This window comes from Strix uralensis, unplaced genomic scaffold, assembly GCF_047716275.1.
Source record: "Strix uralensis isolate ZFMK-TIS-50842 unplaced genomic scaffold, bStrUra1 scaffold_72, whole genome shotgun sequence".
NCBI classification, from domain to species: domain Eukaryota; kingdom Metazoa; phylum Chordata; class Aves; order Strigiformes; family Strigidae; genus Strix; species Strix uralensis.
In genome coordinates, this window is record NW_027436726.1 from 372,619 (window position 1) to 444,707 (window position 72,089).

A 72,089-nucleotide genomic window follows, 5' to 3' on the forward strand; every position below is an offset into this window, starting at 1 on the left:
CATGTCACAGTGCGCAGCAGGTCAGTGGTGGCCATGTCTCTATGGGGGCCATGTCACAGTGGACAGCAGGTCAGTGGTGGCCATGTCACTGTGAGGTCATGTCACAGTGCGCAGCAGGTCAGTGGTGGCCATGTCAGAGTGAGCAACAGGCCACTGGTTGCCATGTCACTGTGGGGGCTATGTCACAGTGGGCAGCAGGTCAGTGGTGGCCATGTCACTATGGGGGCCATGTCACAGTGGTCAGCGGATCATTGGTGGCCATGTCACTGTGGGGGCCATGTCACAGTGGGCAGCAGGTCAGTGCTGGACATGTCACTACGGGGGCCATGTCACAGTGGGCAGCATGTCAGTGGTGGCCATGTCACTATGGGGGCTATGTCACATTGGGCAGCAGGTCAGTGGTGGCCATGTCACTGTGAGGTCATGTCACAGTGGGCAGCAGGTCACTGGTGGCCATGTCACTATGGGGGCCATGTCACAGTGGGCAGCAGGTCAGTAGTGGCCACGTCACTGTGGGGCCATGTCACAGTGTGCAGCAGGTCAGTGATGGCCATGTCACAGTGAGCAACAGGCCACTGGTTGCCATGTCACTGTAGGGGCTATGTCACAGTGGGCAGCAGGTCAGTGGTGGCCATGTCACTATGGGGGCTATGTCACATTGGGCAGCAGGTCAGTGGTGCCCAAGTCACTGTGGGGCTATGTCACAGTGGTCAGCGGGTCAGTAGTGGCCATGTCACTGTTGGGACCATGTCACAGTGGGCAGCAGGTCAGTGGTGGCCATGTCACTATGGGGGCCATGTCACATTGGGCAGCAGGTCAGTGGTGGCCATCTCACTGTGAGGTCATTTCACAGTGGGCAGCAGGTCAGTGGTAGCCAAGTCACTATGGGGGCCATGTCACAGTGAGCAGCAGGTCAGCAGTGGCCACGTCACTGTGGGGCCATTTCACAGTGTGCAGCAGGTCAGTGATGGCCATGTCACAGTGAGTAACAGGCCACTGGTTGCCATGTCACTGTCGGGGCTATGTCACAGTGGGCAGCAGGTCAGTGGTGGCCATGTCACTATGGGGGCCATGTCAGAGTGGGCAGCAAGTCAGTGGTGGCCATGTCAGTATGGGGGCTATGTCACATTGGGCAGCAGGTCAGTGGTGGCCATGTCACTGTGAGGTCATGTCACAGTGTGCAGCAGGTCAGTGGTGGCCATGTCACAGTGAGCAACAGGCCACTGGTTGCCATGTCACTTTGGGGGCTATGTCACAGTGGGCAGCAGGTCAGTGGTGGCCATGTCACTATGGGGGCCATGTCACAGTGGGCAGCAGGTCAGTGGTGGCCATGTCACTATGGGGGCCATGTCACAGTGGGCAGCAGGTCAGTGATGGCCATGTCACAGTGAGCAACAGGCCACTGGTTGCCATGTCACTGTGGGGGCTATGTCACATTGGGCAGCAGGTCAGTGCTGGCCATGTCACTATGGGGGCCATGTCACATTGGGCAGCAGGTCAATGGTGGCCATGTCACTGTGGGGGCTATGTCACATTGGGCAGCAGGTCAGTGCTGGCCATGTCACTATGGGGCCATGTCACAGTGGGCAGCAGGTCAGTGATGGCCATGTCACTATGGGGGCCATGTCACAGTGGGCAGCAGGTCAGTTGTAGCCATGTCTCTATAGGGGCAATGTCACAGTGGGCAGCAGGTCAGTGGTGGCCATGTCACTATGGGGGCTATGTCACATTGGACAGCAGGTCAGTGGTGGCCATGTCACTGTGGGGGCTATGTCACAGTGGGCAGCAGGTCAGTGGTGGCCATGTCACTATGGGAGCCATGTCACAATGGTCAGCGGATCATTGGTGGCCATGTCACTGTGGGGACCATGTCACAGTGGGCAGCAGGTCAGTGGTGGCCATGTCACTATGAGTCCATGTCACAGTGGGCAGCAGGTCAGTGCTGGCCATGTCACTACGGGGGCCATGTCACAGTGGGCAGCATGTCAGTGGTGGCCATGTCACTATGGGGGCTATGTCACATTGGGCAGCAGGTCAGTGGTGGCCATGTCACTGTGAGGTCATGTCACAGTGGGCAGCAGGTCAGTGGTGGCCATGTCACTATGGGGGCCATGTCACAGTGGGCAGCAGGTCAGTAGTGGCCACGTCACTGTGGGGCCATGTCACAGTGTGCAGCAGGTCAGTGATGGCCATGTCACAGTGAGCAACAGGCCACTGGTTGCCATGTCACTGTGGGGGCTATGTCACAGTGGGCAGCAGGTCAGTGGTGCCCATGTCACTATGGGGGCCATGTCACAGTGGGCAGCAGGTCAGTGGTAGCCACGTCACTATGGGGGCCATGTCACAGTGAGCAGCAGGTCAGCAGTGGCCACGTCACTGTGGGGCCATTTCACAGTGTGCAGCAGGTCAGTGATGGCCATGTCACAGTGAGTAACAGGCCACTGGTTGCCATGTCACTGTCGGGGCTATGTCATAGTGGGCAGCAGGTCAGTGGTGGCCATGTCACTGTGGGGACCATGTCACAGTGGGCAGCAGGTCAGTGGTGGCCATGTCACTATGAGTCCATGTCACAGTGGGCAGCAGGTCAGTGCTGGCCATGTCACTACGGGGGCCATGTCACAGTGGGCAGCATGTCAGTGGTGGCCATGTCACTATGGGGGCTATGTCACATTGGGCAGCAGGTCAGTGGTGGCCATGTCACTGTGAGGTCATGTCACAGTGGGCAGCAGGTCAGTGGTGGCCATGTCACTATGGGGGCCATGTCACAGTGGGCAGCAGGTCAGTAGTGGCCACGTCACTGTGGGGCCATGTCACAGTGTGCAGCAGGTCAGTGATGGCCATGTCACAGTGAGCAACAGGCCACTGGTTGCCATGTCACTGTGGGGGCCATGTCACAGTGGGCAGCAGGTCAGTGGTAGCCACGTCACTATGGGGGCCATGTCACAGTGAGCAGCAGGTCAGCAGTGGCCACGTCACTGTGGGGCCATTTCACAGTGTGCAGCAGGTCAGTGATGGCCATGTCACAGTGAGTAACAGGCCACTGGTTGCCATGTCACTGTCGGGGCTATGTCATAGTGGGCAGCAGGTCAGTGGTGGCCATGTCACTATGGGGGCCATGTCAGAGTGGGCAGCAAGTCAGTGGTGGCCATGTCAGTATGGGGGCTATGTCACATTGGGCAGCAGGTCAGTGGTGGCCATGTCTCTGTGAGGTCATGTCACAGTGTGCAGCAGGTCAGTGGTGGCCATGTCACAGTGAGTAACAGGCCACTGGTTGCCATGTCACTTTGGGGGCTATGTCACAGTGGGCAGCAGGTCAGTGGTGGCCATGTCACTATGGGGGCCATGTCACAGTGGGCAGCAGGTCAGTGGTGGCCATGTCACTATGGCGGCCATTTCACAGTGGGCAGCAGGTCAGTAGTGGCCATGTCACTGTTGGGGCCATGTCACAGTGGGCAGCAGGTCAGTGGTGGCCATGTCACTATGGGGGCCATGTCACAGTGGGCAGCAGGTCAGTGATGGCCATGTCACAGTGAGCAACAGGCCACTGGTTGCCATGTCACTGTGGGGGCTATGTCACATTGGGCAGCAGGTCAGTGCTGGCCATGTCACTATGGGGGCCATGTCACATTGGGCAGCAGGTCAATGGTGGCCATGTCACTGTGGGGGCTATGTCACATTGGGCAGCAGGTCAGTGCTGGCCATGTCACTATGGGGCCATGTCACAGTGGGCAGCAGGTCAGTGATGGCCATGTCACTATGGGGGCCATGTCACAGTGGGCAGCAGGTCAGTTGTAGCCATGTCTCTATAGGGGCAATGTCACAGTGGGCAGCAGGTCAGTGGTGGCCATGTCACTATGGGGGCCATGTCACATTGGGCAGCAGGTCAGTGGTGGCCATCTCACTGTGAGGTCATGTCACAGTGTGCAGCAGGTCAGTAGTGGCCACGTCACTGTGGGGCCATGTCACAGTGTGCAGCAGGTCAGTGGTGGCCATGTCACAGTGAGCAACAGGCCACTGGTTGCCATGTCACTGTGGGGGCTATGTCACAGTGGGCAGCAGGTCAGTGGTGCCCATGTCACTATGGGGGCCATGTCACAGTGGGCAGCAGGTCAGTGGTAGCCACGTCACTATGGGGGCCATGTCACAGTGAGCAGCAGGTCAGCAGTGGCCACGTCACTGTGGGGCCATTTCACAGTGTGCAGCAGGTCAGTGATGGCCATGTCACAGTGAGTAACAGGCCACTGGTTGCCATGTCACTGTCGGGGCTATTTCACAGTGGGCAGCAGGTCAGTGGTGGCCATGTCACTGTGAGGTCATGTCACAGTGTGCAGCAGGTCAGTGGTGGCCATGTCACAGTGAGCAACAGGCCACTGGTTGCCATGTCACTTTGGGGGCTATGTCACAGTGGGCAGCAGGTCAGTGGTGGCCATGTCACTGTGGGGTCCATGTCACAGTGGGCAGCAGGTCAGTTGTGGCCATGTCTCTATGGGGGCCATGTCACAGTGGACAGCAGGTCAGTGGTGGCCATGTCACTGTGAGGTCATGTCACAGTGCGCAGCAGGTCAGTGGTGGCCATGTCTCTATGGGGGCCATGTCACAGTGGACAGCAGGTCAGTGGTGGCCATGTCACTGTGAGGTCATGTCACAGTGCGCAGCAGGTCAGTGGTGGCCATGTCAGAGTGAGCAACAGGCCACTGGTTGCCATGTCACTGTGGGGGCTATGTCACAGTGGGCAGCAGGTCAGTGGTGGCCATGTCACTATGGGGGCCATGTCACAGTGGTCAGCGGATCATTGGTGGCAATGTCACTGTGGGGGCCATGTCACAGTGGGCAGCAGGTCAGTGCTGGACATGTCACTACGGGGGCCATGTCACAGTGGGCAGCATGTCAGTGGTGGCCATGTCACTATGGGGGCTATGTCACATTGGGCAGCAGGTCAGTGGTGGCCATGTCACTGTGAGGTCATGTCACAGTGGGCAGCAGGTCACTGGTGGCCATGTCACTATGGGGGCCATGTCACAGTGGGCAGCAGGTCAGTAGTGGCCACGTCACTGTGGGGCCATGTCACAGTGTGCAGCAGGTCAGTGATGGCCATGTCACAGTGAGCAACAGGCCACTGGTTGCCATGTCACTGTAGGGGCTATGTCACAGTGGGCAGCAGGTCAGTGGTGGCCATGTCACTATGGGGGCTATGTCACATTGGGCAGCAGGTCAGTGGTGCCCAAGTCACTGTGGGGCTATGTCACAGTGGTCAGCGGGTCAGTAGTGGCCATGTCACTGTTGGGACCATGTCACAGTGGGCAGCAGGTCAGTGGTGGCCATGTCACTATGGGGGCCATGTCACATTGGGCAGCAGGTCAGTGGTGGCCATCTCACTGTGAGGTCATTTCACAGTGGGCAGCAGGTCAGTGGTAGCCAAGTCACTATGGGGGCCATGTCACAGTGAGCAGCAGGTCAGCAGTGGCCACGTCACTGTGGGGCCATTTCACAGTGTGCAGCAGGTCAGTGATGGCCATGTCACAGTGAGTAACAGGCCACTGGTTGCCATGTCACTGTCGGGGCTATGTCACAGTGGGCAGCAGGTCAGTGGTGGCCATGTCACTATGGGGGCCATGTCAGAGTGGGCAGCAAGTCAGTGGTGGCCATGTCAGTATGGGGGCTATGTCACATTGGGCAGCAGGTCAGTGGTGGCCATGTCACTGTGAGGTCATGTCACAGTGTGCAGCAGGTCAGTGGTGGCCATGTCACAGTGAGCAACAGGCCACTGGTTGCCATGTCACTTTGGGGGCTATGTCACAGTGGGCAGCAGGTCAGTGGTGGCCATGTCACTATGGGGGCCATGTCACAGTGGGCAGCAGGTCAGTGGTGGCCATGTCACTATGGGGGCCATGTCACAGTGGGCAGCAGGTCAGTGATGGCCATGTCACAGTGAGCAACAGGCCACTGGTTGCCATGTCACTGTGGGGGCTATGTCACATTGGGCAGCAGGTCAGTGCTGGCCATGTCACTATGGGGGCCATGTCACATTGGGCAGCAGGTCAATGGTGGCCATGTCACTGTGGGGGCTATGTCACATTGGGCAGCAGGTCAGTGCTGGCCATGTCACTATGGGGCCATGTCACAGTGGGCAGCAGGTCAGTGATGGCCATGTCACTATGGGGGCCATGTCACAGTGGGCAGCAGGTCAGTTGTAGCCATGTCTCTATAGGGGCAATGTCACAGTGGGCAGCAGGTCAGTGGTGGCCATGTCACTATGGGGGCTATGTCACATTGGACAGCAGGTCAGTGGTGGCCATGTCACTGTGAGGTCATGTCACAGTGTGCAGCAGGTCAGTGGTGGCCATGTCACAGTGAGCAACAGGCCACTGGTTGCCATGTCACTGTGGGTGCTATGTCACAGTGTGCAGCAGGTCAGTGGTGGCCATGTCACAGTGAGCAACAGGCCACTGGTTGCCATGTCACTATGGGGGCCATGTCACAGTGGGCAGGAGGTCAGTGGTGCCCAAGTCACTGTGGGGCTATGTCACAGTGGTCAGCGGGTCAGTAGTGGCCATGTCACTGTGAGGTCATGTCACAGTGTGCAGCAGGTCAGTGGTGGCCATGTCACAGTGAGCAACAGGCCACTGGTTGCCATGTCACTTTGGGGGCTATGTCACAGTGGGCAGCAGGTCAGTGGTGGCCATGTCACTGTGAGGTCATGTCACAGTGCGCAGCAGGTCAGTGGTGGCCATGTCTCTATGGGGGCCATGTCACAGTGGACAGCAGGTCAGTGGTGGCCATGTCACTGTGAGGTCATGTCACAGTGCGCAGCAGGTCAGTGGTGGCCATGTCACAGTGAGCAACAGGCCACTGGTTGCCATGTCACTGTGGGGGCTATGTCACAGTGGGCAGCAGGTCAGTGGTGGCCATGTCACTATGGGGACCATGTCACAGTGGTCAGCGGATCTTTGGTGGCCATGTCACTGTGGGGACCATGTCACAGTGGGCAGCAGGTCAGTGGTGGCCTTGTCACTATGAGTCCATGTCACAGTGGGCAGCAGGTCAGTGCTGGCCATGTCACTACGGGGGCCATGTCACAGTGGGCAGCATGTCAGTGGTGGCCATGTCACTATGGGGGCTATGTCACATTGGGCAGCAGGTCAGTGGTGGCCATGTCACTGTGAGGTCATGTCACAGTGGGCAGCAGGTCAGTGGTGGCCATGTCACTATGGGGGCCATGTCACAGTGGGCAGCAGGTCAGTAGTGGCCACGTCACTGTGGGGCCATGTCACAGTGTGCAGCAGGTCAGTGATGGCCATGTCACAGTGAGCAACAGGCCACTGGTTGCCATGTCACTGTAGGGGCTATGTCAGAGTGGGCAGCAGGTCAGTGGTGGCCATGTCACTATGGGGGCTATGTCACATTGGGCAGCAGGTCAGTGGTGCCCAAGTCACTGTGGGGCTATGTCACAGTGGTCAGCAGGTCAGTAGTGGCCATGTCACTGTTGGGACCATGTCACAGTGGGCAGCAGGTCAGTGGTGGCCATGTCACTATGGGGGCCATGTCACATTGGGCAGCAGGTCAGTGGTGGCCATGTCACTGTGAGGTCATTTCACAGTGTGCAGCAGGTCAGTAGTGGCCACGTCACTGTGGGGCCATGTCACAGTGTGCAGCAGGTCAGTGGTGGCCATGTCACAGTGAGCAACAGGCCACTGGTTGCCATGTCACTGTGGGGGCTATGTCACAGTGGGCAGCAGGTCAGTTTTGGCCATGTCACTATGGGGGCCATGTCACAGTGGGCAGCAGGTCAGTGGTAGCCACGTCACTATGGGGGCCATGTCACAGTGAGCAGCAGGTCAGCAGTGGCCACGTCACTGTGGGGCCATTTCACAGTGTGCAGCAGGTCAGTGATGGCCATGTCACAGTGAGTAACAGGCCACTGGTTGCCATGTCACTGTCGGGGCTATGTCACAGTGGGCAGCAGGTCAGTGGTGGCCATGTCACTATGGGGGCCATGTCAGAGTGGGCAGCAAGTCAGTGGTGGCCATGTCAGTATGGGGGCTATGTCACATTGGGCAGCAGGTCAGTGGTGGCCATGTCACTGTGAGGTCATGTCACAGTGTGCAGCAGGTCAGTGGTGGCCATGTCACAGTGAGCAACAGGCCACTGGTTGCCATGTCACTTTGGGGGCTATGTCACAGTGGGCAGCAGGTCAGTGGTGGCCATGTCACTATGGGGGCCATGTCACAGTGGGCAGCAGGTCAGTGGTGGCCATGTCACTATGGCGGCCATTTCACAGTGGGCAGCAGGTCAGTAGTGGCCATGTCACTGTTGGGGCCATGTCACAGTGGTCAGAGGGTCAGTAGTGGCCACGTCACTGTGGGGCCATGTCACAGTGTGCAGCGGGTCAGTGATGGCCATGTCACAGTGAGCAACAGGCCACTGGTTGCCATGTCACTGTGGGGGCTATGTCACAGTGGGCAGCAGGTCAGTTTTGGCCATGTCACTATGGGGGCCATGTCACAGTGGGCAGCAGGTCAGTGGTGGCCATGTCTCTATATGGGCAATGTCACAGTGGGCAGCAGGTCGGTGGTGGCCATGTCAATATGGGGGCCATGTCACAGTGGGCAAAAGGTCAGCTGTGGCCATGTCACTGTGAGCAACAGGCCACTGGTTACCATGTCAATGTGGGGCTATGTCACAGTGGGCAGCAGGTCAGTTGTGGCCATGTCACTATGGGGGCCATGTCACAGTGGGCAGCAGGTCAGTGGTGGCCATGTCACTATGGGGGTCATATCACAGTGGGCAGCAGGTCAGTGGTGCCCAAGTCACTGTGGGGCTATGTCACAGTGGGCAGCAGGTCAGTGGTGGCCATGTCACTATGGGGGCCATGTCACAATGGGCAGCAGGTCAGTGGTGGCCATGTCACTATGGGGGCCATGTCACAGTGGACAGCAGGTCAGTAGTGGCCACGTCACTATGGGGCCATGTCACAGTGTGCAGCAGGTCAGTGATGGCCATGTCACAGTGAGCAACAGGCCACTGGTTGCCATGTCACTGTGGGGGCTATGTCACAGTGGGCAGCAGGTCAGTGGTGGCCATGTCACTATGGGGGCCATGTCACAGTGGGCAGCAGGTCAGTGATGGGCATGTAACAGTTAGCAACAGGCCACTGGTTGCCACGTCACTGTGGGGGCTATTTCACAGTGGGCAGCAGGTCAGTGGTGGCCATGTCACTATGGGGGCCATGTCACAGTGGGCAGCAGGTCAATGATGGCCATGTCACTATGGGGGCTATGTCACATTGGGCAGCAGTTCAGTGGTGGCCATGTCACTGTGAGGTCATGTCACAGTGTGCAGCAGGTCAGTGGTTGCCATGTCACAGTGAGCAACAGGCCACTTTTTGCCATGTCACTGTGGGGGCTATGTCACAGTGGGCAGCAGGTCAGTGGTGGCCATGTCACTGTGAGGTCATGTCACAGTGAGCAACAGGCCACTGGTTGCCATGTCACTGTGGGGGCTATGTCACAGTGGGCAGCAGGTCAGTGGTGGCCATGTCACTATGGGGGCCATGTCACAGTGGGCAGCAGGTCAGTAGTGGTCACGTCACTGTGGGGCCATGTCACAGTGTGCAGCAGGTCAGTGATGGCCATGTCACAGTGAGTAACAGGCTACTGGTTGCCATGTCACTGTGGGGCCATGTCACAGTGGGCAGCAGGTCAGTGGTGGCCATGTCACTGTGAGGTCATGTCACAGTGTGCAGCAGGTCAGTGGTGGCCATGTCACAGTGAGCAACAGGCCACTGGTTGCCATGTCACTGTGGGGGCTATGTCACAGTGGGCAGCAGGTCAGTGGTGGCCATTTCACTATGGGGGCCATGTCACAGTGGGCAGGAGGTCAGTAGTGGCCACGTCACTGTGGGGCCATGTCACAATGTGCAGCAGGTCAGTGATGGCAATGTCACAGTGAGCAACAGGCCACTGGTTGCCATGTCACTGTGGGGGCTATGTCACAGTGGGCAGCAGGTCAGTGGTGGCCATGTCACTATGGGGGCCATGTCACATTGGGCAGCAGGTCAGTGGTGGCCATCTCACTGTGAGGTCATGTCACAGTGTGCAGCAGGTCAGTAGTGGCCACGTCCCTGTGGGGCCATGTGACAGTGTGCAGCAGGTCAGTGGTGGCCATGTCACAGTGAGCAACAGGCCACTGGTTGCCATGTCACTGTGGGGGCTATGTCACAGTGGGCAGCAGGTCAGTGGTGGCCATGTCACTATGGGGGCCATGTCACAGTGGGCAGCAGGTCAGTGGTAGCCACGTCACTATGGGGGCCATGTCACAGTGAGCAGCAGGTCAGCAGTGGCCACGTCACTGTGGGGCCATTTCACAGTGTGCAGCAGGTCAGTGATGGCCATGTCACAGTGAGTAACAGTTCACTGGTTGCCATGTCACTGTCGGGGCCATGTCACAGTGGGCAGCAGGTCAGTGGTGGCCATGTCACTATGGCGGCCATTTCACAGTGGGCAGCAGGTCAGTAGTGGCCATGTCACTGTTGGGGCCATGTCACAGTGGGCAGCAGGTCAGTGGTGGCCATGTCACTATGGGGGCCATGTCACAGTGGGCAGCAGGTGAGTGATGGCCATGTCACAGTGAGCAACAGGCCACTGGTTGCCATGTCACTGTGGGGGCTATGTCACATTGGGCAGCAGGTCAGTGGTGGCCATGTTACTATGGGGGCCATGTCACATTGGGCAGCAGGTCAATGGTGGCCATGTCACTATGGGGGCTGTGTCACTTTGGGCAGCAGGTCAGTGGTGGCCATGTCACTGTGAGGTCATGTCACAGAGTGCAGCAGGTCAGTGGTGGCCATGTCACAGTGAGCAACAGGCCACTGGTTGCCATGTCACTGTGGGGGCTATGTCATAGTGGGCAGCAGGTCAGTGGTGGCCATGTCACTATGGGGGCCATGTCACAGTGGGCAGCACGTCAGTGGTGGCCATGTCACTATGGGGGCCATGTCACAGTGGGCAGCAGGTCAGTAGTGGCCACGTCACTGTGGGGCCATGTCACAGTGTGCAGCAGGTCAGTGATGGCCATATCACTATGGGGGCCATGTCACAGTGGGCAGCAGGTCAGTTGTAGCCATGTCTCTATAGGGGCAATGTCACAGTGGGCAGCAGGTCAGTGGTGGCGATGTCACTATGGGGGCTATGTCACATTGGGCAGCAGGTCAGTGGTGGCCATGTCACTGTGAGGTCATGTCACAGTGTGCAGCAGGTCAGTGGTGGCCATGTCACAGTGAGTAACAGGCCACTGGTTGCCATGTCACTGTGGGGGCTATGTCACAGTGGGCAGCAGGTCAGTGGTGGCCATGTCACTATGGGGGCCATGTCACATTGGGCAGGAGGTCGGTGGTGGCCATGTCACTATGGGGGCCATGTCACAGTGGGCAGCAGGTCAGTAGTGGCCACGTCACTGTGGGGCCATGTCACAGTGTGCGGCAGGTCAGTGATGGCCGTGTCACAATGAGCAACAGGCCACTGGTTGCCATGTCACTGTGGGGGCTATGTCACAGTGGGCAGCTGGTCAGTGGTGGCCATGTCACTGTGGGGCTATGTCACAGTGGTCAGCGGGTCAGTAGTTGCCATGTCACTGTTGGGGCCATGTCACAGTGGGCAGCAGGTCAGTGATGGCCATGTCACAGTGAGTAACAGGCTACTGTTTGCCATGTCACTGTGGGGGCTATGTCACAGTGGGCAGCAGGTCAGTGGTGGCCATGTCACTATGGGGGCCATGTCACAGTGGGCAGCAGGTCAGTAGTGGCCACGTCACTGTGGGGCCATGTCACAGTGTGCAGCAGGTCAGTGATGGCCATGTCACAGTGAGCAACAGGCCACTGGTTGCCATGTCACTGTAGGGGCTATGTCACAGTGGGCAGCAGGTCAGTGGTGGCCATGTCACTATGGGGGCTATGTCACATTGGACAGCAGGTCAGTGGTGGCCATGTCACTGTGAGGTCATGTCACAGTGTGCAGCAGGTCAGTGGTGGACATGTCAAAGTGAGCAACAGGCCACTGGTTGCCATGTCACTGTGGGTGCTATGTCACAGTGTGCAGCAGGTCAGTGGTGGCCATGTCACAGTGAGCAACAGGCCACTGGTTGCCATGTCACTATGGGGGCCATGTCACAATGGGCAGCAGGTCAGTGGTGGCCATGTCACTATGGGGGCCATGTCACAGTGGACAGCAGGTCAGTAGTGGCCACGTCACTATGGGGCCATGTCACAGTGTGCAGCAGGTCAGTGATGGCCATGTCACAGTGAGCAACAGGCCACTGGTTGCCATGTCACTGTGGGGGCTATGTCACAGTGGGCAGCAGGTCAGTGGTGGCCATGTCACTATGGGGGCCATGTCACAGTGAGCAGCAGGTCAGTGATGGGCATGTAACAGTTAGCAACAGGCCACTGGTTGCCACGTCACTGTGGGGGCTATTTCACAGTGGGCAGCAGGTCAGTGGTGGCCATGTCACTATGGGGGCCATGTCACAGTGGGCAGCAGGTCAATGATGGCCATGTCACTATGGGGGCTATGTCACATTGGGCAGCAGGTCAGTGGTGGCCATGTCACTGTGAGGTCATGTCACAGTGTGCAGCAGGTCAGTGGTTGCCATGTCACAGTGAGCAACAGGCCACTTTTTGCCATGTCACTGTGGGGGCTATGTCACAGTGGGCAGCAGGTCAGTGGTGGCCATGTCACTGTGAGGTCATGTCACAGTGAGCAACAGGCCACTGGTTGCCATGTCACTGTGGGGGCTATGTCACAGTGGGCAGCAGGTCAGTGGTGGCCATGTCACTATGGGGGCCATGTCACAGTGGGCAGCAGGTCAGTGGTGGGCATGTCACTATGGGGGCCATGTCACAGTGGGCAGCAGGTCAGTAGTGGTCACGTCACTGTGGGGCCATGTCACAGTGTGCAGCAGGTCAGTGATGGCCATGTCACAGTGAGTAACAGGCTACTGGTTGCCATGTCACTGTGGGGCCATGTCACAGTGGGCAGCAGGTCAGTGGTGGCCATGTCACTGTGAGGTCATGTCACAGTGTGCAGCAGGTCAGTGGTGGCCATGTCACAGTGAGCAACAGGCCACTGGTTGCCATGTCACTGTGGGGGCTATGTCACAGTGGGCAGCAGGTCAGTGGTGGCCATTTCACTATGGGGGCCATGTCACAGTGGGCAGGAGGTCAGTAGTGGCCACGTCACTGTGGGGCCATGTCACAATGTGCAGCAGGTCAGTGATGGCAATGTCACAGTGAGCAACAGGCCACTGGTTGCCATGTCACTGTGGGGGCTATGTCACAGTGGGCAGCAGGTCAGTGGTGGCCATGTCACTATGGGGGCCATGTCACATTGGGCAGCAGGTCAGTGGTGGCCATCTCACTGTGAGGTCATGTCACAGTGTGCAGCAGGTCAGTAGTGGCCACGTCCCTGTGGGGCCATGTCACAGTGTGCAGCAGGTCAGTGGTGGCCATGTCACAGTGAGCAACAGGCCACTGGTTGCCATGTCACTGTGGGGGCTATGTCACAGTGGGCAGCAGGTCAGTGGTGGCCATGTCACTATGGGGGCCATGTCACAGTGGGCAGCAGGTCAGTGGTAGCCACGTCACTATGGGGGCCATGTCACAGTGAGCAGCAGGTCAGCAGTGGCCACGTCACTGTTGGGCCATTTCACAGTGTGCAGCAGGTCAGTGATGGCCATGTCACAGTGAGCAACAGGCCACTGGTTGCCATGTCACTGTCGGGGCTATGTCACAGTGAGCAACAGGCCACTGGTTGCCATGTCACTGTGGGGGCTATGTCACAGTGGGCAGCAGGTCAGTGGTGGCCATTTCACTATGGCGGCCATTTCACAGTGGGCAGCAGGTCAGTAGTGGCCATGTCACTGTTGGGGCCATGTCACAGTGGGCAGCAGGTCAGTGGTGGCCATGTCACTATGGGGGCCATGTCACAGTGGGCAGCAGGTCAGTGATGGCCATGTCACAGTGAGCAACAGGCCACTGGTTGCCATGTCACTGTGGGGGCTATGTCACATTGGGCAGCAGGTCAGTGGTGGCCATGTCACTATGGGGGCCATGTCACATTGGGCAGCAGGTCAATGGTGGCCATGTCACTATGGGGGCTGTGTCACTTTGGGCAGCAGGTCAGTGGTGGCCATGTCACTGTGAGGTCATGTCACAGAGTGCAGCAGGTCAGTGGTGGCCATGTCACAGTGAGCAACAGGCCACTGGTTGCCATGTCACTGTGGGGGCTATGTCATAGTGGGCAGCAGGTCAGTGGTGGCCATGTCACTATGGGGGCCATGTCACAGTGGGCAGCACGTCAGTGGTGGCCATGTCACTATGGGGGCCATGTCACAGTGGGCAGCAGGTCAGTAGTGGCCACGTCACTGTGCGGCCATGTCACAGTGTGCAGCAGGTCAGTGATGGCCATGTCACTATGGGGGCCATGTCACAGTGGGCAGTGTTATAGACTATCTTGCCAAAATGATGCAAGTTAGGACAAATTAGATTTCAATTATTTATTTTAGCAAGCGGCAATAAGCAAAACAGCGCTGGGCGGCCGGGGAGTCCCTGCTCCACCAACGGCGCGCACTCACTTCCCGAGGGTCCGTCTTTTTTATATCCTCCGCCTTCCGTTATCGGGTCTCTCTGAGAGGTGTATCCTGCGTCTGCGCACTTTGCAGCTAGGGGGTCGCTCCATCCGGGTCTTCCTCACGTCACCAGCTTCTCGTATTTCCTACTTTCCTGAGAGTGGCTCACAAAGTCTTTGTTTATATCTTACAGAATATAGACACTACCCCCTTTTTTTTTTCTTCTTCTCCCCTTTGTCTTTCTCCCCTTTGTCCTTCTTCCCTTTCTCCCTCTTTTCAGTCTTTTGTCTAGTAGAAGTCCTTGCTTCAGCATTTCAACTTAGATAAGCACTTACAGTCAGTTAGTCGTTACACAGTGTAATAGTTAAGATTAAGCTTAGGCCAACATAGTTTATGGAATAACATGTCACGAGCTCCCAGTATCTTCAGTGGAATTTGATGAACAAACCGTTTACTGTCTATCACAATCCCCCCTTTTTCTTTTTATCATTTTGTTCATCAAATTGTTGTAATTCTTGTTGACTTAACAGGAGAGTTTTTTTTAATTTAAAGTCATCATCTAATTGATTGTTTTTGGCTTTAATGAGTATTGGACGGGTGACAGATATTAGATATGTTACCCGTTGCATCATTCTCCAAGTTATGACATATAATATTATTGACAAAGTCAAACTGATTAAGATTAATATCAAGAGAACCACAATGGGGTGACACAACTTGTTCAAGATGCCTGTAGCAGTAGGTGACCATCCAAAAAGGGTGTCCCACCAGTTATGTTCTGCATTCTTTTTTGCTCTTTCCAAGACTCGGTGTATTTCTTCCACATTGTGATGAACAGTTATTAGAGTTTTCTGTCCGTTTTCTCTAACTTTCTCTAAAATTCTAACTAAGTCTTTGTGTTGAAGTAACTGCTTAACCAAAGTGAGATTCATTCCAATGGGTGTAGGTTGTAGATTATGTATTAATGTATAATTGGATTGCAGGAGTTGGTAAGACGTGACCGGGGTTAAATAGGAAAAGTCACATCCGATTACCTTTGTGAAGTTGCAAACACAGAGATTTGAATAATTTTTTGTCTCTATTATGATCTTGTCTACGGTTAAGAATTCACAAACTGTCCTCAAACATACACAACCTTCGCCAATATATATAAGTACTGTTTTAGGATTTTCATTGGGATGGACCTCAAAGTGACAAATATTTTGTTCGGTATCTAAACAAATATTTTGTGTCTCAATTGCATTGCCTTCACAAATGAATCCTTGTTGTTCCCGTACAATGCAGGACTCTAGATTGACAGTTTGCCATTTTTCGTTTATCTTTCGGGCCCATACTCTATGCTCAGAAGGATAGAGTATGGTTCCGTTGTGATTTAGCCTTAATGCAATGATAGGATAAATTTGGTATATGGTGGTATTGTAAATAGTGAGTATAAAGGTAGTAGCTGTGTTTGTGATGGGGTCATAGGTAAAGTTTACCAGGTTCCACCAGGATTGGAGTTTCTTTTCAAAATTAGTAGCACTGTCCCAAATTATTCTCCGAATTTCAGTAGGAAGAATACCTTCTTCACCTTCTTTTATAATTGAGGTAGCTATCGACTGCATCCATATTTGAGTCTGGATGCAGCTGAGAGCTAAAGAGAGGTTATTTTGGAGCACACTGAGTGCATCTGTAATCAATTCATGATTCTTTATATTTACCTTTTCCCCTTTTGGTAATATATTCGACAACAGCCACTGGTTAGCCCCCAAAGCTAATAAGGAAGATCGTAAAGGCCTTTGTATATTAGTTAAATCACTAATTGAGGTAGTCAATTTGTTCATTATCACCTCCGAATCAATACTATTTAAAACTTCCAATCCTGTTCCCAAAGCACCGGTTAAGTCTCTCTGCGTTTTTTTTGTGTGAGGAGTTTGTTTTTGTAGCCAGGTTGTCCATCCCTCGTAAGAAGTCTTTAGGAAAGGTGAACATGCTGGTTGAATATTTGAAACATTATTTTGTATTAACAATTCAACTTGTTTGAGAGATCACGCCGGGTTAAACAGCATTTGTTGTTTACCTGTATTTCTAATTGCATATGGTCCAATTTTAAAAATTCTTGGGCTAAGCACGACTGTTGGTTGTGTTGGAGTAGTATGAGTAGTTTGAGTAGTCTCTTTGGGAGCGTGGGTTGTGGTTGTTGTAGTTTCCTCCTGTATATTCAATGGAAATCGGAAAGATATAGCTTGATCTCCTGACTTGGTCCCTCCCAAACAAACTATGGACACCGGTTGGGTTGCAGTAAATGCATACCAACAGGCTTCCGACTCACAACGGGTTTGAGCTATTTTAGATTCCGTTTTGTCTCTGATAACGATTTGAGTAAAAGGGGGTTGACGGACGGTTTGAATTAAAGGGTGCCGACTTATTATCACATTTACATTGAATACTCTGCAGCCTATCTGTATCTCATTTCCTTTTTTAGCTGTCCAGGTATGGGATGAATTCTCCCATTTATATGTTTGGAGTGTTAGGTTATTGTTTAGTATGGTAGTTGCTAACTTTGTCCCATACAAATCTGCATCCATACTTCCTGTATGTCCATAATAAGTATCTGTCCAAGGTTATATAATTTGATTAGTTAGGGTATGTTCAAAAGGTTGGTGGGATTGGTTAGTCATTTTAGTCCATCCTGGTAGTGTATTCATTGTAGCTAATACACCTAGTTAGACTATCCAATAGCTCCAATAGAAGGCTGACGGGATTCTATAGATTTGCACATTTTTTCTTAATCTCTTTTGTATCGGGGTGTCTGACACTCTCGTCTGGTCCTTCTCCCTCAGAGGTCCTTTTTTCTTCAGAGTAGGGTAGTAAGGTTTTCCCCACTTTGATACGTCTCTGCCTCCTCTGCCTACTCTGTTGCTTAGAGCAGCAGGGTGTTCCATCTTCTCGGCAGCAGCCGTATTCTTCAGGGGTACGTTTGCCTCTACTCCGGGACACATAGGTTTCCCAGTTTTATCTTTGACCTCGGGTTCACGACAGGGGACCCAGGGGATGTGCTTTCTACAGATCACCCTTAGGATCTGAGAGTGTTATTGAGTAGGCCAATTAGAGTGAGTGCACTCTCTTTCAGGATTTATCCCTTTAGTAAATATTTTCTACCAAGTTTTAGAATCTCCAGTTTTAGGGCCTGATTAGTTAATATCTGTTCTTGTTAATAACACTGATTACAACTAGATCGAAGATTTATTTCATGTGTATTATGAATCCCCCAGCCTTCTTTACATACATTACACTTTACACTTTATGTATATAAAAGGAAAACAAATATAAGTTTCAATTGGACAAAAATATCAGGGTCTCACTCATCGAGTCCTTCGTAGGTTTTTATCTCACAATGTGTAGAGAGTTCTTTCAGGTTCTCCGAAGGGTGACTCGTAGATCCCCAGGAGGGTTGGTCACTTTCCAGGCTGGATCCTGTATAGGTCCCTTTATTCGGCTTGCGTGTGTCCACCCCTTCTCAGCAGTCCGAACAGCAGTTTCTGTAGTGATAAGAGCAACATAGGGTCCTTCCCAACGGGGGGTCAAAGAAGATTCTTTCCATGATTTGATTAGTACTTTATCTCCTGGTTGGATTTGATGCATGGCCACATCCAATGGAGGCCTTTGTACTACCATCCCCCGAGCCTGTAGTTGTTTTCTCCTTGCCATTAGCTGTATCAGGTAGGACTTTATCTTTAATTCTTCAAGTTGGGGGTGATCCGGTGGTATTTCTAAATCATAAGGCATCCCATATAGCATTTCAAAGGGAGAAATGCCTACATCAGTTCGGGGCTGAGTTCTGATATTTAACAAGGCTAAAGGGAGACACTTTATCCATGACATTTTAGTTTCTAACATTAGTTTGGTAAGTTGTTTTTTTATTTCTCCGTTCATACGTTCAACTTTCCCTGAGCTCTGCGGGTGCCACGGAGTATGGTATTGCCACTGTGTACCCAGGGCAGCCAAAGTCTTTTTGGCTACTCTGGATACAAAGTGTGGTCCTCTATCTGAGTCTATTGTTTCTATTGTTCCATACCGAGGTATAATTTCTTCAAGTAATATCCTTGTTACTGTGTGAGCTGTGGCTCGGGCTGTGGGAAAGGCTTCTACGAATTGAGTTAAATGATCTATAATTACTAATAGGTATTTATACCTCCCCACCTTTGGTAATTCAGTAAAGTCTATTTGTATTCTTGCAAAAGGTCTATGAGTCAATTCTCGCCCCCCATATACTCGTTTTCTTATTTGATGTTTATTTACTTTTTGACAAACGAGACATTCTCCTATCACTCGTTTGGCTATATCATATATCCCAATGTACATGTATTTAGTTGCAAATTGATCCACTAATGCCTGAGTTTCCCAATGAGTGTTTTTATGGAATTGCTGCATTATCTTGGTAGCTATGGGTTTTGGGAGAACTTCTCGGCCGTCCGGGAGTTCCCATTTTCCATTAGCTTTCTGTTTAATCTCCATTTGATTTAATTTTGCTTGTTCTTGAACAGTAAAACTTAAAAGTTCATAGGATTTTCCATGGAAAAAGCATCACTTAAACCCTGGTTTTTCACATACACATTCTATACCGTCTACTCCGTATTCTTTTCAGCAACCATAACAGGGGAGGTAATTATCTCCACAATTAACACACCGCTTTCTGTCCTCTATCGGATCATCTAAGTTCAGTGTTGATAGCGCTGCTCTCTTTGCCTCTTGATCAGCAAGGTTATTCCCCCGTACTAAAGGATTTAGCCCCCTCTGGTGTCCTTTTACGTGTACTACCGTAATTTCGCTGGGCCCTCGTATAGCTTGTAAAATTTGTGATATTAACTCCTGATGTACTAGGTCCTTCCCCCGAGAATTGATTAAACCTCTTTCTTCCCATATTTTCCCAAAGGTATGTACTACTCCGAAGGCATATCTAGAATCGGTGTATATAGTTCCCACTTTTCCATTTAGTAATTGTAAAGCCTTTAATACTGCATATAATTCACATGCCTGTGCTGATCAGCTGGGACTCAAGGGTCCTGATTCTATCACCTTAAAAGTTTTTCCATCAATTATGGTATACCCTGATTTTCTTTTCCCTTCTACCACTCGAGAGGATCCATCTACAAATAATTTTTCTCCTTTCCCTAATTCCTCCTCTTCCAAATCTGGTCTTATCTTAGTCTGCTCCTCGATGTTACGGAGGCAATCATGAAAAAGATCTTGACTAGGTTCTCCATACAAAAATTGGGCTGGATTTTGTAACGATGTTGTTTCAAGGGTCAGGTGGGGGGACGTAATGAGGATTGCCTCATATTTTATTAGTCTAGCATCGGTTATCCATTTTTCTGCTTTTTGCTGTAACACACCTCTAATATTATGGGGTGATAGTACCCTTAATTCACTACCAAAAGTTATTTTATGCGCTTCCTCAACTAACAAAGCAGCTGCCACCACAACTTGTAAGCACGTAGGCCATCCCCGACTTACGGGGTCCAGTAATTTTGAGATATATGCTACTGGTTTCTTTTTTCCTGCCCATTCCTGGGCTAATACTCCAAATGCAGTTCCTTCCTCTGTGTTGACAAATAAGAAAAATGGTCTTTTTAGGTCGGGCAAGCTCAGAACAGGAGCATTTACTAATTCAGTTTTTAGTTCTTTTAACCGTTGATCATCTTCCTGAGTCCATTTTAATAATCCATTTTTAGTTATTTTGGTGTATAAAAACTTTATCTTTTCACTATACCCTTCGATCTACTGCTTACAATATCCAAATAGTCCTAATAGTTGCCGGACTTGTTTTTTAGTTTTTGGACTTGGTAGGGAAAGTATCCCTTTCACCCTTTCTGGATCCAATTTCTTAGTTCCTTGACTTAATCGATGCCCTAGGTATTTAACTTCCTTTTCAACAAATTGCAATTTGGATTTTGACACTTTCAGTCCCTTTAAGTTCAGGAAATTTAATAACTTGATGCTTTCTTCCCGAACCCTTTCCTCATCCTCCCCTGCTATTAAAAGATCATCTACATACTGGACTAGGGTAAGGGTATCTCCTATCTGGTAATCCTGCAAAATTTGTTCTAAAGCTTGCCCAAACAGGTTTGGGGATTCAGTGAAACCTTGGGGTAGGACTGTCCACCGGAGTTGAGTTTTCCTGTGGGTGTCTGGGTCCTCCCACTCAAAAGCAAAATAGTTTCTACACTCCTCTTTTAAGGGACATGCCCAGAAAGCGTCCTTCAAGTCTATTACACTGTACCACCGGTCGTTCGGGTCTAATTGACTTAAGAGAGTGTGTGGGTTAGCTACTACAGGGAATCTAGTTACAGTCCTTTTGTTAATTTCCCTTAGGTCATGGACTAATCTATACCCACCATCTGCTTTCTTGACAGGTAAAATGGGAGTATTAAAAGGGGACATGCAGGGTTCCAATAATCCCTGCTTTATTAATCTCTGAATTTCTGGTTTTAATCCTTGTCTTCCCTCCAGAGGTATGGGATATTGCTTAATCCTCACTGGTACTTCAGGATCCCGGATGGTTACCATAAAAGGTTCAACATTCAATTTTCCCACCGTATCCGGAGTGTACCACACTTCAGGGTTGATTTTAGTCTCATCTTCAACCCGTAGGGGGCATAGTTTGATTTCAAGTTTGTGTTCTGTTACTTCCAAACTAATTCCTAATTCAATCATTAGATCTCTCCCCAGTAGGTTATAATCTGCCTCAGGTACTAACAATAAGGATCCCACCCCCACTTTAGAATCTGTTTCAAGGAGTACATCTTTAATTACCGGTACTCCGAATGGTTCTCCTTTTGTCCCAACTACTTGTACTTTTTCTGATGAAATCTTACATCCTTGGGGCAATGATTGAACAGTAGATCTCTCCGCTCTTGAATCTACTAAAAATTCTACCTCCTGTTGCTGAGGACCTACTTTTAACTTTATCAAGGGCTCAGTTCGTTCTCGGGTCCCCAGCAAATAGAGCCCCTGACACCCCTAATCTTCTTTAAACATTCTCTCATCCATCATTCTCCTTCTGCAGCTCTTCTTTGTGTGACCTTTTCTTCCGCAATAAAAGCAGACAATACTCCCTTTTTCTCTCTCTCTCTCCGGTTCCTTTGATCTATAGCCTGTTCTTTGACCTTCTTGTTTTCTCCCAGCACTGTTCACTCTCTGTCCTTCCCTTATCGCAGCTACCATCATTTTGGTATGTTTCTTTTGAGTCTCGTCCTCCCTTCGGACATAGACTTTCTGTGCTTCTCTCAGTAATTCATCCAACCCCCGATCCTGCCAATCTTCTATTTTTTTTAGCTTCTTTCTAATATCTATCCATGCTTTTGCCACAAATTGTGTCTTTAACAATGCCTGTCCCACTGGGGTATTAGGGTCTAGTCCTGAGTAAAGCTGAAGATTTTTCCTCAGTCTCTCTAACCACTCAGTAGGAGTTTCATCCTTTTTCTGATGTTCACTAAAGGCTTTATTTATATTTTGTCCTCTAGGGACTGATTCTCTTATACTCTGGATTACAATCGTCCTCAGGTCTTGCATATGACCTTTATCGATTTCATTTTGATTATTCCAATTAGGTCGATTTAGAGGCCATTTTACATCTGCTGCCGGACCTTGCTGATGCTGTTGATCCCAAATTCTCATTCCTGCTCTCCTGATCATATCCCTTTCTTCAACAGTGAATAGTATAGCCATTATGGCTTGTATTTCATCCCAGGTATAGATGTTTGGTCCTAAAAACTGATCCACCCGCTCCGCCACACCTAAGGGATCCTCCAATAGATTCCCCATCTCTTTTTTAAATTCTCGGACGTCCCCTGAATTAAGAGGGACAGTCACATATCCCATGCCAGGCTGGGGTCCTCCCATCGCAACCTCCCTTAGGGGGTACAAGTCACTATCACCCCACCCCATTCTAGTTTGACTACGGGTTATTCGTCTCGGTTCTTTCGGGGATTCAGGTGGGGAGTCTGAATTCTCTGGGTCCTCCGGCGCAGTCGGAGGAGGTGAAGGCGCCGGAGGTGGGGGTGGAGGTATGTAAGGAGGAGGAGAGGTGGGAGGTTCGTCCTCATCACGTACCTTCTTTTTCTTAACTTTTTCTTTTAGAGGATATAGATTTATTCGGGTATCTGATGCTATCCATACCTGTGCATATTCACTCTCCTCTAAATTAAAGGGTTCCCTTGAGTTGACATAAATGTTTAGGGCTTGGCAGACCCATTCTTCAAAGGACCCAAAAACAGGCCAATAGAGATGATCGCCTCTGATTTGTTTCCCTCCCCAAACTTCCATACAATAATAAATCATTTTTGCTTTGTCCTTACCCCGCCTAGAGGGGTAATCTTCCCAATGGTTTAACATCAAGCCTAAAGGGCTATCTGGTGGTATTTGGGGGTACCTCACCTCGGGTCCCAAATCACCCATGGGATCAGAAGGCTTGCTTTTCTTCTGTCCCATCTTCCGGAGCGCCTTCACACACTCACACAATTCGCTTCCCCCTTTTCGTGACCCAGTCCCTCGCGGGATATGGGAACTGCACTACCGAGGGGTCCGCACTCGCTTCGCCCTGCTGGGCGTCTCACACACCACGCTCCGGGAAACCCAACCCCAACCGAACGGTAACCGGCCTATACTCACGCAACCCTGCGTCTTCGTCCGGGGCTTCGTGCACAAAGATTACGGGGTTACCGGTATTTTTTTTGCTTGTTGCCGAGTTTTGGAGTTCGTCGGTAGAGGGCGTGATGTGATAGCACTCAGCCGGGGCCGCTGAACTCAGCGGGGCGCGCCTCCCCGTATGGGGCTTCCCACCAGATTGCCTCTATCCGAGTCACGGCACCAATTTTGTTATAGACTATCTTGCCAAAATGATGCAAGTTAGGACAAATTAGATTTCAATTATTTATTTTAGCAAGCGGCAATAAGCAAAACAGCGCTGGGCGGCCGGGGAGTCCCTGCTCCACCAACGGCGCGCACTCACTTCCCGAGGGTCCGTCTTTTTTATATCCTCCGCCTTCCGTTATCGGGTCTCTCTGAGAGGTGTATCCTGCGTCTGCGCACTTTGCAGCTAGGGGGTCGCTCCATCCGGGTCTTCCTCACGTCACCAGCTTCTCGTATTTCCTACTTTCCTGAGAGTGGCTCACAAAGTCTTTGTTTATATCTTACAGAATATAGACACTACCCCCTTTTTTTTTTCTTCTTCTCCCCTTTGTCTTTCTCCCCTTTGTCCTTCTTCCCTTTCTCCCTCTTTTCAGTCTTTTGTCTAGTAGAAGTCCTTACTTCAGCATTTCAACTTAGATAAGCACTTACAGTCAGTTAGTCGTTACACAGTGTAATAGTTAAGATTAAACTTAGGCCAACATAGTTTATGGAATAACATGTCACGAGCTCCCAGTATCTTCAGTGGAATTTGATGAACAAACCGTTTACTGTCTATCACAGGCAGCAGGTCAGTTGTAGCCATGTCTCTATAGGGGCAATGTCACAGTGGGCAGCAGGTCAGTGGTGGCGATGTCACTATGGGGGCTATGTCACATTGGGCAGCAGGTCAGTGGTGGCCATGTCACTGTGAGGTCATGTCACAGTGTGCAGCAGGTCAGTGGTGGCCATGTCACAGTGAGTAACAGGCCACTGGTTGCCATGTCACTGTGGGGGCTATGTCACAGTGGGCAGCAGGTCAGTGGTGGCCATGTCACTATGGGGGCCATGTCACAGTGGGCAGGAGGTCGGTGGTGGCCATGTCACTATGGGGGCCATGTCACAGTGGGCAGCAGGTCAGTAGTGGCCACGTCACTGTGGGGCCATGTCACAGTGTGCAGCAGGTCAGTGATGGCCGTGTCACAATGAGCAACAGGCCACTGGTTGCCATGTCACTGTGGGGGCTATGTCACAGTGGGCAGCTGGTCAGTGGTGGCCATGTCACTGTGGGGGCCATGTCACAGTGGTCAGCGGGTCAGTAGTTGCCATGTCACTGTTGGGGCCATGTCACAGTGGGCAGCAGGTCAGTGATGGCCATGTCACAGTGAGTAACAGGCTACTGTTTGCCATGTCACTGTGGGGGCCATTTCACAGTGGGCAGCAGGTCAGTGGTGGCCATGTCACTATGGGGGCCATGTCACAGTGGGCAGCAGGTCAGTAGTGGCCACGTCACTGTGGGGCCATGTCACAGTGTGCAGCAGGTCAGTGATGGCCATGTCACAGTGAGCAACAGGCCACTGGTTGCCATGTCACTGTAGGGGCTATGTCACAGTGGGCAGCAGGTCAGTGGTGGCCATGTCACTATGGGGGCTATGTCACATTGGACAGCAGGTCAGTGGTGGCCATGTCACTGTGAGGTCATGTCACAGTGTGCATCAGGTCAGTGGTGGACATGTCAAAGTGAGCAACAGGCCACTGGTTGCCATGTCACTGTGGGTGCTATGTCACAGTGTGCAGCAGCTCAGTGGTGGCCATGTCACAGTGAGCAACAGGCCACTGGTTGCCATGTCACTATGGGGGCCATGTCACAGTGGGCAGCAGGTCAGTGGTGCCCAAGTCACTGTGTGGCTATGTCACAGTGGTCAGCGGGTCAGTAGTGGCCACGTCACTGTGGGGCCATGTCACAGTGTGCAGCAGGTCAGTGATGGGCATGTCACAGTGAGCAACAGGCCACTGGTTGCCATGTCACTGTGGGGGCTATGTCACAGTGTGCAGCAGGTCAGTGCTGGCCATGTCACAGTGAGCAGCAGGCAACTGGTTGCCAAGTCACTGTAGGGGCTATGTCACAGTGGGCAGCAGGTCAGTGGTGGCCATGTCACTATGGCGCCATGTCACAGTGGGCAGCAGGTCAGTGGTGGCCATGTCACTATGGGGGCCATGTCACAGTGGGCAGCAGGTCAGTAGTGGCCACGTCACTGTGGGGCCATGTCACAGTGTGCAGCACGTCAGTGATGGCCATGTCACAGTGAGTAACAGGCCACTGGTTGCCATGTCACTGTGGGGGCTATGTCACAGTGGGCAGCAGGTCAGTTGTGGCCATGTCTCTATATGGGCAATGTCACAGTGGGCAGCAGGTCGGTGGTGGCCATGTCAATATGGGGGCCATGTCACAGTGCGCAAAAGGTCAGCTGTGGCCATGTCACTGTGAGCAACAAGCCACTGGTTACCATGTCAATGTGGGGCTATGACACAGTGGGCAGCAGGTCAGTTGTGGCCATGTCACTATGGGGGCCATGTCATAGTGGGCAGCAGGTCAGTGGTGGCCATGTCACTATGGGGGTCATATCACAGTGGGCAGCAGGTCAGTGGTGCCCAAGTCACTGTGGGGCTATGTCACAGTGGACAGCAGGTCAGTGGTGGCCATGTCACTATGGGGGCCATGTCACAGTGGACAGCAGGTCAGTAGTGGCCACGTCACTGTGGGGCCATGTCACAGTGTGCAGCAGGTCAGTGATGGCCATGTCACAGTGAGCAACAGGCCACTGGTTGCTATGTCACTGTGGGGGCTATGTAACAGTGGGCAGCAGGTCAGTGGTGGCCATGTCACTATGGGGGCCATGTCACAGTGGGCAGCAGGTCAGTGGTGCCCAAGTCACTGTGGGACTATGTCACAGTGGTCAGCGGGTCAGTGGTGGCCATGTCACTGTTGGGGCCATGTCACAGTGGGCAGCAGGTCAGTGGTGGCCATGTCACTGTGGGGGCTATGTCACAGTGGGCAGCAGGTCAGTTGTGGCCATGTCTCTATATGGGCAATGTCACAGTGGGCAGCAGGTCGGTGGTGGCCATGTCAATATGGGGGCCATGTCACAGTGCGCAAAAGGTCAGCTGTGGCCATGTCACTGTGAGCAACAGGCCACTGGTTACCATGTCAATGTGGGGCTATGACACAGTGGGCAGCAGGTCAGTAGTGGCCATGTCACTATGGGGGCCATGTCACAGTGGGCAGCAGGTCAGTGGTGGCCATGTCACTATGGGGGTCATATCACAGTGGGCAGCAGGTCAGTGGTGCCCAAGTCACTGTGGGGCTATGTCACAGTGGGCAGCAGGTCAGTGGTGGCCATGTCACTATGGGGGCCATGTCACAATGGGCAGCAGGTCAGTGGTGGCCATGTCACTATGGGGGCTATGTCACATTGGACAGCAGGTCAGTAGTGGCCACGTCACTGTGGGGCCATGTCACAGTGTGCAGCAGGTCAGTGATGGCCATGTCACAATGAGCAACAGGCCACTGGTTGCCATGTCACTGTGGGGGCTATGTCACAGTGGGCAGCTGGTCAGTGGTGGCCATGTCACTGTGGGGCTATGTCACAGTGGTCAGCGGGTCAGTAGTTGCCATGTCACTGTTGGGGCCATGTCACAGTGGGCAGCAGGTCAGTGATGGCCATGTCACAGTGAGTAACAGGCTACTGTTTGCCATGTCACTGTGGGGGCTATGTCACAGTGGGCAGCACGTCAGTGGTGGCCATGTCACTGTGGGGGCCATGTCACAGTGGGCAGCAGGTCAGTAGTGGCCACGTCACTGTGGGGCCATGTCACAGTGTGCAGCAGGTCAGTGATGGCCATGTCACAGTGAGCAACAGACCACTGGTTGCCATGTCACTGTAGGGGCTATGTCACAGTGGGCAGCAGGTCAGTGGTGGCCATGTCACTATGGGGGTATGTCACATTGGACAGCAGGTCAGTGGTGGCCATGTCACTGTGAGGTCATGTCACAGTGTGCAGCAGGTCAGTGGTGGCCATGTCACAGTGAGCAACAGGCCACTGGTTGCCATGTCACTGTGGGTGCTATGTCACAGTGTGCAGCAGGTCAGTGGTGGCCATGTCACAGTGAGCAACAGGCCACTGGTTGCCATGTCACTATGGGGGCCATGTCACAGTGGGCAGCAGGTCAGTGGTGCCCAAGTCACTGTGGGGCTATGTCACAGTGGTCAGCTGGTCAGTAGTGGCCATGTCACTGTTGGGACCATGTCACAGTGGGCAGCAGGTCAGTGGTTGCCATGTCACTATGGGGGCCATGTCACAGTGGACAGCAGGTCAGTAGTGGCCACGTCACTGTGGGGCCATGTCACAGTGTGCAGCACGTCAGTGATGGCCATGTCACAGTGAGTAACAGGCCACTGGTTGCCATGTCACTGTGGGGGCTATGTCACAGTGGGCAGCAGGTCAGTTGTGGCCATGTCTCTATATGGGCAATGTCACAGTGGGCAGCAGGTCGGTGGTGGCCATGTCAATATGGGGGCCATGTCACAGTGCGCAAAAGGTCAGCTGTGGCCATGTCACTGTGAGCAACAAGCCACTGGTTACCATGTCAATGTGGGGCTATGACACAGTGGGCAGCAGGTCAGTTGTGGCCATGTCACTATGGGGGCCATGTCATAGTGGGCAGCAGGTCAGTGGTGGCCATGTCACTATGGGGGTCATATCACAGTGGGCAGCAGGTCAGTGGTGCCCAAGTCACTGTGGGGCTATGTCACAGTGGACAGCAGGTCAGTGGTGGCCATGTCACTATGGGGGCCATGTCACAGTGGACAGCAGGTCAGTAGTGGCCACGTCACTGTGGGGCCATGTCACAGTGTGCAGCAGGTCAGTGATGGCCATGTCACAGTGAGCAACAGGCCACTGGTTGCTATGTCACTGTGGGGGCTATGTAACAGTGGGCAGCAGGTCAGTGGTGGCCATGTCACTATGGGGGCCATGTCACAGTGGGCAGCAGGTCAGTGGTGCCCAAGTCACTGTGGGACTATGTCACAGTGGTCAGCGGGTCAGTGGTGGCCATGTCACTGTTGGGGCCATGTCACAGTGGGCAGCAGGTCAGTGGTGGCCATGTCACTGTGGGGGCTATGTCACAGTGGGCAGCAGGTCAGTTGTGGCCATGTCTCTATATGGGCAATGTCACAGTGGGCAGCAGGTCGGTGGTGGCCATGTCAATATGGGGGCCATGTCACAGTGCGCAAAAGGTCAGCTGTGGCCATGTCACTGTGAGCAACAGGCCACTGGTTACCATGTCAATGTGGGGCTATGACACAGTGGGCAGCAGGTCAGTAGTGGCCATGTCACTATGGGGGCCATGTCACAGTGGGCAGCAGGTCAGTGGTGGCCATGTCACTATGGGGGTCATATCACAGTGGGCAGCAGGTCAGTGGTGCCCAAGTCACTGTGGGGCTATGTCACAGTGGGCAGCAGGTCAGTGGTGGCCATGTCACTATGGGGGCCATGTCACAATGGGCAGCAGGTCAGTGGTGGCCATGTCACTATGGGGGCTATGTCACATTGGACAGCAGGTCAGTAGTGGCCACGTCACTGTGGGGCCATGTCACAGTGTGCAGCAGGTCAGTGATGGCCATGTCACAATGAGCAACAGGCCACTGGTTGCCATGTCACTGTGGGGGCTATGTCACAGTGGGCAGCTGGTCAGTGGTGGCCATGTCACTGTGGGGCTATGTCACAGTGGTCAGCGGGTCAGTAGTTGCCATGTCACTGTTGGGGCCATGTCACAGTGGGCAGCAGGTCAGTGATGGCCATGTCACAGTGAGTAACAGGCTACTGTTTGCCATGTCACTGTGGGGGCTATGTCACAGTGGGCAGCACGTCAGTGGTGGCCATGTCACTGTGGGGGCCATGTCACAGTGGGCAGCAGGTCAGTAGTGGCCACGTCACTGTGGGGCCATGTCACAGTGTGCAGCAGGTCAGTGATGGCCATGTCACAGTGAGCAACAGACCACTGGTTGCCATGTCACTGTAGGGGCTATGTCACAGTGGGCAGCAGGTCAGTGGTGGCCATGTCACTATGGGGGTATGTCACATTGGACAGCAGGTCAGTGGTGGCCATGTCACTGTGAGGTCATGTCACAGTGTGCAGCAGGTCAGTGGTGGCCATGTCACAGTGAGCAACAGGCCACTGGTTGCCATGTCACTGTGGGTGCTATGTCACAGTGTGCAGCAGGTCAGTGGTGGCCATGTCACAGTGAGCAACAGGCCACTGGTTGCCATGTCACTATGGGGGCCATGTCACAGTGGGCAGCAGGTCAGTGGTGCCCAAGTCACTGTGGGGCTATGTCACAGTGGTCAGCTGGTCAGTAGTGGCCATGTCACTGTTGGGACCATGTCACAGTGGGCAGCAGGTCAGTGGTTGCCATGTCACTATGGGGGCCATGTCACAGTGGACAGCAGGTCAGTAGTGGCCACGTCACTGTGGGGCCATGTCACAGTGTGCAGCAGGTCAGTGATGGCCATGTCACAGTGAGCAACAGGCCACTGGTTGCCATGTCACTGTGGGGGCTATGTCACAGTGGGCAGCAGGTCAGTTTTGGCCATGTCACTATGGGGGCCATGTCACAGTGGGCAGCAGGTCAATGGTGGCCATGTCACTATGCGGGCTATGTCACATTGGGCAGCAGGTCAGTGGTGGCCATGTCACTGTGAGGTCATGTCACAGTGTGCAGCAGGTCAGTGCTGGCCATGTCACAGTGAGCAGCAGGCAACTGGTTGCCAAGTCACTGTAGGGGCTATGTCACAGTGGGCAGCAGGTCAGTGGTGGCCATGTCACTATGGTGCCATGTCACAGTGGGCAGCAGGTCAGTGGTGGCCATGTCACTATGGGGGCCATGTCACAGTGGACAGCAGGTCAGTAGTGGCCACGTCACTGTGGGGCCATGTCACAGTGTGCAGCAGGTCAGTGATGGCCATGTCACAGTGAGCAACAGGCCACTGGTTGCTATGTCACTGTGGGGGCTATGTAACAGTGGGCAGCAGGTCAGTGGTGGCCATGTCACTATGGGGGCCATGTCACAGTGGGCAGCAGGTCAGTGGTGCCCAAGTCACTGTGGGACTATGTCACAGTGGTCAGCGGGTCAGTGGTGGCCATGTCACTGTTGGGGCCATGTCACAGTGGGCAGCAGGTCAGTGGTGGCCATGTCACTGTGGGGGCTATGTCACAGTGGGCAGCAGGTCAGTTGTGGCCATGTCTCTATATGGGCAATGTCACAGTGGGCAGCAGGTCGGTGGTGGCATGTCAATATGGGGGCCATGTCACAGTGCGCAAAAGGTCAGCTGTGGCCATGTCACTGTGAGCAACAGGCCACTGGTTACCATGTCAATGTGGGGCTATGACACAGTGGGCAGCAGGTCAGTAGTGGCCATGTCACTATGGGGGCCATGTCACAGTGGGCAGCAGGTCAGTGGTGGCCATGTCACTATGGGGGTCATATCACAGTGGGCAGCAGGTCAGTGGTGCCCAAGTCACTGTGGGGCTATGTCACAGTGGGCAGCAGGTCAGTGGTGGCCATGTCACTATGGGGGCCATGTCACAATGGGCAGCAGGTCAGTGGTGGCCATGTCACTATGGGGGCTATGTCACATTGGACAGCAGGTCAGTAGTGGCCACGTCACTGTGGGGCCATGTCACAGTGTGCAGCAGGTCAGTGATGGCCATGTCACAATGAGCAACAGGCCACTGGTTGCCATGTCACTGTGGGGGCTATGTCACAGTGGGCAGCTGGTCAGTGGTGGCCATGTCACTGTGGGGCTATGTCACAGTGGTCAGCGGGTCAGTAGTTGCCATGTCACTGTTGGGGCCATGTCACAGTGGGCAGCAGGTCAGTGATGGCCATGTCACAGTGAGTAACAGGCTACTGTTTGCCATGTCACTGTGGGGGCTATGTCACAGTGGGCAGCAGGTCAGTGGTGGCCATGTCACTGTGGGGGCCATGTCACAGTGGGCAGCAGGTCAGTAGTGGCCACGTCACTGTGGGGCCATGTCACAGTGTGCAGCAGGTCAGTGATGGCCATGTCACAGTGAGCAACAGACCACTGGTTGCCATGTCACTGTAGGGGCTATGTCACAGTGGGCAGCAGGTCAGTGGTGGCCATGTCACTATGGGGGTATGACACATTGGACAGCAGGTCAGTGGTGGCCATGTCACTGTGAGGTCATGTCACAGTGTGCAGCAGGTCAGTGGTGGCCATGTCACAGTGAGCAACAGGCCACTGGTTGCCATGTCACTGTGGGTGCTATGTCACAGTGTGCAGCAGGTCAGTGGTGGCCATGTCACAGTGAGCAACAGGCCACTGGTTGCCATGTCACTATGGGGGCCATGTCACAGTGGGCAGCAGGTCAGTGGTGCCCAAGTCACTGTGGGGCTATGTCACAGTGGTCAGCGGGTCAGTAGTGGCCATGTCACTGTTGGGACCATGTCACAGTGGGCAGCAGGTCAGTGGTTGCCATGTCACTATGGGGGCCATGTCACAGTGGACAGCAGGTCAGTGGTGGCCATGTTACTATGGGGGCCATGTCACATTGGGCAGCAGGTCAATGGTGGCCATGTCACTATGGGGGCTGTGTCACTTTGGGCAGCAGGTCAGTGGTGGCCATGTCACTGTGAGGTCATGTCACAGAGTGCAGCAGGTCAGTGGTGGCCATGTCACAGTGAGCAACAGGCCACTGGTTGCCATGTCACTGTGGGGGCTATGTCATAGTGGGCAGCAGGTCAGTGGTGGCCATGTCACTATGGGGGCCATGTCACAGTGGGCAGCACGTCAGTGGTGGCCATGTCACTATGGGGGCCATGTCACAGTGGGCAGCAGGTCAGTTGTAGCCATGTCTCTATAGGGGCAATGTCACAGTGGGCAGCAGGTCAGTGGTGGCGATGTCACTATGGGGGCTATGTCACATTGGGCAGCAGGTCAGTGGTGGCCATGTCACTGTGAGGTCATGTCACAGTGTGCAGCAGGTCAGTGGTGGCCATGTCACAGTGAGTAACAGGCCACTGGTTGCCATGTCACTGTGGGGGCTATGTCACAGTGGGCAGCAGGTCAGTGGTGGCCATGTCACTATGGGGGCCATGTCACATTGGGCAGGAGGTCGGTGGTGGCCATGTCACTATGGGGGCCATGTCACAGTGGGCAGCAGGTCAGTAGTGGCCACGTCACTGTGGGGCCATGTCACAGTGTGCGGCAGGTCAGTGATGGCCGTGTCACAATGAGCAACAGGCCACTGGTTGCCATGTCACTGTGGGGGCTATGTCACAGTGGGCAGCTGGTCAGTGGTGGCCATGTCACTGTGGGGCTATGTCACAGTGGTCAGCGGGTCAGTAGTTGCCATGTCACTGTTGGGGCCATGTCACAGTGGGCAGCAGGTCAGTGATGGCCATGTCACAGTGAGTAACAGGCTACTGTTTGCCATGTCACTGTGGGGGCTATGTCACAGTGGGCAGCAGGTCAGTGGTGGCCATGTCACTATGGGGGCCATGTCACAGTGGGCAGCAGGTCAGTAGTGGCCACGTCACTGTGGGGCCATGTCACAGTGTGCAGCAGGTCAGTGATGGCCATGTCACAGTGAGCAACAGGCCACTGGTTGCCATGTCACTGTAGGGGCTATGTCACAGTGGGCAGCAGGTCAGTGGTGGCCATGTCACTGTGAGGTCATGTCACAGTGTGCAGCAGGTCAGTGGTGGACATGTCAAAGTGAGCAACAGGCCACTGGTTGCCATGTCACTGTGGGTGCTATGTCACAGTGTGCAGCAGGTCAGTGGTGGCCATGTCACAGTGAGCAACAGGCCACTGGTTGCCATGTCACTATGGGGGCCATGTCACAATGGGCAGCAGGTCAGTGGTGGCCATGTCACTATGGGGGCCATGTCACAGTGGACAGCAGGTCAGTAGTGGCCACGTCACTATGGGGCCATGTCACAGTGTGCAGCAGGTCAGTGATGGCCATGTCACAGTGAGCAACAGGCCACTGGTTGCCATGTCACTGTGGGGGCTATGTCACAGTGGGCAGCAGGTCAGTGGTGGCCATGTCACTATGGGGGCCATGTCACAGTGAGCAGCAGGTCAGTGATGGGCATGTAACAGTTAGCAACAGGCCACTGGTTGCCACGTCACTGTGGGGGCTATTTCACAGTGGGCAGCAGGTCAGTGGTGGCCATGTCACTATGGGGGCCATGTCACAGTGGGCAGCAGGTCAATGATGGCCATGTCACTATGGGGGCTATGTCACATTGGGCAGCAGGTCAGTGGTGGCCATGTCACTGTGAGGTCATGTCACAGTGTGCAGCAGGTCAGTGGTTGCCATGTCACAGTGAGCAACAGGCCACTTTTTGCCATGTCACTGTGGGGGCTATGTCACAGTGGGCAGCAGGTCAGTGGTGGCCATGTCACTGTGAGGTCATGTCACAGTGAGCAACAGGCCACTGGTTGCCATGTCACTGTGGGGGCTATGTCACAGTGGGCAGCAGGTCAGTGGTGGCCATGTCACTATGGGGGCCATGTCACAGTGGGCAGCAGGTCAGTGGTGGGCATGTCACTATGGGGGCCATGTCACAGTGGGCAGCAGGTCAGTAGTGGTCACGTCACTGTGGGGCCATGTCACAGTGTGCAGCAGGTCAGTGATGGCCATGTCACAGTGAGTAACAGGCTACTGGTTGCCATGTCACTGTGGGGCCATGTCACAGTGGGCAGCAGGTCAGTGGTGGCCATGTCACTGTGAGGTCATGTCACAGTGTGCAGCAGGTCAGTGGTGGCCATGTCACAGTGAGCAACAGGCCACTGGTTGCCATGTCACTGTGGGGGCTATGTCACAGTGGGCAGCAGGTCAGTGGTGGCCATTTCACTATGGGGGCCATGTCACAGTGGGCAGGAGGTCAGTAGTGGCCACGTCACTGTGGGGCCATGTCACAATGTGCAGCAGGTCAGTGATGGCAATGTCACAGTGAGCAACAGGCCACTGGTTGCCATGTCACTGTGGGGGCTATGTCACAGTGGGCAGCAGGTCAGTGGTGGCCATGTCACTATGGGGGCCATGTCACATTGGGCAGCAGGTCAGTGGTGGCCATCTCACTGTGAGGTCATGTCACAGTGTGCAGCAGGTCAGTAGTGGCCACGTCCCTGTGGGGCCATGTCACAGTGTGCAGCAGGTCAGTGGTGGCCATGTCACAGTGAGCAACAGGCCACTGGTTGCCATGTCACTGTGGGGGCTATGTCACAGTGGGCAGCAGGTCAGTGGTGGCCATGTCACTATGGGGGCCATGTCACAGTGGGCAGCAGGTCAGTGGTAGCCACGTCACTATGGGGGCCATGTCACAGTGAGCAGCAGGTCAGCAGTGGCCACGTCACTGTTGGGCCATTTCACAGTGTGCAGCAGGTCAGTGATGGCCATGTCACAGTGAGCAACAGGCCACTGGTTGCCATGTCACTGTCGGGGCTATGTCACAGTGAGCAACAGGCCACTGGTTGCCATGTCACTGTGGGGGCTATGTCACAGTGGGCAGCAGGTCAGTGGTGGCCATTTCACTATGGCGGCCATTTCACAGTGGGCAGCAGGTCAGTAGTGGCCATGTCACTGTTGGGGCCATGTCACAGTGGGCAGCAGGTCAGTGGTGGCCATGTCACTATGGGGGCCATGTCACAGTGGGCAGCAGGTCAGTGATGGCCATGTCACAGTGAGCAACAGGCCACTGGTTGCCATGTCACTGTGGGGGCTATGTCACATTGGGCAGCAGGTCAGTGGTGGCCATGTCACTATGGGGGCCATGTCACATTGGGCAGCAGGTCAATGGTGGCCATGTCACTATGGGGGCTGTGTCACTTTGGGCAGCAGGTCAGTGGTGGCCATGTCACTGTGAGGTCATGTCACAGAGTGCAGCAGGTCAGTGGTGGCCATGTCACAGTGAGCAACAGGCCACTGGTTGCCATGTCACTGTGGGGGCTATGTCATAGTGGGCAGCAGGTCAGTGGTGGCCATGTCACTATGGGGGCCATGTCACAGTGGGCAGCACGTCAGTGGTGGCCATGTCACTATGGGGGCCATGTCACAGTGGGCAGCAGGTCAGTAGTGGCCACGTCACTGTGGGGCCATGTCACAGTGTGCAGCAGGTCAGTGATGGCCATGTCACTATGGGGGCCATGTCACAGTGGGCAGCAGGTCTGTTGTAGCCATGTCTCTATAGGGGCAATGTCACAGTGGGCAGCAGGTCAGTGGTGGCGATGTCACTATGGGGGCTATGTCACATTGGGCAGCAGGTCAGTGGTGGCCATGTCACTGTGAGGTCATGTCACAGTGTGCAGCAGGTCAGTGGTGGCCATGTCACAGTGAGTAACAGGCCACTGGTTGCCATGTCACTGTGGGGGCTATGTCACAGTGGGCAGCAGGTCAGTGGTGGCCATGTCACTATGGGGGCCATGTCACAGTGGGCAGGAGGTCGGTGGTGGCCATGTCACTATGGGGGCCATGTCACAGTGGGCAGCAGGTCAGTAGTGGCCACGTCACTGTGGGGCCATGTCACAGTGTGCAGCAGGTCAGTGATGGCCGTGTCACAATGAGCAACAGGCCACTGGTTGCCATGTCACTGTGGGGGCTATGTCACAGTGGGCAGCTGGTCAGTGGTGGCCATGTCACTGTGGGGGCCATGTCACAGTGGTCAGCGGGTCAGTACTTGCCATGTCACTGTTGGGGCCATGTCACAGTGGGCAGCAGGTCAGTGATGGCCATGTCACAGTGAGTAACAGGCTACTGTTTGCCATGTCACTGTGGGGGCCATTTCACAGTGGGCAGCAGGTCAGTGGTGGCCATGTCACTATGGGGGCCATGTCACAGTGGGCAGCAGGTCAGTAGTGGCCACGTCACTGTGGGGCCATGTCACAGTGTGCAGCAGGTCAGTGATGGCCATGTCACAGTGAGCAACAGGCCACTGGTTGCCATGTCACTGTAGGGGCTATGTCACAGTGGGCAGCAGGTCAGTGGTGGCCATGTCACTATGGGGGCTATGTCACATTGGACAGCAGGTCAGTGGTGGCCATGTCACTGTGAGGTCATGTCACAGTGTGCATCAGGTCAGTGGTGGACATGTCAAAGTGAGCAACAGGCCACTGGTTGCCATGTCACTGTGGGTGCTATGTCACAGTGTGCAGCAGCTCAGTGGTGGCCATGTCACAGTGAGCAACAGGCCACTGGTTGCCATGTCACTATGGGGGCCATGTCACAGTGGGCAGCAGGTCAGTGGTGCCCAAGTCACTGTGTGGCTATGTCACAGTGGTCAGCGGGTCAGTAGTGGCCACGTCACTGTGGGGCCATGTCACAGTGTGCAGCAGGTCAGTGATGGGCATGTCACAGTGAGCAACAGGCCACTGGTTGCCATGTCACTGTGGGGGCTATGTCACAGTGGGCAGCAGGTCAGTTTTGGCCATGTCACTATGGGGGCCATGTCACAGTGGGCAGCAGGTCAATGGTGGCCATGTCACTATGGGGGCTATGTCACATTGGGCAGCAGGTCAGTGGTGGCCATGTCACTGTGAGGTCATGTCACAGTGTGCAGCAGGTCAGTGCTGGCCATGTCACAGTGAGCAGCAGGCAACTGGTTGCCAAGTCACTGTAGGGGCTATGTCACAGTGGGCAGCAGGTCAGTGGTGGCCATGTCACTATGGCGCCATGTCACAGTGGGCAGCAGGTCAGTGGTGGCCATGTCACTATGGGGGCCATGTCACAGTGGGCAGCAGGTCAGTAGTGGCCACGTCACTGTGGGGCCATGTCACAGTGTGCAGCACGTCAGTGATGGCCATGTCACAGTGAGTAACAGGCCACTGGTTGCCATGTCACTGTGGGGGCTATGTCACAGTGGGCAGCAGGTCAGTTGTGGCCATGTCTCTATATGGGCAATGTCACAGTGGGCAGCAGGTCGGTGGTGGCCATGTCAATATGGGGGCCATGTCACAGTGCGCAAAAGGTCAGCTGTGGCCATGTCACTGTGAGCAACAAGCCACTGGTTACCATGTCAATGTGGGGCTATGACACAGTGGGCAGCAGGTCAGTTGTGGCCATGTCACTATGGGGGCCATGTCATAGTGGGCAGCAGGTCAGTGGTGGCCATGTCACTATGGGGGTCATATCACAGTGGGCAGCAGGTCAGTGGTGCCCAAGTCACTGTGGGGCTATGTCACAGTGGACAGCAGGTCAGTGGTGGCCATGTCACTATGGGGGCCATGTCACAGTGGACAGCAGGTCAGTAGTGGCCACGTCACTGTGGGGCCATGTCACAGTGTGCAGCAGGTCAGTGATGGCCATGTCACAGTGAGCAACAGGCCACTGGTTGCTATGTCACTGTGGGGGCTATGTAACAGTGGGCAGCAGGTCAGTGGTGGCCATGTCACTATGGGGGCCATGTCACAGTGGGCAGCAGGTCAGTGGTGCCCAAGTCACTGTGGGACTATGTCACAGTGGTCAGCGGGTCAGTGGTGGCCATGTCACTGTTGGGGCCATGTCACAGTGGGCAGCAGGTCAGTGGTGGCCATGTCACTGTGGGGGCTATGTCACAGTGGGCAGCAGGTCAGTTGTGGCCATGTCTCTATATGGGCAATGTCACAGTGGGCAGCAGGTCGGTGGTGGCCATGTCAATATGGGGGCCATGTCACAGTGCGCAAAAGGTCAGCTGTGGCCATGTCACTGTGAGCAACAGGCCACTGGTTACCATGTCAATGTGGGGCTATGACACAGTGGGCAGCAGGTCAGTAGTGGCCATGTCACTATGGGGGCCATGTCACAGTGGGCAGCAGGTCAGTGGTGGCCATGTCACTATGGGGGTCATATCACAGTGGGCAGCAGGTCAGTGGTGCCCAAGTCACTGTGGGGCTATGTCACAGTGGGCAGCAGGTCAGTGGTGGCCATGTCACTATGGGGGCCATGTCACAATGGGCAGCAGGTCAGTGGTGGCCATGTCACTATGGGGGCTATGTCACATTGGACAGCAGGTCAGTAGTGGCCACGTCACTGTGGGGCCATGTCACAGTGTGCAGCAGGTCAGTGATGGCCATGTCACAATGAGCAACAGGCCACTGGTTGCCATGTCACTGTGGGGGCTATGTCACAGTGGGCAGCTGGTCAGTGGTGGCCATGTCACTGTGGGGCTATGTCACAGTGGTCAGCGGGTCAGTAGTTGCCATGTCACTGTTGGGGCCATGTCACAGTGGGCAGCAGGTCAGTGATGGCCATGTCACAGTGAGTAACAGGCTACTGTTTGCCATGTCACTGTGGGGGCTATGTCACAGTGGGCAGCACGTCAGTGGTGGCCATGTCACTGTGGGGGCCATGTCACAGTGGGCAGCAGGTCAGTAGTGGCCACGTCACTGTGGGGCCATGTCACAGTGTGCAGCAGGTCAGTGATGGCCATGTCACAGTGAGCAACAGACCACTGGTTGCCATGTCACTGTAGGGGCTATGTCACAGTGGGCAGCAGGTCAGTGGTGGCCATGTCACTATGGGGGTATGTCACATTGGACAGCAGGTCAGTGGTGGCCATGTCACTGTGAGGTCATGTCACAGTGTGCAGCAGGTCAGTGGTGGCCATGTCACAGTGAGCAACAGGCCACTGGTTGCCATGTCACTGTGGGTGCTATGTCACAGTGTGCAGCAGGTCAGTGGTGGCCATGTCACAGTGAGCAACAGGCCACTGGTTGCCATGTCACTATGGGGGCCATGTCACAGTGGGCAGCAGGTCAGTGGTGCCCAAGTCACTGTGGGGCTATGTCACAGTGGTCAGCTGGTCAGTAGTGGCCATGTCACTGTTGGGACCATGTCACAGTGGGCAGCAGGTCAGTGGTTGCCATGTCACTATGGGGGCCATGTCACAGTGGACAGCAGGTCAGTAGTGGCCACGTCACTGTGGGGCCATGTCACAGTGTGCAGCACGTCAGTGATGGCCATGTCACAGTGAGTAACAGGCCACTGGTTGCCATGTCACTGTGGGGGCTATGTCACAGTGGGCAGCAGGTCAGTTGTGGCCATGTCTCTATATGGGCAATGTCACAGTGGGCAGCAGGTCGGTGGTGGCCATGTCAATATGGGGGCCATGTCACAGTGCGCAAAAGGTCAGCTGTGGCCATGTCACTGTGAGCAACAAGCCACTGGTTACCATGTCAATGTGGGGCTATTACACAGTGGGCAGCAGGTCAGTTGTGGCCATGTCACTATGGGGGCCATGTCATAGTGGGCAGCAGGTCAGTGGTGGCCATGTCACTATGGGGGTCATATCACAGTGGGCAGCAGGTCAGTGGTGCCCAAGTCACTGTGGGGCTATGTCACAGTGGACAGCAGGTCAGTGGTGGCCATGTCACTATGGGGGCCATGTCACAGTGGACAGCAGGTCAGTAGTGGCCACGTCACTGTGGGGCCATGTCACAGTGTGCAGCAGGTCAGTGATGGCCATGTCACAGTGAGCAACAGGCCACTGGTTGCTATGTCACTGTGGGGGCTATGTAACAGTGGGCAGCAGGTCAGTGGTGGCCATGTCACTATGGGGGCCATGTCACAGTGGGCAGCAGGTCAGTGGTGCCCAAGTCACTGTGGGACTATGTCACAGTGGTCAGCGGGTCAGTGGTGGCCATGTCACTGTTGGGGCCATGTCACAGTGGGCAGCAGGTCAGTGGTGGCCATGTCACTGTGGGGGCTATGTCACAGTGGGCAGCAGGTCAGTTGTGGCCATGTCTCTATATGGGCAATGTCACAGTGGGCAGCAGGTCGGTGGTGGCCATGTCAATATGGGGGCCATGTCACAGTGCGCAAAAGGTCAGCTGTGGCCATGTCACTGTGAGCAACAGGCCACTGGTTACCATGTCAATGTGGGGCTATGACACAGTGGGCAGCAGGTCAGTAGTGGCCATGTCACTATGGGGGCCATGTCACAGTGGGCAGCAGGTCAGTGGTGGCCATGTCACTATGGGGGTCATATCACAGTGGGCAGCAGGTCAGTGGTGCCCAAGTCACTGTGGGGCTATGTCACAGTGGGCAGCAGGTCAGTGGTGGCCATGTCACTATGGGGGCCATGTCACAATGGGCAGCAGGTCAGTGGTGGCCATGTCACTATGGGGGCTATGTCACATTGGACAGCAGGTCAGTAGTGGCCACGTCACTGTGGGGCCATGTCACAGTGTGCAGCAGGTCAGTGATGGCCATGTCACAATGAGCAACAGGCCACTGGTTGCCATGTCACTGTGGGGGCTATGTCACAGTGGGCAGCTGGTCAGTGGTGGCCATGTCACTGTGGGGCTATGTCACAGTGGTCAGCGGGTCAGTAGTTGCCATGTCACTGTTGGGGCCATGTCACAGTGGGCAGCAGGTCAGTGATGGCCATGTCACAGTGAGTAACAGGCTACTGTTTGCCATGTCACTGTGGGGGCTATGTCACAGTGGGCAGCACGTCAGTGGTGGCCATGTCACTGTGGGGGCCATGTCACAGTGGGCAGCAGGTCAGTAGTGGCCACGTCACTGTGGGGCCATGTCACAGTGTGCAGCAGGTCAGTGATGGCCATGTCACAGTGAGCAACAGACCACTGGTTGCCATGTCACTGTAGGGGCTATGTCACAGTGGGCAGCAGGTCAGTGGTGGCCATGTCACTATGGGGGTATGTCACATTGGACAGCAGGTCAGTGGTGGCCATGTCACTGTGAGGTCATGTCACAGTGTGCAGCAGGTCAGTGGTGGCCATGTCACAGTGAGCAACAGGCCACTGGTTGCCATGTCACTGTGGGTGCTATGTCACAGTGTGCAGCAGGTCAGTGGTGGCCATGTCACAGTGAGCAACAGGCCACTGGTTGCCATGTCACTATGGGGGCCATGTCACAGTGGGCAGCAGGTCAGTGGTGCCCAAGTCACTGTGGGGCTATGTCACAGTGGTCAGCTGGTCAGTAGTGGCCATGTCACTGTTGGGACCATGTCACAGTGGGCAGCAGGTCAGTGGTTGCCATGTCACTATGGGGGCCATGTCACAGTGGACAGCAGGTCAGTAGTGGCCACGTCACTGTGGGGCCATGTCACAGTGTGCAGCAGGTCAGTGATGGCCATGTCACAGTGAGCAACAGGCCACTGGTTGCCATGTCACTGTGGGGGCTATGTCACAGTGGGCAGCAGGTCAGTTTTGGCCATGTCACTATGGGGGCCATGTCACAGTGGGCAGCAGGTCAATGGTGGCCATGTCACTATGCGGGCTATGTCACATTGGGCAGCAGGTCAGTGGTGGCCATGTCACTGTGAGGTCATGTCACAGTGTGCAGCAGGTCAGTGCTGGCCATGTCACAGTGAGCAGCAGGCAACTGGTTGCCAAGTCACTGTAGGGGCTATGTCACAGTGGGCAGCAGGTCAGTGGTGGCCATGTCACTATGGTGCCATGTCACAGTGGGCAGCAGGTCAGTGGTGGCCATGTCACTATGGGGGCCATGTCACAGTGGACAGCAGGTCAGTAGTGGCCACGTCACTGTGGGGCCATGTCACAGTGTGCAGCAGGTCAGTGATGGCCATGTCACAGTGAGCAACAGGCCACTGGTTGCTATGTCACTGTGGGGGCTATGTAACAGTGGGCAGCAGGTCAGTGGTGGCCATGTCACTATGGGGGCCATGTCACAGTGGGCAGCAGGTCAGTGGTGCCCAAGTCACTGTGGGACTATGTCACAGTGGTCAGCGGGTCAGTGGTGGCCATGTCACTGTTGGGGCCATGTCACAGTGGGCAGCAGGTCAGTGGTGGCCATGTCACTGTGGGGGCTATGTCACAGTGGGCAGCAGGTCAGTTGTGGCCATGTCTCTATATGGGCAATGTCACAGTGGGCAGCAGGTCGGTGGTGGCATGTCAATATGGGGGCCATGTCACAGTGCGCAAAAGGTCAGCTGTGGCCATGTCACTGTGAGCAACAGGCCACTGGTTACCATGTCAATGTGGGGCTATGACACAGTGGGCAGCAGGTCAGTAGTGGCCATGTCACTATGGGGGCCATGTCACAGTGGGCAGCAGGTCAGTGGTGGCCATGTCACTATGGGGGTCATATCACAGTGGGCAGCAGGTCAGTGGTGCCCAAGTCACTGTGGGGCTATGTCACAGTGGGCAGCAGGTCAGTGGTGGCCATGTCACTATGGGGGCCATGTCACAATGGGCAGCAGGTCAGTGGTGGCCATGTCACTATGGGGGCTATGTCACATTGGACAGCAGGTCAGTAGTGGCCACGTCACTGTGGGGCCATGTCACAGTGTGCAGCAGGTCAGTGATGGCCATGTCACAATGAGCAACAGGCCACTGGTTGCCATGTCACTGTGGGGGCTATGTCACAGTGGGCAGCTGGTCAGTGGTGGCCATGTCACTGTGGGGCTATGTCACAGTGGTCAGCGGGTCAGTAGTTGCCATGTCACTGTTGGGGCCATGTCACAGTGGGCAGCAGGTCAGTGATGGCCATGTCACAGTGAGTAACAGGCTACTGTTTGCCATGTCACTGTGGGGGCTATGTCACAGTGGGCAGCAGGTCAGTGGTGGCCATGTCACTGTGGGGGCCATGTCACAGTGGGCAGCAGGTCAGTAGTGGCCACGTCACTGTGGGGCCATGTCACAGTGTGCAGCAGGTCAGTGATGGCCATGTCACAGTGAGCAACAGACCACTGGTTGCCATGTCACTGTAGGGGCTATGTCACAGTGGGCAGCAGGTCAGTGGTGGCCATGTCACTATGGGGGTATGACACATTGGACAGCAGGTCAGTGGTGGCCATGTCACTGTGAGGTCATGTCACAGTGTGCAGCAGGTCAGTGGTGGCCATGTCACAGTGAGCAACAGGCCACTGGTTGCCATGTCACTGTGGGTGCTATGTCACAGTGTGCAGCAGGTCAGTGGTGGCCATGTCACAGTGAGCAACAGGCCACTGGTTGCCATGTCACTATGGGGGCCATGTCACAGTGGGCAGCAGGTCAGTGGTGCCCAAGTCACTGTGGGGCTATGTCACAGTGGTCAGCGGGTCAGTAGTGGCCATGTCACTGTTGGGACCATGTCACAGTGGGCAGCAGGTCAGTGGTTGCCATGTCACTATGGGGGCCATGTCACAGTGGACAGCAGGTCAGTAGTGGCCACGTCACTGTGGGGCCATGTCACAGTGTGCAGCAGGTCAGTGATGGCCATGTCACAGTGAGCAACAGGCCACTGGTTGCCATGTCACTGTGGGGGCTATGTCACAGTGGGCAGAAGGTCAGTTTTGGCCATGTCACTATGGGGGCCATGTCACAGTGGGCAGCAGGTCAATGGTGGCCATGTCACTATGCGGGCTATGTCACATTGGGCAGCAGGTCAGTGGTGGCCATGTCACTGTGAGGTCATGTCACAGTGTGCAGCAGGTCAGTGCTGGCCATGTCACAGTGAGCAGCAGGCAACTGGTTGCCAAGTCACTGTAGGGGCTATGTCACAGTGGGCAGCAGGTCAGTGGTGGCCATGTCACTATGGTGCCATGTCACAGTGGGCAGCAGGTCAGTGGTGGCCATGTCACTATGGGGGCCATGTCACAGTGGGCAGCAGGTCAGTAGTGGCCACGTCACTGTGGGGCCATGTCACAGTGTGCAGCACGTCAGTGATGGCCATGTCACAGTGAGCAACAGGCCACTGGTTGCTATGTCACTGTGGGGGCTATGTCACAGTGGGCAGCAGGTCAGTGGTGGCCATGTCACTATGGGGGCCATGTCACAGTGGGCAGCAGGACAGTGGTGCCCAAGTCACTGTGGGGCTATGTCACAGTGGTCAGCGGGTCAGTGGTGGCCATGTCACTGTTGGGGCCATGTCACAGTGGGCAGCAGGTCAGTAGTGACCACGTTACTGTGCGGCCATGTCACAGTGTGCAGCAGGTCAGTGATGGGCATGTAACAGTTAGCAACAGGCCACTGGTTGCCACGTCACTGTGGGGGCTATTTCACAGTGGGCAGCAGGTCAGTGGTGGCCATGTCACTATGGGGGCTATGTCACATTGGGCAGCAGGTCAGTGGTGGCCATGTCACTGTGAGGTCATGTCACAGTGTGCAGCAGGTCAGTGGTGGCCATGTCACAGTGAGCAACAGGCCACTGGTTGCCATGTCACTGTGGGGGCTATGTCACAGTGGGCAGCAGGTCAGTGGTGGCCATGTCACTATGGGGGCCATGTCACAGAGGGCAGCAGGTCAGTGGTGGCCATGTCACTATAGGGGCCATGTCACAGTGGGCAGCAGGTCAGTAGTGGTCACGTCACTGTGGGGCCATGTCACAGTGTGCAGAAGGTCAGTGATGGCCATGTCACAGTGAGTAACAGGCTCCTGGTTGTCATGTCACTGTGGGGCCATGTCACAGTGGGCAGCAGGTCAGTGGTGGCCATGTCACTGTGAGGTCATGTCACAGTGTGCAGCAGGTCAGTGGTGGCCATGTCACAGTGAGCAACAGGCCACTGGTTGCCATGTCACTGTGGGGCCTATGTCACAGTGGGCAGCAGGTCAGTGGTGGCCACGTCACTGTGGGGGCTATGTCACAGTGGGCAGCAGGTCAGTGGTGGCCATGTCACTATGGGGGCCATGTCACAGTGGGCAGCAGGTCAGTGGTGGCCATGTCACTATGGGGGTCATATCACAGTGGGCAGCAGGTCAGTGGTGCCCAAGTCACTGTGGGGCTATGTCACAGTGGGCAGCAGGTCAGTGGTGGCCATGTCACAGTGAGCAACAGGCCACTGGTTGCCATGTCACTGTGGGGCCTATGTCACAGTGGGCAGCAGGTCAGTGGTGGCCATGTCACTATGGGGGCCATGTCACAGTGGGCAGCAGGTCAGTGGTGGCCATGTCACTATGGGGGTCATATCACAGTGGGCAGCAGGTCAGTGGTGCCCAAGTCACTGTGGGGCTATGTCACAGTTGTCAGCGGGTCACTAGTGGCCATGTCACTATGGGGGCCATGTCACAATGGGCAGCAGGTCAGTGGTGGCCATGTCACTATGGGGGCCATGTCACAGTGGACAGCAGGTCAGTAGTGGCCACGTCACTGTGGGGGCATGTCACAGTGTGCAGCAGGTCAGTGATGGCCATGTCACAGTGAGCAACAGGCCACTGGTTGCCATGTCACTGTGGGGGCTATGTCACAGTGGGCAGCAGGTCAGTGGTGGCCATGTCACTATGGGGGCCATGTCACAGTGGGCAGCAGGTCAGTGGTGCCCAAGTCACTGTGGGGCTATGCCACAGTGGTCAGCGGGTCAGTGGTGGCCATGTCACTGTTGGGGCCATGTCACAGTGGGCAGCAGGTCAGTAGTGACCACGTTACTGTGCGGCCATGTCACAGTGTGCAGCAGGTCAGTGATGGGCATGTAACAGTTAGCAACAGGCCACTGGTTGCCACGTCACTGTGGGGGCTATTTCACGGTGGGCAGCAGGTCAGTGGTGGCCATGTCACTATGGGGGCCATGTCACAGTGGGCAGCAGGTCAATGATGGCCATGTCACTATGGGGGCTATGTCACATTGGGCAGCAGGTCAGTGGTGGCCATGTCACTGTGAGGTCATGTCACAGTGTGCAGCAGGTCAGTGGTGGCCATGTCACAGTGAGCAACAGGCCACTGGTTGCCATGTCACTGTGGGGGCTATGTCACAGTGGGCAGCAGGTCAGTGGTGGCCATGTCACTGTGAGGTCATGTCACAGTGAGCAACAGGCCACTGGTTGCCATGTCACTGTGGGTGCTATGTCACAGTGGGCAGCAGGTCAGTGGTGGCCATGTCACTATGGGGGCCATGTCACAGTGGGCAGCAGGTCAGTAGTGGTCACGTCACTGTGGGGCCATGTCACAGTGTGCAGAAGGTCAGTGATGGCCATGTCACAGTGAGTAACAGGCTACTGGTTGCCATGTCACTGTGGGGCCATGTCACAGTGGGCAGCAGGTCAGTGGTGGCCATGTCACTGTGAGGTCATGTCACAGTGTGCAGCAGGTCAGTGGTGGCCATGTCACAGTGAGCAACAGGCCACTGGTTGCCATGTCACTGTGGGGGCTATGTCACAGTGGGCAGCAGGTCAGTGGTGGCCATGTCACTATGGGGGCCATGTCACAGTGGGCAGGAGGTCAGTAGTGGCCATGTCACTGTGGGGCCATGTCACAATGTGCAGCAGGTCAGTGATGGCCATGTCACAGTGAGCAACAGGCCACTGGTTGCCATGTCACTGTGCGGGCTATGTCACAGTGGGCAGCAGGTCAGTGGTGGCCATGTCACTATGGGGGCCATGTCACAGTGGGCAGCAGGTCAGTGGTGCCCAAGTCACTGTGGGGCTATGTCACAGTGGTCAGCGGGTCAGTGGTGGCCATGTCACTATGGGGGCCATGTCACAGTGGGCAGCAGTTCAGTGGCGGCCATGTCACTATGGGGGCCATGTCACAGTGGGCAGCAGGTCAGTAGTGACCACGTCACTGTGCGGCCATGTCACAGTGTGCAGCAGTTCAGTGATGGCCATGTCAAAGTTAGCAACAGGCCACTGGTTGCCACGTCACTGTGGGGGCTATTTCACAGTGGGCAGCAAGTCAGTTTTGGCCATGTCACTATGGGGGCTATGTCACATTGGGCAGCAGGTCAGTGGTGGCCATGTCACTGTGAGCAACTGGCCACTGGTTGCCATGTCACTGTGGGGGCTATGTCACAGTGGGCAGCAGGTCAGTGGTGGCCATGTCACTATGAGGGCCATGTCACAGTGGGCAGCAGGTCAGTGGTGCCCAAGTCACTGTGCGGCTATGTCACAGTGGTCAGCGGGTCAGTGGTGGCCATGTCACTGTTGGGGCCATGTCACAGTGAGCAACAGGCCACTGGTTGCCATGTCACTGTGGGGGCTATGCCACAGTGGGCAGCAGGTCAGTGGTGGCCATGTCACTATGGGGGCCATGTCACAGTGGGCAGCAGGTCAGTGGTGGCCATGTCACAATGAGGAACAGGCCACTGGTTGCCATGTCACTGTGGGGGCTATGTCACAGTGGGCAGCAGGTCAGTGGTGGCCATGTCACTATGGGGGCCATGTCACAGTGGGCAGCAGGTCTGTTGTGCCCAAGTCACTGTGGTGCCATGTCACAGTGGTCAGCGGGTCAGTAGTGGCCATGTCACTGTGGGGGCCATGTCACAGTGTGCAGCAGGTCAGTGGTGGCCATGTCACTATGGGGGCAGCAGGTCAGAGTGGGCGGCAGGTCAGTAGTGGCCACGTCACTCTGGGGCCATGTCACAGTGTGCAGCAGGTCAGTGATGGCGATGTCACAGTGAGCAACAGGTCACTGGTTGCCATGTCACTCTTGGGTCTATGTCACAGTGGGCAGCAGGTCAGTGCTGGCATTGTCACTATGGGGCCATGTCACAGTGGGCAGCAGGTCAGTGGTGCCCAAGTCACTGTGCGGCTATGTCACAGTGGGCAGCAGGTCAGTGGTGGCCATGTCACTGTGGGGGCCATGTCACAGTGGGCGGCAGGTCAGTAGTGGCCACGTCATTGTGGGGCCATGTCACAGTGTGCAGCAGGTCAGTGATGGCCATGTCACAGTGAGCAACAGGCCACTGGTTGCCATGTCACTGTGGGGGCTATGTCACAGTGGGCAGCAGGTCAGTGGTGGCCATGTCACTATGAGGGCCATGTCAGAGTGGGCAGCAGGTCAGTGGTGCCCAAGTCACTGTGGGGCTATGTCACAGTGGTCAGCGGGTCAGTGGTGGCCATGTCACAGTGAGTAATAGGCTACTGGTTGCCATGTCACTGTGGGGGCTATGTCACAGTGGGCAGCTCGTCAGTGCTGGCCATGTCACTACGGGGGCCATGTCACAGTGGGCAGCAGGTCAGTGGTGGCCATGTCACTATGTGGGCTATGTCAGAGTGGGCAGCAGGTCAGTGGTGGCCATGTCACTGTGAGGTCATGTCACAGTGTGCAGCAGGTCAGTGGTGGCGATGTCACAGTGAGCTACAGGCCACTGGTTGCCATGTCACTGTGGGTGCGATGTCACAGTGGGCAGCAGGTCAGTGGTGCCCAAGTCACTGTGGGGCTATGTCACAGTGGTCAGCGGGTCAGTGGTGGCCATGTCACTGTTGGGGTCATGTCATAGTGGGCAGCAGGTAGTGGTGGCCATGTCACTATGGGGGCCATGTCACAGTGGGCAGCAGGTCAGTGGTGCCCAAGTCACTGTGGGGCTATTTCACAGTGGTCAGCGGGTCAGTGGTGGCCATGTCACTGTTGGGGTCATGTCACAGTGGGCAGCAGGTCAGTTTTGGCCATGTCACTATGGGGGCCATGTCACAGTGGGCAGCAGGTCTGTGGTGGCCAAATCACTGTGGGGCTATGTCACAGTGGGCAGCAGTTCAGTGGTGGCCATGTCACTATGGGGGCCATGTCACAGTGGGCAGCAGGTCAATGGTGGCCATGTCACTATGGGGGCCATGTCACAGTGGGCAGCAGATCTGTTGTGCCCAAGTCACTGTGGTGCCATGTCACAGTGGTCAGCGGGTCAGTAGTGGCCATGTCACTGTTGGGGCCATGTCACAGTGGGCAGCAGGTCAGTGGTGGCCATGTCACTATGGGGGCCATGTCACAGTGGGCAGCAGGTCAGTAGTGGCCACGTCACTGTGGGGCCATGTCACAGTGTGCAGCAGGTCAGTGATGGCCATGTCACAGTGAGCAACAGGCCACTGGTTGCCATGTCACTGTTGGGTCTATGTCACAGTGGGCAGCAGGTCAGTGCTGGCATTGTCACTATGGGGGCCATGTCACAGTGGGCAGCAGGTCAGTGGTGCCCAAGTCACTGTGGGGCTATATCACAGTGGGCAGCAGGTCAGTGGTGGCCATGTCACTGTGGGGGCCATGTCACAGTGGGCAGCAGGTCAGTAGTGGCCACGTCATTGTGGGGCCATGTCACAGTGTGCAGCAGGTCAGTGATGGCCATGTCACAGTGAGCAACAGGCCACTGGTTGCCATGTCACTGTGGGGGCTATGTCACAGTGGGCAGCAGGTCAGTGGTGGCCATGTCACTATGAGGGCCATGTCAGTTTGGGCAGCAGGTCAGTGGTGCCCAAGTCAATGTGGGGCTATGTCACAGTGGTCAGCGGGTCAGTGGTGGCCATGTCACTGTTGGGGCCATGTCACAACGGGCAGCAGGTCAGTGGTGGCCATGTCACTATGGGGGCTATGTCACATTGGGCAGCAGGTCAGTGGTGGCCATGTCATTGTGAGGTCATGTCACAGTGAGCAACAGGCCACTGGTTGCCATGTCACTGTGGGGGCTATGTTACAGTGGGCAGCAGGTCAGTGGTGGCCATGTCACTATGGGGGCCATGTCACAGTGGGCAGCAGGTCAGTGGTGGCCATGTCACTATGGGGGCCATGTCACAGTGGGCAGAAGGTCAGTAGTGGCCACGTCAATGTGGGGCCATGTCACAGTGTGCAGCAGGTCAGTGATGGCCATGTCACAGTAAGTAACAGGCTACTGGTTGCCATGTCACTGTGGGGGCTATGTCACAGTGGGCAGCAGGTCAGTGCTGGCCATGTCACTATGGGGGCCATGTCACAGTGGGCAGCAGGTCAGTGGTGGCCATGTCACTATGGGGGCTATGTCACATTGGGCAGCAGGTCAGTGGTGGCCATGTCACTGTGAGGTCATGTCACAGTGTGCAGCAGGTCAGTGGTGGCCATGTCACAGTGAGCAACAGGCCACTGGTTGCCATGTCACTGTGGGGGCTATGTCACAGTGGGCAGCAGGTCAGTGGTGGCCATGTCACTATGGGGGCCATGTCACAGTGGGCAGCAGGTCAGTGGTGCCCAAGTCACTGTGGGGCTATGTCACAGTGGTCAGCGGGTCAGTGGTGGCCATGTCACAGTTGGGGCCATGTCACAGTGGGCAGCATTTCAGTGGTGGCCATGTCACTATGGGGGCCATGTCACAGTGGGCAGCAGGTCAGTGGTGGCCATGTCACTATGGGGGCCATGTCACAGTGGGCAGCAGGTCAGTGGTGCCCAAGTCACTGTGGGGCTATGTCACAGTGGTCAGCGGGTCAGTGGTGGCCATGTCACAGTGAGTAACAGGCTACTGGTTGCCATGTCACTGTGGGGGCTATGTCACAGTGGGCAGCTCGTCAGTGCTGGCCATGTCACTACGGGGTCCATGTCACAGTGGGCAGCATGTCAGTGGTGGCCATGTCACTATGGGGGCTATGTCACATTGGGCAGCAGGTCAGTGGTGGCCATGTCACTGTGAGGTCATGTCACAGTGTGCAGCAGGTCAGTGGTGGCGATGTCACAGTGAGCTACAGGCCACTGGTTGCCATGTCACTGTGGGGGCTATGTCACAGTGGGCAGCAGGTCAGTGGTGGCCATGTCACTATGGGGGCCATGTCACAGTGGGCAGCAGGTCAGTGGTGCCCAAGTCACTGTGGGGCTATGTCACAGTGCTCAGAGGGTCAGTGGTGGCCATGTCACTGTTGGGGTCATGTCACAGTGGGCAGCAGGTAGTGCTGGCCATGTCACTATGGGGGCCATGTCACAGTGGGCAGCAGGTCAGTGGTGCCCAAGTCACTGTGGGGCTATGTCACAGTGGTCAGCGGGTCAGTGGTGGCCATGTCACTGTTGGGGTCATGTCACAGTGGGCAGCAGGTCAGTTTTGGCCATGTCACTATGGGGGCCATGTCACAGTGGGCAGCAGGTCAGTGGTGCCCAAGTCACTGTGGGGCTATGTCACAGTGGGCAGCAGTTCAGTGGTGGCCATGTCACTATGGGGGCCATGTCACAGTGGGCAGCAGGTCAATGGTAGCCATGTCACTATGGGGACTATGTCACATTGGGCAGCAGGTCAGTGGTGGCCATGTCACTGTGAGGTCATGTCACATTGTGCAGCAGGTCAGTGATGACCATGTCACAGTGAGCAACAGGCCACTGGTTGCCATGTCACTGTGGGGGCTATGTCACAGTGGGCAGCAGGTAAGTGATGTCCATGTCACAGTGAGCAACAGGCCACTGGTCGCCATGTCACTGTGGGGGATATATCACAGTGGGCAGCAGGTCAGTGGTGGCCATGTCACTATGGGGCCATGTCACAGTGGGCAAGAGGTCAGTGGTGCCCAAGTCACTGTGGGGCTATGTCACAGTGGTCAGCGGGTCAGTGGTGGCCATGTCACTGTTGGGGCCATGTCACAGTGGGCAGCAGATCAGTAGAGGCCATGACACTATGGGGGCCATGTCACAGTGAGCAGCAGGTCCGAGGTGGCCACGTCACTGTTGGGCCATGTCACAGTGTGCAGCAGGTCAGTGATGGCCATGTCACAGTGAGCAACAGGCCACTGGTTGCCATGTCACTGTGGGGGCTATGTCACAGTGGGCAGCAGGTCAGTGGTGGCCATGTCACTATGGGGGCCATGTTACAGTGGGCAGCATGTCAATGGTGGCCATGTCACTATGGGGACTATGTCACAGTGGGCAGCAGGTCAGTGGTGGCCATGTCACTGTGAGGTCATGTCACAGTGTGCAGCAGGTCAGTGGTGGCCATGTCACAGTGAGCAACAGGCCACTGGTTGCCATGTCACTGTGGGGGCTATGTCACAGTGGGCAGCAGGTCAGTGCTGGCCATGTCACTATGGGGACCATGTCACAGTGGGCAGCAGGTCAGTAGTGGCCACGTCACTGTGGGGTCATGTCACAGTGGGCAGCAGGTCAGTGATGGCCATGTCACAGTGAGCAACAGGCCACTGGTTGCCATGTCACTGTGGGGGCTATGTCACAGTGGGCAGCAGGTCAGTGGTGGCCATGTCACTATGGGGGCCATGTCACAGTGGGCAGCAGGTCAGTGGTGGCCACGTCACTGTGGGGCCATGTCACAGTGTGCAGCAGGTCAGTGATGGCCATGTCACAGTGAGCAACAGGCCACTGGTTGCCATGTCACTGTTGGGGCTATGTCACAGTGGGCAGCAGGTCAGTGGTGGCCATGTCACTATGGGGGCCATGTCACAGTGGGCAGCAGGTCAGTGGTGCCCAAGTCACTATGGGGCTATGTCACAGTGGTCAGCGGGTCAGTAGTAGCCATGTCACTGTTGGGGTCATGTCACAGTGGGCAGCAGGTCAGTGGTGGCCATGTCACTATGGGGGCCATGTCACAGTGGGCAGCAGGTCAGTGGTGAACATGTCACTGTGAGGTCATGTCACAGTGGGCAGCAGGTCAGTGGTGGCCATGTCACAGTGAGCAACAGGCCACTGGTTGCATGTCACTGTGGGGGCTATGTCACAGTGGGCAGCAGGTCAGTGGTGGCCATGTCACTATGGGGGCCATGTCACAGTGGGCAGCAGGTCAGTAGTGGCCACGTCACTGTGGGGCCATGTCACAGTGTGCAGCAGGTCAGTGATGGCCATGTCACAGTGAGCAACAGGCCACTGGTTGCCATGTCACTGTTGGGTCTATGTCACAGTGGGCAGCAGGTCAGTGCTGGCCATGTCACTATGGGGGCTATGTCACATTGGGCAGCAGGTCAGTGGAGGCCATGTCACTGTGAGGTCATGTCACAGTGTGCAGCAGGTCAGTAGTGGCCACGTCACTGTGGGGCCATGTCACAGTGTGCAGCAGGTCAGTGGTTGCCATGTCACAGTGAGCAACAGGCCACTGGTTGCCATGTCACTGTGGGGCTATGTCACAGTCGTCAGCGGGTCAGTAGTGGCCATGTCACTGTTGGGGCCATGTCACAGTGGGCAGCAGGTCAGTGGTGGCCATGTCACTATGGTGGCCATGTCATAGTGGGCAGCAGGTCAGTAGTGGCCACGTCAATGTGGGGCCATGTCACAGTGTGCAGCAGGTCAGTGATAGCCATGTCAGAGTGAGCAACAAACCACTGGTTGCCATGTCACTGTGGGGGCTATGTCACAGTGGGCAGCAGGTCAGTGGTGGCCATGTCACTATGGGGGCCATGTCACAGTGGGCAGCAGGTCAGTGGTGGCCATGTCACTATTGGGGGCTATGTCACATTGGGCAGCAGGTCAGTGGTGGCCATGTCACAGTGAGCAACAGGCCACTGATTGCCATGTCACTGTGGGGGCTATGTCACAGTGGGCAACAGGTCAGTGGTGGCCATGTCACTGTGGGGGCCATGTCACAGTGTGCAGCAGCTCAGTGGTGGCCATGTCACTATGGCGGCCATGTCACAGTGGGCAGCAGGTCAGTAGTGGCCACGTCACTGTGGGGCCATGTCACAGTGTGCAGCAGGTCAGTGATGGCCATGTCACAGTGAGCAACAGGCCACTGGTTGCCATGTCACTGTGGGGGCTATGTCACAGTGGGCAGCAGGTCAGTGGTGGCCATGTCACTATGGGGCCCTTGTCACTGTGGGCAGCAGATCAGTGGTGCCCAAGTCACTGTGGGGCTATGTCACAGTTGTCAGCGGGTCACTAGTGGCCATGTCACTGTTGGGGCCATGTCACAGTGGGCAGCAGGTCAGTGCTGGCCATGTCACTATGGGGGCCATGTCACAGTGGGCAGCAGGTCAGTAGTGGCAACGTCACTGTGGGGCCATGTCACAGTGTGCAGCAGGTCAGTGATGGCCATGTCACAGTGAGCAACAGGCCACTGGTTGCCATGTCACTGTGGGGGCTATGTCACAGTGGGCAGCAGGTCAGTGGTGGCCATGTCACTATGGGGGCCATGTCACAGTGGGCAGCAGGTCAGTGGTGGCCATGTCACTATGGGGGCCATGTCATAGTTGGCAGCAGGTCAGTAGTGGCCACGTCACTGTGGGGCCATGTCACAGTGTGCAGCAGGTCAGTGATAGCCATGTCAGAGTGAGCAACAAACCACTGGTTGCCATGTCACTGTGGGGGCTATGTCACAGTGGGCAGCAGGTCAATGGTGGCCATGTCACTATGGGGACTATGTCACAGTGGGCAGCAGTTCAGTGGTGGCCATGTCACTGTGGGGGCTATGTCACAGTGGGCAGCAGGTCAGTGGTGGCCATGTCACTGTGAGGTCATGTCACATTGTGCAGCAGGTCAGTGGTGGCCATGTCACAGTGAGCAACAGGCCACTGGTTGCCATGTCACTGTGGGGGCTATGTCACAGTGGGCAGCAGGTCAGTGGTGGCCATGTCACTATGGGGGCCATGTCACAGTGGGCAGCAGGTCAGTGGTGGCCATGTCACTATGGGGGCCATGTCACAGTGGGCAGCAGGTCTGTGGTGCCCAAGTCACTGAGGGGCTATGTCACAGTGGTCAGCGGGTCAGTAGTAACCATGTCACTGTTGGGGTCATGTCACAGTGGGCAGCAGGTCAGTGGTGGCCATGTCACTATGGGGGCCATGTCACAGTGGGCAGCAGGTCAGTAGTGACCATGTCACTGTGAGGTCATGTCACAGTGTGCAGCAGGTCAGTGGTGGCCATGTCACAGTGAGCAACAGGCCACTGGTTGCCATGTCACTGTGGGGGCTATGTCACAGTGGGCAGCAGGTCAGTGGTGGCCATGTCACTATGGGGGCCATGTCACAGTGGGCAGCAGATCAGTGGTGCCCAAGTCACTGTGGGGCTATGTCACAGTGTGCAGCAGGTCAGTGATAGCCATGTCAGAGTGAGCAACAGGCCACTGGTTGCCATGTCACTGTGGGGGCTATGTCACAGTGGGCAGCAGGTCAGTGGTGGCCATGTCACTATGGGGGCCATGTCACAGTGGGCAGAAGGTCAGTGGTGCCCAAGTCACTGTGGGGCTATGTCACAGTGGGCAGCGGGTCAGTAGTAGCCATGTCACTGTGGGGGCTATGTCACAGTGGGCAGCAGGTCAGTGGTGGCCATGTCACTATGGGGGCCATGTCACAGTGGGCAGCAGGTCAGTGGTGGCCATGTCACTATGGGGGCTATGTCACATTGGGCAGCAGGTCAGTGGTGGCCATGTCACTGTGAGGTCATGTCACAGTGGGCAGAAGGTCACTGGTGGCCATGTCACAGTGAGCAACAGGCCACTGGTTGCCCTGTCACTGTGGGGGCTATGTCACAGTGGGCAGCAGGTCAGTGGTGGCCATGTCACTATGGGGGCCATGTCACAGTGGGCAGCAGGTCAGTGGTGACCATGTCACTGTGAGGTCATGTCACAGTGTGCAGCAGGTCAGTGGTGGCCATGTCACAGTGAGCAACAGGCCACTGGTTGCCATGTCACTGTGGGGGCTATGTCACAGTGGGCAGCAGGTCAGTGGTGGCCATGTCACTATGGGGGCCATGTCACAGTGGGCAGCAGGTCAGTAGTGGCCACGTCACTGTGGGGCCATGTCACAGTGTGCAGCAGGTCAGTGATGGCCATGTCACAGTGAGCAACAGGCCACTGGTTGCCATGTCACTGTTGGGTCTATGTCACAGTGGGCAGCAGGTCAGTGCTGGCCATGTCACTATGGGGGCTATGTCACATTGGGCAGCAGGTCAGTGGTGGCCATGTCACTGTGAGGTCATGTCACAGTGTGCAGCAGGTCAGTGGTTGCCATGTCACAGTGAGCAACAGGCCACTGGTTGCCATGTCACTGTGGGGGCTATGTCACAGTGGGCAGCAGGTCAGTGGTGGCCATGTCACTATGGGGGCCATGTCACAGTGGGCAGCAGATCAGTGGTGCCCAAGTCACTGTGGGGCTATCTCACAGTCGTCAGCGGGTCAGTAATGGCCATGTCACTGTTGGGGCCATGTCACAGTGGGCAGCAGGTCAGTGGTGGCCATGTCACTATGGGGGCCATGTCACAGTGGGCAGCAGGTCAGTAGTGGACACCTCACTGTGGGGCCATGTCACAGTGTGCAGCAGGTCAGTGATAGCCATGTCAGAGTGAGCAACAAGCCCCTGGTTGCCATGTCACTGTGGGGGCTATGTCACAGTGGGCAGCAGGTCAGTGGTGGCCATGTCACTATGGGGGCCATGTCACAGTGGGCAGCAGGTCAATGGTGGCCATGTCACTATGGGGGCTATGTAACAGTGGGCAGCAGGTCAGTGGTGGCCATGTCACTGTGGGGTCATGTCACAGTGTGCAGCAGGTCAGTGATGGCCATGTCACAGTGAGCAACAGGCCACTGCTTGCCATGTCACTGTGGGGGCTATGTCACAGTGGGCAGCAGGTCAGTGGTTGCCATGTCACTATGGGGGCCATGTCACAGTGGGCAGCAGGTCAGTGGTGGCCATGTCACTATGGGGGCTATGTCACATTGGGCAGCAGGTCAGTGGTGGCCATGTCACTGTGAGGTCATGTCACAGTGTGCAGCAGGTCAGTGGTGGCCATGTCACAGTGAGCAACAGGCCACTGGTTGCCATGTCACTGTGGGGGCTATGTCACAGTGGGCAGCAGGTCAGTGGTGGCCATGTCACTATGGGGGCCATGTCACAGTGGGCAGCAGGTCAGTGGTGGCCATGTCACTATGGCGGCCATGTCACAGTGGGCAGCAGGTCAGTAGTGGCCACGTCACTGTGGGGCCATGTCACATTGTGCAGCAGGTCAGTGATGGCCATGTCACAGTGAGCAACAGGCCACTGGTTGCCATGTCACTGTGGGGGCTATGTCACAGTGGGCAGCAGGTCAGTGTTGGCCATGTCACTATGGGGGCCATGTCACAGTGGGCAGCAGGTCAGTGGTGGCCATGTCACTATGGGGACCATGTCACAGTGGGCAGCAGGTCAGTAGTGGCCACGTCACTGTGGGGCCATGTCACAGTGTGCAGCAGGTCAGTGATGGCCATGTCACAGTGAGTAACAGGCCACTGGTTGCCATGTCACTGTGGGGGCTATGTCACAGTGGGCAGCAGGTCAGTGGTGGTGTGGTGGTTTGACCTTGGCTAAATGCCAGGTACCCACCAAGTCGCTCTATCACTTCCCCCCCTTTCCCCTTTTTTTCTCAATAAGGCAAAGAAGGGAAAGAAAATAAGATAGGAAAACAAAACAACCCTTGTGGGTAAAACAACAGCAGTTTTAATATAAGCTAAGCGAAGCAAAGGTCCGCGCGCGGAAGCAAAAAAAGAAAACAGATTTATTCTCTACTTCCCATTAACAGGCGATGTCGGGCCTTCTCAGGAAGCAGGGCTCTGATACGCGTAGCGGTTGCCTCGGAGGACCAAGGGTGACCCCACCCCCTTCCTCCTTTCTCCCAGCTTTATACTGAGCAGACGTCATATGGTATGGAATATCCCTTTGGTCAGTTCGGGTCAGCTGTCCTGGTTGTGTCCCCTCCCAAGATCTTGCCCACCCCGTCCCACTGTGGGGGGGGGGAAATGTCAGAAAGAGCCTTGGTGCTGTGTAAGCACTACTCAGCAGTAGCCACAACACCAGTGTGCTATCAACACCCTGCCAGCTCCCAGCATAAAACACAGCACCATGAGGGCTGCTACAGGGGAAAACCAATTCTGGCTCAGCCAGACCCGATACAATCTCCACCCCTTATTCCATACCATTTACGTCATGCCCAGGTCCCACATAACACTCATTTATTCATTCCGTAAGCTTTCTTCACTCCTCTAGATGTTCAGTGACTTGGCTGCCATCTGTCAAGGTGGATGTTCAGGACAGGAGCAGTATGTTTGACTGTTGGACTCCAGCACCGGCTAGGTTTGGGTCATCATCGCATGTATCTGGTTCACTCTTCGTCGTTCCTACTTCCTCCATCACTTCCTGCAACATACAACTCAGCTCACAGATTATTTCCCCCCCAAGGTTAAATCTCCTTGAGGCACACACTGAGTAGCCCCATTCTCCCGCATTACCCACCAAGTACATCCAGGTCCCTGAGCAAAAACAATCCCACGAGTGGGCTTGCCTTTTCCCAAGGGAGGAGCAATCCATACTGCCTTCCCCAGCCATTTCCCTGTGTGTACTACAGGGACCTTATCTCCTCCCACAGTATGAAGGGGTTTTGTTTGGGCAGGACCAGGACGGTTAACAGATCCTCTGGTATTAATTAGCCAAGTGGCTTCTGCTAAATTTATATCCCAGTGTTTCCATCCCCCATTGTCCAATGCTCTCAACATAGTCTTCAACAGTCCATTGTATCTTTCAATCTTTCCAGACGCTTGTGGGTAATAAGGGATGTGATACACCCACTCAATGCCATGTTTCTTTGCCCAGGAGTTTATGAGATTATTTCGAAAATGGGTTCCATTGTCTGATTCGATTCTTTCAGGAGTACCATGTCGCCATAAAATTTGCCTTTCAAGACCTAAGATGGTATTTCGGGCAGTGGCATGATTTACAGGGTACATCTCAAGCCAACCAGTAGTTGCTTCCACCATAGTGAGTATGTAGCGCTTGCCTTGGCGTGTTCGTGGCAATGGTCCAATATAGTCAATTTGCCAGGCCTCACCATATCGAAAACTCAGCCATCGCCCTCTGTTCCAGGGAGACTTTACTCGTGTGGCTCGCTTGATTGCAGCACATGTTTCGCATTCATGAGTGACCTGTGAGATGGCCTCCATGGTCAGGTCCACCCCTCGATCACGAGCCCATCTGTACGTTGCATCTCTCCCGAGATGCCCGGATGTTTCATGGGCCCATCGAGCTACAAATAGCTCACCCTTGCTCTCCCAGTCCAGGTCCAGCTGAGCTACTTCAATTTTAGCAGCCTTGTCTACTTGCTCATTGTTTTGATGTTCTTCGGTGGCACGGCTTTTGGGCACGTGGGCATCTACATGACGTACCTTTAGAGCCACGTTTTCCACTCGGGCAGCGATGTCCTGCCACAGTGCAGCAGCCCAGATGGCTTTACCTCTGCGCTGCCAATTGGTCTTCTTCCACTCCTGTAGCCACCCCCACAGGGCATTAGCCACCATCCAGGAGTCAGTGTAGAGATACAGTACTGGCCACTTTTCTCGTTCAGCAATCTTTAGGGCTAGTTGGATCGCTTTTACTTCTGCAAACTGACTTGACTCGCCCTCTCCTTCAGTGGCCTCAACGACTTGTCTTGTGGGGCTCCACACAGCAGCTTTCCACTTTCGATGGTTTCCTACCACACGACAGGATCCATCAGTAAACAGAGCATACCGCCTTTCATCTTCTGGTAATTCGTTATATGGTGGTGCTTCTTGGGCACGAGCCACCTCCTCAGGCAGTGCTCCAAAATCTCTACCTTCTGGCCAGTCCATGATCTCTTCCAGGATTCCTGGACGGTTGGGTTTTCCCAGTCGAGCTCGTTGCGTGATTAACGCTACCCATTTACTCCAGGTAGCACTGGTTGCATGGTGTGTAGAAGGGATGTTTCCTTTGAACATCCAATGTAGTACAGGCAATCGCGGTGCCAAGAGGAGCTGTGCTTCTGTACCAACAACTTCGGAAGCGGCTCGAATCCCCTCATATGCTGCCAGAATCTCCTTTTCAGTTGGAGTGTAGTGGGCTTCTGATCCTCGATATCCCCGGCTCCAAAATCCTAATGGTCGACCCCGAGTTTCACCTGCTACCTTCTGCCAGAGGCTCCATGTGAGGCCATGCTCCCCAGTTGATGTGTAAAGTACATTTTGCACATCTGGTCCTGTCCGAACAGGCCCAAGAGCTACCGCCCGAGCTATCTCCTGTTTGATGTGCTCAAAGGCTTGTTGTTGCTCAAGACCCCACTCAAAATTGTTCTTCTTTCGGGTTACTTGATAGAGAGGGCTCACCAGCTGACTGTAACCTGGAATGTGCATCCTCCAAAATCCCACAAGTCCTAAGAAAGCTTGTGTTTCCTTCTTGTTGGTCGGTGGAGACATAGCTGCTATCTTGTTGACAACCTCCATAGGCACATGGCGGCGTCCATCTTGCCATTTTATTCCCAAGAACTGAATCTCCTGTGCTGGTCCCTTGACCTTGCTTTTCTTTATGGCAAACCCAGCTCTCAGAAGAATCTCAATTACTTTTTGTCCTTTCTTGAACACTTCTTCTGCCTTGTTGCCTCACACAATGATGTCATCGATGTACTGTAGATGTTCAGGGGCATCACCCTTTTCCAGTGCAGTTTGAATTAGTCCATGACAAATAGTGGGGCTGTGCTTCCACCCCTGGGGCAGTCGATTCCAGGTATATTGGACACCCCTCCACGTGAAAGCAAACTGTGGCCTGCACTCTTCTGCCAAAGGAATTGAAAAGAATGCATTGGCGATGTCGATTGTGGCGTACCACTTGGCTGCCTTTGACTCTAGTTCATACTGGAGCTCTAACATATCTGGTACAGCAGCACTCAGTGGTGGCGTCACTTCGTTCAGGCCACGATAGTCTGCTGTCAACCTCCACCCTCCGTCAGACTTTCGCACTGGCCATATTGGGCTATTAAAAGGCGAATGTGTCTTACTGATGACACCTTGGGTCTCCAGTTGACGGATCAGTTCTTGGATGGGAGCCAGAGAGTCTCGGTTCGTGCGATACTGCCGTCGGTGCACGGTCCTCATGGCAATTGGCACCTGTTGTTCTTTAACTCGCAACAGTCCTACAACAAAAGGATCTCCTGAGAGGCCAGGCAGATTAGACAACTGTTTGACCTTCTCTGTGTTCACACTGGCCACACCAAAAGCCCATCGGTATCCTTTTGGGTCTTTGAAATACCCCCTCTTGAGGTAGTCAATGCCCAAGATACAAGGGGCTTCTGGGCCAGTTACAATGGGATGTTTTTCCCACTTATCCCCGGTCAAGCTAACCTCGGCCTCCAGTACTGACAGTTCTTGACATCCGCCTGTCACTCCTGAGATCCAGATAGGTTCTGCCCCTCTATAACTTGATGGCATTAATGTACACTGTGCCCCGGTATCGATTAAAGCCTGGTACTTCTGTGGATTTGATGTGCCAGGCCATCGAATCCACACTGTCCAATACACCCGATCATCCCTTTCCTCCTCCTGGCTGGAGGCAGGGGCCCTCTATTCCTGTTCTTGGTCAGAGTATTCACTGTCTGACCCTTGCTGTGCCAGGCCGGAAACTCCTTCATCAGGGCCAAGGGAGGTGATCTCAGTCTTCCTGTATCTGGGAGATCGCTGATTACTTTCTTGCGGTTTCACGCCAGCTACATTAACAACCTTCTTGGATGTTGTCTTCTTGGCAGGGGTCTTTCCTCGCAATTCACGTACACGAGCTTCCAATTTGAAGGTGGGTTGACCATCCCACTTCCTCATGTCCTCCCCCTGGTCACGCAGGAAGAACCAAAGTTCTCCACGTGTCATGTGCCTAGGTTTCCCTTTCCCTCTGACTGGGGTGGAAGAGAACCGATTTCTTGGGGTGCTCCTGACATCTAAGGCACTCGCCCGTACAGATGAGGAGGTTCCAAGACTCTCTTCAAAGTTCTGAAGCCAGGAAGAGACTGCCTCCACAGTTGGCGTACATCTTAGTCCTTCTCCCATATCCATTTCTGGATAGTACATCGCAGCCAAGCCCGCAGAATACGAGGATGGTGCACCTTTAATCACCTTCCTCCACATGGCCCGTGTGCACAGGACATCCTCTGGATTTTTAGGGGCTTCATCATTATCTGGACCACTATAGATGACTTCCAGCACTGCTAATTCTCTCAGGTACTGGACACCTTCATCCGCAGTAGCCCACTTCCCTGGGGAGTTGTCCGTAAGATCTTCCTTGAAAGGATATCTTGCTTTAACACTTGAAAGGAGCCGTCTCCACAGACTGCAAATTCCTGTTTCTTTTCCAATTCCCCTTTCAATTCCTCGATCTCTAGCAAGGGAACCCAGCTGTTGGGCTTCCTTACCTTCCAGCTGCTGAGCATCAGCCCCATTATCCCAGCATCGAAGCAGCCAGGCAGCAATCCGCTCACCCGGCTGGCGGCTATAGTCTTTCCGCAGATCTCGCAGTTCTGATGATGTCAGGGACCGGGTAGTTTCTGCCTCCTGTTTAAGTTCTGTTATTCCCTCTTCTGACCCCTTTGCTGAAGGACCTGCTTCTTCCTCTTCTTTCTCCTCCCTTATTAATCGAGGGTATGGACCTGTTGTTCTCCTTGTCCACTGTTTCTTTTTTACTACTGGGGCAATCTCTGCTGTTATTGTTTTTGTTTGAGTTCCCGTTTCCACCACAGTCCTTTGAGAGCACTGAACTGCAGCTCGATAAGCACAGGCCAGGCCCCAGTACAGCGCTAGGAGTTGCTGATTTTCATCGGGATAGACAAGGCACCCTTCTATCAGGTGTTGTGTCAGTTTTGCGGGGTTGCTTGCCTGTTCAGGGGTAAGATCCCAGGCTACAGGAGGTGATAACCGTCCTAGGAATCTGCCCAAATCCTTCCACTCCCCCTGCCACCCAGGGACAGGCCGCCTCAGGGCACATTTTGGTATTGTCTCACCCAAAATTTGCTTTCTCTTACACCAAAAACCTAACGAGCTCCACACAGCCCACAATAGGCGAATAGCATTAATGAACAGTATCAAAGAGCTAACATAAGGATTAATAAGTACTTCGGGAGCTTGCAGAATAAAACCACTCATGATGTTCCCAATTTCTTCCAGCATGTTCCCGAGCTTAGCAAAATAAAGATAAGCAGAGCAATAAACAAACCCGTGACCAGCACAAGAGCTTGTCGCTTACTAACTGCTATAGCTATAGCACAATTAATATAAAACTGCCGTTGTCCCGCCCCACGCTGGGCGCCAAAATAGACTGTGGTGGTTTGACCTTGGCTAAATGCCAGGTACCCACCAAGTCGCTCTATCACTTCCCCCCCTTTCCCCTTTTTTTCTCAATAGGGCAAAGAAGGGAAAGAAAATAAGATAGGAAAACAAAACAACCCTTGTGGGTAAAACAACAGCAGTTTTAATATAAGCAAAGCGAAGCAAAGGTCCGCGCGCGGAAGCAAAAAAAGAAAACAGGCGATGTCGGGCCTTCTCAGGAAGCAGGGCTCTGATACGCGTAGCGGTTGCCTCGGAGGACCAAGGGTGACCCCACCCCCTTCCTCCTTTCTCCCAGCTTTATACTGAGCAGACGTCATATGGTATGGAATATCCCTTTGGTCAGTTCGGGTCAGCTGTCCTGGTTGTGTCCCCTCCCAAGATCTTGCCCACCCCGTCCCACTGTGGGGGGGGGGAAATGTCAGAAAGAGCCTTGGTGCTGTGTAAGCACTACTCAGCAGTAGCCACAACACCAGTGTGCTATCAACACCCTGCCAGCTCCCAGCATAAAACACAGCACCATGAGGGCTGCTACAGGGGAAAACCAATTCTGGCTCAGCCAGACCCGATACAGGTGGCCATGTCACTATGGGGGCCATGTCACAGTGGGCAGCAGGTCAGTGGTGCCCAAGTCACTGAGGGGCTATGTCACAGTGGTCAGCGGGTCAGTAGAAACCATGTCACTGTGAGGTCATGTCACAGTGTGCATCAGGTCAGTGGTGACCATGTCACAGTGAGCATCAGGCCACTGGTTGCCATGTCACTGTGGGGGCTATGTCACAGTGGGCAGCAGGTCAGTGGTGGCCATGTCACTATGGGGGCCATGTCACAGTGGGCAGCAGGTCAGTGGTGGCCATGTCACTATGGGGACCATGTCACAGTGGGCAGCAGGTCAGTAGTGGCCACGTCACTATGGGGCCATGTCACAGTGTGCAGCAGGTCAGTGATGGCCATGTCACAGTGAGTAACAGGCCACTGGTAGCCATGTCACTGTGGGGGCTATGTCACAGTGGGCAGCAGGTCAGTGCTGGCCATGTCACTATGGGGAGCATGTCACAGTAGGCAGCAGGTCAGTAGTGGCCACGTCACTATGGGGCCATGTCACAGTGTGCAGCAGGTCAGTGGTGGCCATGTCACTATGGGGGCTATGTCACATTGGACAGCAGGTCAGTGGTGGTCATGTCACTGTGAGGTCATGTCACAGTGGGCATCAGGTCAGTGGTGGCCATGTCACAGTGAGCAACAGGCCACTGGTTGCCATGTCACTGTGGGGGCTATGTCACAGTGGGCAGCAGGTCAGTGCTGGCCATGTCACTACGGGGGCCATGTCACAGCGGGCAGCAGGTCAGTGCTGGCCATGTCACTACGGGGGCCATGTCACAGTGGGCAGCAGGTCAGTGGTGGCCATGTCACTATGGGGGCTAGGTCACAGTGTGCAGCAGGTCAGTGGTGGCCATGTCACTATGGGGGCTATGTCACATTGGACAGCAGGTCAGTGGTGGTCATGTCACTGTGAGGTCATGTCACAGTGGGCATCAGGTCAGTGGTGGCCATGTCACAGTGAGCAACAGGCCACTGGTTGCCATGTCACTGTGGGGGCTATGTCACAGTGGGCAGCAGGTCAGTGCTGGCCATGTCACTACGGGGGCCATGTCACAGCGGGCAGCAGGTCAGTGCTGGCCATGTCACTACGGGGGCCATGTCACAGTGGGCAGCAGGTCAGTGGTGGCCATGTCACTATGGGGGCTAGGTCACAGTGGGCAGCAGGTCAGTAGTGGCCACGTCACTATGGGGGCCATGTCACAGTGGGCAGCAGGTCAGTGCTGGCCATGTCACTATGGGGGCCATGTCACAGTGGGCAGCAGGTCAGTGGTGGCCATGTCACTATTGCGGGCTATGTCACATTGGGCAGCAGGTCAGTGGTGGCCATGTCACTGTGAGGTCATGTCACAGTGGGCAGCAGGTCAGTGGTGGCCATGTCATTATGGCAGCCATGTCACAGTGGGCAGCAGGTCAGTGTGGCCACGTCACTGTGGGGCCATGTCACAGTGTGCAGCAGGTCAGTGATGGCCATGTCAAAGTGAGCAACAGGCCACTGGTTGCCATGTCACTGTGGGGGCTATGTCACAGTGGGCAGCACGTCAGTGGTTGCCATGTCACTATGGGGGCCATGTCACAGTGGGCAGCAGATCAGTGGTGCCCAAGTCACTGTGGGGCTATGTCACAGTCGTCAGCGGGTCAGTAGTGGCCATGTCACTGTTGGGGCCATTTCACAGTGGGCAGCAGGTCAGTGGTGGCCATGTCACTAAGGGGGCCATGTCATAGTGGGCAGCAGGTCAGTAGTGGCCACGTCACTGTGGGGCCATGTCACAGTGTGCAGCAGGTCAGTGATAGCCATGTCAGAGTGAGCAACAGGCCACTGGTTGCCATGTCATGTGGGGGCTATGTCACAGTGGGCAGCAGGTCAGTGGTGGCCATGTCACTATGGGGGCCATGTCACAGTGGGCAGCAGGTCAGTGGTGACCATGTCACTGTGAGGTCATGTCACAGTGTGCAGCAGGTCAGTGGTGGCCATGTCACAGTGAGCAACAGGCCACTGGTTGCCATGTCACTGTGGGGGCTATGTCACAGTGGGCAGCAGGTCAGTGGTGGCCATGTCACTATGGGGGCCATGTCACAGTGGGCAGCAGGTCAGTAGTGGCCACGTCACTGTGGGGCCATGTCACAGTGTGCAGCAGGTCAGTGATGGACATGTCACAGTGAGCAACAGGCCACTGGTTGCCATGTCACTGTTGGGTCTATGTCACAGTGGGCAGCAGGTCAGTGCTGGCCATGTCACTATGGGGGCTATGTCACATTGGGCAGCAGGTCAGTGGTGGCCATGTCACTGTGAGGTCATGTCACAGTGGGCAGAAGGTCAGTGGTTGCCATGTCACAGTGAGCAACAGGCCACTGGTTGCCATGTCACTGTGGGGCTATGTCACAGTCGTCAGCGGGTCAGTAGTGGCCATGTCACTGTTGGGGACATGTCACAGTGTGCAGCACTTCAGTGATAGCCATGTCAGAGTGAGCAACAAGCCACTGGTTGCCATGTCACTGTGGGGACTATGTCACAGTGGGCAGCAGGTCAGTGGTGGCCATGTCACTATGGGGGCCATGTCATTGTGGGCAGCAGGTCAGTAGTGGCCACGTCACTATGGGGGCTATGTCACATTGTGCAGCACGTCAGTGATAGCCATGTCAGAGTGAGCAACAAGCCACTGGTTGCCATGTCACTGTGGGGACTATGTCACATTGGGCAGCAGGTCAGTGGTGGCCATGTCACTGTGGGGGCTATGTCACAGTGGGCAGCAGGTCAGTGGTGGCCATGTCACTATGGGGACTATGTCACAGTGGGCAGCAGGTCAGTGGTGGCCATGTCACTGTGAGGTCATGTCACAGTGTGCAGCAGGTCAGTGGTTGCCATGTCACAGTGAGCAACAGGCCACTGGTTGCCATGTCACTGTGGGGCTATGTCACAGTCGTCAGCGGGTCAGTAGTGGCCATGTCACTGTTGGGGACATGTCACAGTGGGCAGCAGGTCAGTGGTGGCCATGTCACTATGGGGGCCATGTCATAGTGGGCAGCAGGTCAGTAGTGGCCACGTCACTGTGGGGCCATGTCACAGTGTGCAGCAGGTCAGTGATAGCCATGTCAGAGTGAGCAACAAGCCACTGGTTGCCATGTCACTGTGGGGGCCATGTCACAGTGGGCAGCAGGTCAATGGTGGCCATGTCACTATGGGGGCTATGTCACATTGGGCAGCAGATCAGTGGTGGCCATGTCACTGTGAGGTCATGTCACAGTGTGCAGCAGGTCAGTGATGGCCGTGTCACAGTGAGCAACAGGCCACTGGTTGCCATGTCACTGTGGGGGCTATGTCACAGTGGGCAGCAGGTCAGTGGTTGCCATGTCACTATGGGGGCCATGTCACAGTGGGCAGCAGGTCAGTGGTGGCCATGTCACTATGGGGGCTATGTCACATTGGGCAGCAGGTCAGTGGTGCCCAAGTCACTGAGGGGCTATGTCACAGTCGTCAGCGGGTCAGTAGTAGCCATGTCACTGTTGGGGTCATGTCACACTGTGCAGCAGGTCAGTGGTGGCCATCTCACTATGGGGGCCATGTCACAGTGGGCAGCAGGTCAGTGGTGACCATGTCACTGTGAGGTCTTGTCACAGTGTGCAGCAGGTCAGTGGTGGCCATGTCACAGTGAGCAACAGGCCACTGGTTGACATGTCACTGTGGGGGCTATGTCACAGTGGGCAGCAGGTCAGTGGTGGCCATGTCACTATGGGGGCCATGTCACAGTGGGCAGCAGGTCAGTAGTGGCCACGTCACTGTGGGGCCATGTCACAGTGTGCAGCTGGTCAGTGATGGCCATGTCACAGTGAGCAACAGGCCACTGGTTGCCATGTCACTGTTGGGTCTATGTCACAGTGGGCAGCAGGTCAGTGCTGGCCATGTCACTATGGGGGCTATGTCACATTGGGCAGCAGGTCAGTGGTGGCCATGTCACTGTGAGGTCATGTCACAGTGTGCAGCAGGTCAGTGGTTGCCATGTCACAGTGAGCAACAGGCCACTGGTTGCCATGTCACTGTGGGGGCTATGTCACAGTGGGCAGCAGGTCAGTGGTGTCCATGTCACTATGGGGGCCATGTCACAGTGGGCAGCAGGTCAGTGGTGCCCAAGTCACTGTGGGGCTATGTCACAGTCGTCAGCGGGTCAGTAGTGGCCATGTCACTGTTGGGGCCATGTCACAGTGGGCAGCAGGTCAGTGGTGGCCATGTCACTATGGGGGCCATGTCATAGTGGGCAGCAGGTCAGTAGTGGCCACGTCACTGTGGGGCCATGTCACAGTGTGCAGCAGGTCAGTGATAGCCATGTCAGAGTGAGCAACAAGGCCCTGGTTGCCATGTCACTGTGGGGGCTATGTCACAGTGGGCAGCAGGTCAGTGGTGGCCATGTCACTATGGGGGCCATGTCACAGTGGGCAGCAGGTCAATGGTGGCCATGTCACTATGGGGGCTATGTCACACTGGGCAGCAGGTCAGTGGTGGCCATGTCACTGTGAGGTCATGTCACAGTGTGCAGCAGGTCAGTGATGGCCATGTCACAGTGAGCAACAGGCCACTGGTTGCCATGTCACTGTGGGGGCTATGTCACAGTGGGCAGCAGGTCAGTGCTGGCCATGTCACTATGGGGGCCATGTCACAGTGGGCAGCAGGTCAGTGGTGCCCAAGTCACTGTAGGGCTATGTCACAGTGGTCAGCGGGTCAGTAGTAGCCAAGTCACAGTTGGGGTCATGTCACAGTGGGCAGCAGGTCAGTGGTGGCCATGTCACTATGGGGGCCATGTCACAGTGGGCAGCAGGTCAGTGGTGGCCATGTCACAGTGAGCAACAGGCCACTGGTTGCCATGTCACTGTGGGGGCTATGTCACAGTGGGCAGCAGGTCAGTGGTGGCCATGTCACTATGGGGGACATGTCACAGTGGGCAACAGGTCAGTAGTGGCCACGTCACTGTGGGGCCATGTCACAGTGTGCAGCAGGTCAGTGGGGGCAATGTCACAGTGAGCAACAGGCCACTGGTTGCCATGTCACTGTTGGGTCTATGTCACAGTGGGCAGCAGGTCAGTGGTGGCCATGTCACTATGGGGGCCATGTCACAGTGGGCAGCAGGTCAATGGTGGCCATGTCACTATGGGGGCTATGTCACATTGGGCAGCAGGTCAGTGGTGGCCATGTCACTGTGAGGTCATGTCACAGTGTGCAGCAGCTCAGTGGTTGCCATGTCACAGTGAGCAACAGGCCACTGGTTGCCATGTCACTGTGGGGGCTATGTCACAGTGGGCAGCAGGTCAGTGGTGGCCATGTCACTATGGGGGCCATGTCACAGTGGGCAGCAGATCAGTGGTGCCCAAGTCACTGTGGGGCTATGTCACAGTCGTCAGCGGGTCAGTAGTGGCCATGTCACTGTTGGGGCCATGTCACAGTGGGCAGCAGGTCAGTGGTGGCCATGTCACTATGGGAGCCATGTCATAGTGGGCAGGAGGTCAGTAGTGGCCACGTCACTGTGGGGCCATGTCACAGTGTGCAGCAGGTCAGTGATAGCCATGTCACAGTGAGCAACAAGCCCCTGGTTGCCATGTCACTGTGGGGGCTATGTCACAGTGGGCAGCAGGTCAGTGGTGGCCATGTCACTATGGGGGCCATGTCACAGTGGGCAGCAGGTCAATGGTGGCCATGTCACTATGGGGGCTATGTCACATTGGGCAGCAGGTCAGTGGTGGCCATGTCACTGTGAGGTCATGTCACAGTGTGCAGCAGGTCAGTGATGGCCATGTCACAGTGAGCAACAGGCCACTGGTTGCCATGTCACTGTGGGGGCTATGTCACAGTAGGCAGCAGGTCAGTGCTGGCCATGTCACTATGGGGGCCATGTCACAGTGGGCAGCAGGTCAGTGGTGGCCATGTCACTATGGGGGCTATGTCACATTGGGCAGCAGGTCAGTGGTGGCCATGTCACTGTGAGGTCATGTCACAGTGGGCAGAAGGTCACTGGTGGCCATGTCACAGTGAGCAACAGGCCACTGGTTGCCCTGTCACTGTGGGGGCTATGTCACAGTGGGCAGCAGGTCAGTGGTGGCCATGTCACTATGGGGGCCATGTCACAGTGGGCAGCAGGTCAGTGGTGGCCATGTCACTATGGCGGCCATGTCACTGTGGGCAGCAGGTCAGTAGTGGCCACGTCACTGTGGGGCCATGTCACATTGTGCAGCAGGTCAGTGATGGCCATGTCACAGTGAGCAACAGGCCACTGGTTGCCATGTCACTGTGGGGGCTATGTCACAGTGGGCAGCAGGTCAATGGTGGCCATGTCACTATGGGGGCCATGTCACAGTGGGCAGCAGGTCAGTGGTGCCCAAGTCACTGTAGTGCTATGTCACAGTGGGCAGCAGGTCAGTGGTGGCCATGTCACTATGCGGGCTATGTCACATTGGGCAGCAGGTCAGTGGTGGCCATGTCACTGTGAGGTCATGTCACAGTGTGCAGCATGTCAGTGGTTGCCATGTCACAGTGAGCAACAGGCCACTGGTTGCCATGTCACTGTGGGGGCTATGTCACAGTGGGCAGCAGGTCAGTGGTGGCCATGTCACTATGGGGGCCATGTCACAGTGGGCAGCAGGTCAGTGGTGCCCAAGTCACTGTGGGGCTATGTCACAGTCGTCAGCGGGTCAGTAGTGGCCATGTCACTGTTGGGGCCATGTCACAGTGGGCAGCAGGTCAGTGGTGGCCATGTCACTATGGGGGCCATGTCATAGTGGGCAGCAGGTCAGTAGTGGCCACGTCACTGTGGGGCCATGTCACAGTGTGCAGCAGGTCAGTGATAGCCATGTCAGAGTGAGCAACAAGGCCCTGGTTGCCATGTCACTGTGGGGGCTATGTCACAGTGGGCAGCAGGTCAGTGGTGGCCATGTCACTATGGGGGCCATGTCACAGTGGGCAGCAGGTCAATGGTGGCCATGTCACTATGGGGGCTATGTCACACTGGGCAGCAGGTCAGTGGTGGCCATGTCACTGTGAGGTCATGTCACAGTGTGCAGTAGGTCAGTGATGGCCATGTCACAGTGAGCAACAGGCCACTGGTTGCCATGTCACTGTGGGGGCTATGTCACAGTAGGCAGCAGGTCAGTGCTGGCCATGTCACTATGGGGGCCATGTCACAGTGGGCAGCAGGTCAGTGGTGCCCAAGTCACTGTAGGGCTATGTCACAGTGGTCAGCGGGTCAGTAGTAGCCAAGTCACAGTTGGGGTCATGTCACAGTGGGCAGCAGGTCAGTGGTGGCCATGTCACTATGGGGGCCATGTCACAGTGGGCAGCAGTTCAGTGGTGGCCATGTCACAGTGAGCAACAGGCCACTGGTTGCCATGTCACTGTGGGGGCTATGTCACAGTGGGCAGCAGGTCAGTGGTGGCCATGTCACTATGGGGGACATGTCACAGTGGGCAACAGGTCAGTAGTGGCCACGTCACTGTGGGGCCATGTCACAGTGTGCAGCAGGTCAGTGGTGGCCATGTCACAGTGAGCAACAGGCCACTGGTTGCCATGTCACTGCGGGGGCTATGTCACAGTGGGCAGCAGGTCAGTGGTGGCCATGTCACTATGGGTGACATGTCACAGTGGGCAACAGGTCAGTAGTGGCCACGTCACTGTGGGGCCATGTCACAGTGTGCAGCAGGTCAGTGGGGGCAATGTCACAGTGAGCAACAGGCCACTGGTTGCCATGTCACTGTTGGGTCTATGTCACAGTGGGCAGCAGGTCAGTGGTGGCCATGTCACTATGGGGGCCATGTCACAGTGGGCAGCAGGTCAATGGTGGCCATGTCACTATGGGGGCTATGTCACATTGGGCAGCAGGTCAGTGGTGGCCATGTCACTGTGAGGTCATGTCACAGTGTGCAGCAGCTCAGTGGTTGCCATGTCACAGTGAGCAACAGGCCACTGGTTGCCATGTCACTGTGGGGGCTATGTCACAGTGGGCAGCAGGTCAGTGGTGGCCATGTCACTATGGGGGCCATGTCACAGTGGGCAGCAGATCAGTGGTGCCCAAGTCACTGTGGGGCTATGTCACAGTCGTCAGCGGGTCAGTAGTGGCCATGTCACTGTTGGGGCCATGTCACAGTGGGCAGCAGGTCAGTGGTGGCCATGTCACTATGGGAGCCATGTCATAGTGGGCAGCAGGTCAGTAGTGGCCACGTCACTGTGGGGCCATGTCACAGTGTGCAGCAGGTCAGTGATAGCCATGTCAGAGTGAGCAACAAGCCCCTGGTTGCCATGTCACTGTGGGGGCTATGTCACAGTGGGCAGCAGGTCAGTGGTGGCCATGTCACTATGGGGGCCATGTCACAGTGGGCAGTAGGTCAATGGTGGCCATGTCACTATGGGGGCTATGTCACATTGGGCAGCAGGTCAGTGGTGGCCATGTCACTGTGAGGTCATGTCACAGTGTGCAGCAGGTCAGTGATGGCCATGTCACAGTGAGCAACAGGCCACTGATTGCCATGTCACTGTGGGGGCTATGTCACAGTAGGCAGCAGGTCAGTGGTGGC